This window comes from Juglans regia, chromosome 1 (assembly GCF_001411555.2).
Source record: "Juglans regia cultivar Chandler chromosome 1, Walnut 2.0, whole genome shotgun sequence".
NCBI classification, from domain to species: Eukaryota; Viridiplantae; Streptophyta; class Magnoliopsida; order Fagales; family Juglandaceae; genus Juglans; species Juglans regia.
Genome location: NC_049901.1, coordinates 4,840,230 through 4,909,244, shown reverse-complemented (window position 1 = coordinate 4,909,244; position 69,015 = coordinate 4,840,230). Strand labels below are relative to the sequence as shown.

The window sequence follows — 69,015 nt, the reverse complement described above, 5'->3', positions numbered from 1 at the left end:
TCCTCATTTCGGCGACCAAAGGATTGGAGCATTCGCGTGGCTTCACTTTGTATAGTTCTCTCCTCCAAAAATCGACGAAAAGGTGCACAACCAGTTCATGGTCTAATAAAAGAATGAGGGAAAGTGATGGTGTAGGAAGATGAATGGTGCCTTTCTGAAGCCATGCTATAACGTAAATGCCTATTCATGGCAGAATAAATATTCAAGTACATTAACAGGTGATATATCTGGTAGCAAACTTTATAATGCGCTTTGATGGCTACAAGCCTACAATTATTCCATGCTTTGTTCAGGATCAAGCTTGGCTAGCCACAATGAGCAGAGACTACTTCTCTTCCTTTTGAAAGGTGTTGTCCATGAAATTACTTTAATTGTAGAAACACAAATTGTACAAGCCTACTTCGCTTCCTACAATGCATCACCTAGAAACACTAATTAGCAAAGGATCTTTAAATTGTAGTTGTTGTTCTTTTGCGTGCTCCATTTTTTTTCAGATGGAACATTGTTTTCCAGTGAGATATGAATTATCATTATAAAGCCACGCAAATTGTTTCAATGGTTCAATGCTAATTGTTCTAATTTGTTTCTCTAAATGGCTTTGCCTAATGCCAACTCTCTCTCTCTCTCTCTCTCAAAAGGCTGGGCTACAGTACTACTCATGACTGGTTAGATGTCGAGATCCGTATAAAAAATAATTGATTAAAAAAATGAAAATAACAAGGTTCTTCATTTTAGCTAATCAAAAATCACATTCCCTACTTTTAAATTTCTCAAGACACTCACCAACGGATTCTCTATTCATTTTTTTACTTCTTTAATTGTACTTATTTCTCATTCTTATATTTTACTTCTTTCCACAACTATATATTTAAATATTCCTTTTTTTTTCAACAGTCATAGACAATTACTTTTGCCTTGATATTACTACTTGATTTATAGAATCCAGTGGCGTACTTTTTTTTTTTTTTTTTTTTGAATTTGCGAGCGTATGTTGTGAAAAATACACACCAATAATGACAAATAAATAAAGGAACAATGATCAAGATCACACGACACATAATTTATGTGATTTGGCAATGTGTCTACATCCATAAAGCTGCATAGATTTTATTAATTAAAGGATATTACAATCACATAATCTCAACTCACTCACTATAAGACTTTTTCTCTTTCACAATATGCACTCACACTTTGCCTATTTACTACTGAAACACACATCCAAAATATCGAAATATTACATATTTATAGAAAACGGCGCTAAAAACCTTAATTGGCAAAAAATATGTCATTCGCTTGAGTGGATTGTCGAGCGTATCTCGAGCGAACAACCAACGAATATTGACTCGAACAGTATGTCGAGCACAGTTCGAGTGAACACTAGGGTTTGTGTCTCGCTCGAACCCACCGTCATACGAGACTCGAGCGAACTCATAGGTTGAGCTTCGCTCGAGTCTACTGTCGAGCGCACATTGAGTGAACTCACAATTTGAGTTTCACTCGAGCGTCAGGTCGAGCGACAATCGAACAAACTCACGGATTGCGCCTTTTTTAGTCACAAACTAGGCTCCACATGCAACCCAATAGTGCAAAGTATGCTTCTGTGCAGCTGCTAATTCAGCATTTTTCTTTGTCATGCTCACATCGATATTGGCTTTAATGTACTGTGTTAATTAGATGTAGTAGTACTGGTATTACTCGAGGGGACTTGTTCTAGGATTTGCTCATATTTTGATCTTTTTGACATTTTTCTACTTGGATGTATGCATTTCTTTCTTGTAGTACTTATTGTTCGGATTAAAAAGAAAAAAAAACTTGTATTTATTGTGCATGATACCATATTTTGAGGCTGAACATGTAACCTATTCATATTTAAATACTACATGGCTATGGGATTCATGCTCGTTCTCTTTGGTACTAAAAAACAGTCTAAAGATATTCATGCCCCCGTATATATAGCTTTTTAAGGCAGGCAACTAGACCACGTCAAAGCCCTATTAATTAGCGTCTCGCTCATCAACAGTTCACTGTGATCCTCTATTAGACAGACATCAACGTTCTCCACTATTTTGTGTTCCTTTATACACACACATATGCATGCATGCATGCATATATACAAGCTAGCATCAATCATCATGATGCTTCCCATGCAAGCTAGCATCAATCATCATGATGCATAATATACATGAATTGGGCCATTTGTGCCCACGATCCAAAGAGAAAAGCTCAAAGCTGATCAGGTGTGTAGCCCTTTTTTGCATTAGCCAATAAGATTTCAACAAATATGAGACTTATGTGATTTATGGTGTGTACTAGTGTACTAAATCAACCCTCTTTCATTTCTCTCTCCTCTCCCCTCTTCTTTGTCCTCCCCTTTTTTTTACCTTTCTTTCTCTCCCTAACGCCATCTATTTATTCATAGTGATGCAGGTTCTGTTTCTTGAATTTACTAGTCTCATGATACTTTTCCTAGAAAGTTTACATGTTTGGTGCATGCTTTCCATATTTTTGAATTGGAGGTGGGTTTTTTCTGTTCTACTAACAGAAGTCCAATTGTTGAATTTTTCCGCCCAAGTTTGATGGAAAGCTTTTTTTTTTTTTTTTAATCTTTCCTTTTTTTATCTGTTTGGTTTTATTTTCTACTTATATTGTTTCCAAAATTCCTCCAATGCCAAGTTTTTTCTTTAAACATGTTGTCCTATTTCTTCGCTCGCAGATCTCTCTATCCCATCAATTTAAGCTTTAATGGCAGAGTCGAAAATGTACATTTCTCAAGAAGAGCTTCGGAAGCACGATCATGTAAGAGATTTGTGGATCTCAATTTAGGGCGAGATCTACGATATTTCAATTTGGCTTAAAGACCACCCAAGTGGTGAGCTTCCAGTGCTCAATCTCGTTGACCAAGATGCTACAGACGCGTTTGTTGCGTACCATTCGAGTACTGCATGGCAGTATCTTGACAAGATCTTTACAAGGTATTACTTCCATCACTACTCTATTTCAGAGGCTTCTAAAGATTACATGAAACTTGTCTCGGAATTCTCCAAGATGGGCCTGTTTGAAAAGAAGAGACATAGAGTGTTCTTTACACTTTGCTTGATGGCAATATTGTTTGTTGTGAATGTTTACGGTATTTTGTGTTCTGATAGCACGTTGGTGCATCTAGTTTATTTGCTTAGAGAGAGAGTGACCGCCTGGGGGAGGGGGGAGCAGGCGACGGGGGTGGGGGAAGGAGAGAGAGAGAGAGAGAGAGAGAGAGAGAGAGAGGGGGAAGAGATCACAAAAAGAAAAAAAAAAGGTAATCACCTGCATGCGGGTGTAAACTTTACTTGATTTTACTACAACTCCTTCGTGGCAGCTCCTTATTCACAGGTGTAAAAGAGGACTACACATCCGACCGGCTGGGCTCTTCACCCCAATCCAAAAGCTTAAGGAAAATGTTATAGTCTTGATCCAACAATGTGTTCCGACTGGAAGTCTAGCACCCTAAACCACGAGAGGGTATGCTCTTCCTCACATACTTCTACACCAATATTTATCATCAACCACCACCATCACCACCTCTAACTATTACAGAGAGATAGAAAAATAAGATGATTATTGAATAGGGCTTGGGCCTCTTGGCACAATATGAAACATGGTTCAGTGTAGGGGTAGGCAGTGGAGGCCCGTACCTTGCTACCCTGCCCCTGTTCGCCCTGACCCCTAGGGAGAAGGACCAGAGGGGGCGGGGGGCGGGGGGCGGGATGACCCCAGCAGGGCCTCGCCTCGCCTCGCCCCTGCTCCGCTCCCTTCACATGTATAAAAAAAGTTATATTTTTATATAAATAAATATATTGTATATAGATATATACAATTTATTAAAGATTTGAAATCGTATTCAAGTTATTGGATTGTCTTGGCCTCCTAGGGCAACCTTTATATAGGAGGCCAAGGCAATACAATTGTCATACTAAGTCCTTGTACATTGCTTAAGTAAGACTATTGTATTGCCTTGGTCTCCTATATAAAAGTTGGCGTAGAAGGTCAAGACAATCTAAAATATAACTCTAATGAGTTTAAGTTTTTTTTTTTTTTTTTTTTTGTATTTATAAATTTTAATTATATTATAATTTGAGTCAAAAATATATTTTTAGACCCAAAAATAATTTTTTAGACCCAATGTGTTGGCCTAGGCGAGGGGGCGAGGCGGATGGCATTTTTTATCCCACCTCCCAGGGGCGAGGGGTGTGGTTGAAAACCCCTCTCCCACATGGTGAGTGGAGGGGTGCGGGGAAGGGTCCCCCGCCCCGCATCTTGCAGGTAACACCCCTAGAACTTCAGCTTAAAAAAAAAAAAAAAAAAGGTCCAGAGACCTAGAAATATGACAAGCCCATCTGGTCATCGAAGAATATCTGGAACTGCTTTACCAGGATTAATTATGATATTTTCGGATCATTTATACTATAGTTCACACATATGCCCGTGTCTGCAAGTCCGATGCAAATCCTTTGAAAAAAAAATAGTCTACACAAATTATTTTTCGAGTATATTACGTATTACTTTTCAGCCTTTTTATCTAGGGATAAAAAAAAATACAACTATACTTGCATGAGATTTTCCAAATAGTTGATATGGTTGCTATATATGATCCATTTATTTTTTCTCCAACAATATTATATTAATTATTTTGGTTCGCTATGCAAGAAATTAAGGCCATAAATAACTGGATGAGAAATATAGTAATTCGATTGATCATGTTAATTAGAGGCGATTCATGTGAAAAATAAGGTTGAAGTACAGATGGTACGTACGTACCTGGATATTTTTGGGCATTAATGGCAGAAATAAACAGATTATGATGCCCCAAGCTCGATGCTGAACCATATATGAAGGGTGAAGATATTCTCTATTCCACTTTTTTTTTTCTCCTCTCCATGATACTGAGTGGCAGTGGCGTGGAACATTAAATAAAGCAAAGTTATGTATACTTTATACGATGAATACTCTCAAAATCACAAAGCATCAATACAAAGAATCATTTGACAAAATGTTTGTGCTCGTGAAGTAAGCTATCTATAACTGGCCTGATCAAAAGTTATGCATGCATAGGGTCCGAAAAGATGCCTTTTTTTTTTTTTTGTGTGAATCAAAGATGGACCAGCTGCCTTTTTGTGTGTCATTTAGCCGGTGAGAACCAAATTAACGCGAGTAGATAATTCAAATGACTTGGAAATGTGATGGTACTGATTGTATGGTCGAGTAGATAGCATCGATCGGCATGCATCATCTAGCTTTTTAAACTGGCCTGAGGCGATGTCCCCGCGCGCGTGCATCTCGGACAATCACAATTTGTCATCCTCAAGTAACTAAGTTGGACTAGATAATCCCATTGTCGTGAGGATTGTTCTGGTTTGATGGTTTGAGCTTGGAGTTTGTCCCGGATGATTTCTCTCTTACTTCAACTCTTTGTAAGTCTTAACGCTCTGTTATGCTAGTTTTCTTCGCGAGGGTAGCTAGCTGTGGTCTATATGGTCTCTATGCTAGCAAATTGTTTCTGTATAATTAGAGCTCTGCTTGGAGCAGAGCTCGTGCTGCAAGGGTTATGCTCAAGAGAGGGGCTATTATGTCGCTCCACTCTTAACGCTGGACGTACTGTCCAGTATTTTTTTTAATATATTTAAATATTTTTAAAAGATAAAAAATATATACTAATATATTTAAAATTACTCTCTTAATCATTAAATAAAAAAAAAGTTTTTACCAAGCAGTCAAATGAAACAATATAGATGAAAGGACAAAGTAGTGATTTTCTATGCCTAATTTTGTATTGGGTCCTTTCAAATGAATTTTCCTTGCACAAAAATATTTGAGATTCAACGTACTGTGTTAGATAGAACATCACTCAGGACAGCTAGCACTTAAATAACACTCGAAAAGACATTTGATGATTTTTTCAAAATGGCAATTATCCAAATAAAATAAAATAAAAAAGTAAACGGAATTTCGAGATTGACAGACGAGGATATAAAAATATGCCGCCAACATTCTAAGCACGATTAATTGTCGATCTGCAAGCTTTAGTTGCCTAGTTATAGTCCAAGATTCTTACACGAATATTTGGATCCTTACTTTAACTCGCCGGCCTGTAAGATTTGGATCTTCAAGCTTAGTTTCCTAATTTGTACATCAGTACTGTTACCATCACCTTAATTCCTGCACTAGGCGGTGCAAATTACTTGTAAGTTCCCATCTTTCAGTATATACTTCGGGTCTGCATGCCATTAATATTTCTGGAATTAATCTTAAATCACGCAACCAGGGGGAGCCATTTGCTCGAGGGTTGCACCATGGGCATGGAAGGTCACGGTTATATAGCCCCTCGAGTCGAGGGATAAGTGCATCTGAAGGCAATAGGGTTAATGGTACTACTGACCAAGTTCGTGACTCTCCTCTAAAGAAAGTTTGGATCAACATGACACCCTTAAATGACCATATGAGGGTGCAGGATTCCGATCGATGCGACACTTGACCAGACAATACATGCGTAGGGAAGGAAGGAATTAACCTAGCTATTACTTGGCACTCATATACTTTATATATAGTGATGTACGTTACACGACAATATTAAGGCATGATTAGTATCTTTTAGTCTACTTGTTTCTGTTTTATGAGCACAAACTTCTTGAATGAAATGAGACATGACTCAGCAACTCTTTATTTATACTAGCACATGCAGGTACATATATAGCTAATAATATTGAAACGGCAAACTAGCTAGCAACACTTATATCATCGCAAACAAGCAGTAAAAGAATAAAAAGACAATAAATGAAGAAAAACAATTCGATCGGTAGTCATTCATTGATGAAAGCCTTGAGGTGGGACATCATGTCATGGATTCGAGTTTGAGATAGCTGAGAGTTATGCAGAATTTGGAATGAATGCCCTACTCCTTTGTACATCACTGTTTCCACCCTTTTCCCTGCGCTAATCAAGGCAGAGCAAAATTCCAAATTCCTATCCTTCAGTATATCCATCTCTGATATGCATACCATTATGGTTGGTAGTCTTAAATCACGCAACTTGGCTGCGCCATTTGCCAGAGGGTTGCACCAAGGATGGTCACGTTTAGCTCCGAGAGGCAGAGATAAACGCCAATATGCATGAGAGACCGATAGGGTCAACGCCGAATTAGGTGGTTGATTGGTATACCTTTCGGACCAAGTTAATGCCTCTCCACCAAAGAAAGGTTGGATCAAGATGATACCCTTGAGAGACAATGGCCTTATAATGGTGGATTCGGATGGGCCCCGCGACCCTAGCCGTGTGGCGACATTGTAAGCAATATTGGCCCCTGAACTGTCACCAGCTAGGTACATATTAGAAAGATTGCAATGCTTCAGCCAGCATTTGTCCTCACCAGAACCATTTAGTAGAGCTTGCTGTTTCACCCACATAAGAGTGTTGAAACCATCCTCATATGCAGCAGGCAGACGATTCTCGGGCGCTAAACGATAATTCACAGAGATAATGACACAATTTGCTTTAGAAGCAAGGTTGGATAGAAACTCACTGTAACAGCTCCAGGCAGCAGAGCCAATACAAAATCCACCTCCATGAAAGTAAACAAGCAATGGAAGCTTGCCAGGACAGCTCGGGACATATATGCGTGCCCACAAACTAGTGCACTTATCGACGACAACATCGTTTGCTGTCACTCCACGCTCTAATCCCATGGTGCACGGGACAATAGGGACAATTGGAGGCCTTTCGACGTGTCCATCTTTGAAGACTTTAATGAGACCTTCAATCTCTTCAATGACTCCATGCTGTTGAGGGTTCCTGCCAACTTGGAGGTTAGACCTTGGATCAAGGGAAATGGAGGCCGCCATTCTTTTAGTTCTCATAAGATGAGTGGAACAGAATGGTCTTTGTGGTGTGAGCGTCACTGCGTTCAAGGGTGACTATATAAAACATATGAAGATTAGGCCAAGCAAGCTTCCCCATCTTTTTATCTGGTAAGTGGGCCATTGAGCTCACCATAATATATATGCCAAAAATTTGGATTCTCATATGAGGTAAAGGTCACATTTAATTATATATCCTTTAGTTAAACACCCATTGAAATTCATAATTTTAACATAATTCATGTGTACTGCATCCAACTCTAATTAGATATATATACTAGCCATATATATATTAGTAACTAGAACAATATCTCAATGTAAACTCAGCAGCAGCATTTGATCAACCTCATGACTAGTATGTCTTATTCTAATCTTATCCCTAAAGGTGAACATAAAAGAGAGAACGAAGCATCTTTTTTTCAACTGTATATGGTTAATTTAGAGTAAGAATTCCCCTTGAAATGATGTAGATCAATGCATTTGATGATAATAGACTGCTGCTATTTCCTTCTAAATATTATTTTTCCTGTTTCTTCTATTGGTAGAAGAGTCACTCATATAACATCCAAATACCCAACTCTCAAATCACTTAACTTAGCTGAGTTTGGTTCAGATTATCAAATGCACTCAGCTTGGAACTCACAACCTTTTTCAACTCAACTCCTCTTTACACATACGTGGGATCCACAATCTTTTTCAACTTTCCATAAATACATTTAAACTCATCTTAACATCCAAGTACATCTAAATTCATCTTAGTTGGACCCCACATAACTCACTCCATCTCAATTCATTACTATTCATAGAGAACTCAACTCAGCTCAACATCCAAACGCAACCTAAATGAGATATACAAAGATAAACTTACTAGAATTTTGTTATGCCAAACAATTAATTCTAGGATAAATCTGGTATGGACGATTCGTACGTGGGGCAAGTACATGCAAATGGGCGCAGTCAACTTTATTCTCCATATATCCCACTTTCTTCTCAATCCATGCATGCTTTTTGACTAGTACTTATTTTCTAATTATTCCTCTTCCCCTTTATTTCCTGCGGGCACGCAAGGGATCGGACGTCGGTGGGGGACGGGTTTTAATCAGTTTCCCTGGCATAATCTCTAAGAAATCAAGCTAAATTTCTCTCTCTTCTCTTAAGAAATGAAACTGCGTGAAATTGAACCATATATATGACCTAGAAGTTAGAACCGGAGCCTTCAAGTTTGGAAAATAAATTCTGAATTCCAAAGTCACCAGACTACTCTCATTTCCATTTAAAGTGCTTTTGCTTTGATTTTTTGCAAAAATTCATCAGGAATTATGCTTGCTACTGATCATATAAAGAGAAGGGATATCATATTTTTACCATTTTCCTCATGTGGAAGATATGCCAAACTTCGTATTCCTACTTCTAATATCACAATCTGTATACAGTAACTTCAGACATAAATTGATGGCTTAGCCACATATTGTCAAATGATCATTAAACGGCCGTACGTGTATCTCCATGGAGAGATGTGTATATTTACATGAAGTTGCTGATATAATGTTTTTTGGTGCCTTGCCTATTTGCTCAGTACTGAACAATGCACTTAACTACCGATACAATTAGCTGTAGCAACCCTGGACGAGGCGAACAATTACCTGAGTTCAGCTTCATTGCCTATAACATAAACATGCATTGCTCTAATTAAGTACGTTGTTATGAGGTGGCTTGAATCAGATGGAACAGTGCATGTGTTGTAGGTTCGCTCGAGCGAAGGTTCACTTGGCTCGAGCGAAGTAAGTCAGAGAGTGTTCGCTCGACCCTCGCTCGACACCCAGCTCGAGCGAGATCAAGTCAGAGAGTTTCGAGAGCTTCGCTCAACCCTCGCTCGACATGCCGCTCGAGCGAAATCAAGTCAGAGAGTGTTCGCTCGACCCTCGCTCGACACCCAGCTCGAGCGAGATCAAGTCAGAAAGTTTCGAGAGCTTCGCTCGACCCTCGCTCGAGTGTTAGCTCGAGCGAAGTACAGAAAACCTGTTCGCTCGACACTCGCTCGAGTGTTCGCTCGAGCCAATGTTCACAGAAGTGAACATTTCTGTTCCTATAAATATCAAACGGCGCCCACTTCTCCCACAACTTCAGAAAATCACTTTTTGTCTTGTTTTTAGTGTTTTCTTGAGAGAGAAGTTATAGAGTGAGTTTTGAGAGATAACTTCCTTGTGAAGTTTTGTTGTATTCATCTGTACTCCATCTTTGTTGATAGTGAAATCTCCGATACCGACCCCACCAGTGGACGTAGGCTCATTTTGAGTCGAACCACTTAATTCTTGGTGTTCTTTCTGTGTGATTGTCATCTTTTCTTTCGTTTAGTTCCGCTACTTTACTTCGAGTTAGTCTTAGATCTACAGTTATTCCCAACAAACTGGTATCAGAGCTTGGCTCAAACAGATCTGGAGGGATGGCTATGGCTAAGTTCGAAGTGGAGAAATTTGACGGTCAGAACAGTTTCAGTTTATGGCGCATCAAGATGAAGGCTTTACTGCGACAACAGGGCTTGTCAAAAGTATTAGAGGTGTCGATATCCGAAGATTCTCCGGCTCCTTCGAAAGAAGAAGAAGAAAAGGTACACAGTGCTATCCTTTTGTCACTATCTGATGGAGTATTAAGAGAGGTTGCTGACGAGGAGACTGCAACTGGTCTCTGGTCGGCACTTGAGAATCTATACATGAAAAGATCTCTCACAAACCGTTTGTATTTGAAACAACGGTTATACACTCTAAAAATGAAGGAAGGTACTCTTATTACTGAACACCTAGATGAATTTAACAAAATCATTATGGATCTTAGGAACATAGATATTAAGCTTGAAGAAGAAGATCAAGCGTTAATTATTTTATGTTCATTACCCATATCTTTTGAGAACTTTGTAAATTCCATGTTATATGGTAGAAATTCAATTTCCTTGGTAGATGTAAAGTCTGCTTTGAATTCTAAGGAGTTGAGAAATAAATTGAGTGTGAAGAACACAAATGAACAAGCTAGTGGCTTGTTTGTTAAGGGGTCCTCAAGCAGGGGTAGATCAAATGATAGGGGTTCAGATAAGAATAAGGGGAAATCCAGGGGCAGTTCACAAACAACGTTCAGTAAGAAGAACGTCAAATGTCATTACTGCCATAAGTTTGGCCACTACAAGAATGAGTGTCCAAAACTGAAAAACAGAGAGGACGGCACTAGTTCATCTAATGCCGTCAGTGTTGCTGATGATAGGTCTAACGACCTAGACCTCGTTCTAGCAATTAGCGACTCAAATAGTCGCTTTAGTGACAAGTGGGTCATGGACTCAGCTTGCACTTTCCATATGTGTCCCAAGAGGGACTGGTTCATTAACTATGAATCGGTCAACGGAGGCTCCGTTTTGTTAGGGAATGATATGGCTTGCAGAATTGCTGGAATTGGTTCGGTCCGAATTAAGATGTTTGATGGAATTGTCCGGACATTGTCTAATGTTCGACACATTCCAGATTTGAAAAAGAATCTTATTTCTTTGGGCACACTTGATTCGTTGGATTATAAGTACACTGGTGAAGGTGGAGCTATCAGAGTCAGTAAGGGCTCTATGGTTGTGATGAAGGGAGATAAGACAAATGGTCTTTATTTCCTTCAGGGCTCTACGGTGACAGGTGCAGCTGCAGTGTCTGTTTCAGATGATCCGGATTCAGATGTCACACGTTTGTGGCATATGCGTTTGGGTCATATGAGTGAGAAGGGGATGTCAATTTTGAGTAAGCAGGGTTTGCTATGTAATCAGAAGATAGGGAAACTGGATTTCTGTGAACACTGTGTGTTTGGAAAACAGTGTAGGGTTCAGTTCTCTACAGGGGTTCACAGAACCAAAAGTTCTGTGGACTATATTCATTCTGATCTTTGGGGCCCATCTTCAGTTCCGTCAAAAGGTGGAGCTCAGTATTTGCTTACGTTCATTGACGATTTCTCACGGAAGGTTTGGGTTTACTTTCTGAAGCAGAAAAGCGATGTATTTGTTAACTTCAAACAGTGGAAAGCTTTGATTGAAAATCAGACGGGCAAGAAAATCAAGCGACTTCGCACTGACAATGGTATGGAGTTCTGCGGAGGTGAGTTTGATGAATTCTGCAGGAATGAGGGTATTGCCAGACATCGTACAGTTAGACATACTCCACAGCAAAATGGAGTAGCTGAACGGATGAACAGGACTCTCTTGGAGAGAGCCCGGAGCATGCTTTCTAATGCAGGTTTGGGTAAGGATTTCTGGGCTGAAGCAATCAACACAGCCTGTTTCTTGGTCAATCGTTCTCCAGCCACAGCGATTGGTTTGAAGACTCCGAATGAGGTATGGTCTGATACTCCTGCTGATTATTCGAATTTGAAAGTTTTTGGTTGTCCTGCATATTTCCATGTTAATGATGGAAAACTTGAGCCAAGGGCAAAGAAGGGCATATTCATTGGGTATGCCAGTGGGGTGAAGGGATTCAGGTTGTGGTGTACTGATCCCAAATCACCCAAGTTTGTGATCAGTAGGGATGTCACTTTTGATGAAAAATCCATGCTTATTCCGAGAAAGGAGATTACTGGGTCTACAGGACAAGAACAGGATGTCAGAAAGCAGGTGGAGTTTCAGGTTGAAGCACCACAAGGGCTGCCTCGTGGCGCCCAAGATCATGCTATTGCAGATGAGCATGATTCTGATCCGAGTAGCAGCGCACAAGATGAGCAAGACTACAGTATAGCGACTGGTAGACAGAGGAGGCAGATTAGACCACCTCAGAGATATGCTCATGCAGATATGGTGATGTATGCTCTTACTACAGCAGAGAATATTGTCGGTCAGGAGCCTTCCAGTTATTCTGAAGCTGTCAAGAGCGCAGATTCTGCTCAGTGGTGCGCAGCTATGACTGAAGAGATTGAGTCTCTTCACAAAAACCAAACATGGGATTTGGTTCTGTTGCCAAAGAAGGTGAAGACTGTTGGCTGCAAATGGGTCTTCAAAAGAAAAGAGGAATCCAGGGTGATACCGATGCAAGATACAAGGCACGCTTAGTTGCTAAGGGCTTTAGTCAGAGAGAAGGCATCGACTTCAATGAAGTCTTCTCTCCAGTGGTGAAACACAGTTCGATCAGATTGCTACTTGCCATAGTAGCATTGTATGACTTAGAGCTGCAGCAACTTGATGTTAAAACAGCGTTCCTTCATGGTGAACTTGAAGAAACCATTTATATGCATCAGCCAGAGGGATTCATTGTTGAAAACAAGGAAGATCATGTGTGCAGATTGAAGAAATCTTTATATGGTTTGAAGCAGTCGCCAAGGCAATGGTATAAGCGGTTTGATTCCTTTATGATTGATCATGGTTATTTGAGAAGTAACTATGATAGTTGTGTTTATCATAAGGAATTATCTGATAAGTCTTTCATTTATTTGCTATTATATGTTGATGATATGCTTATTGCTGCTAGAAGCATATCTGACATAGGTTTGTTAAAGACCCAACTCAGAAATGAGTTTGAAATGAAAGACTTAGGTGCTGCGAAGAAGATTTTGGGAATGGAAATCATCAGAGATAGGAAAGCTGGAAAGTTGTACTTGTCCCAGGGAAAGTACATTGAGAAAGTGCTTCAGAGATTTGGAATGTTTGATTCCAAACCAGTAAGTACACCACTTGCTACGCACTTTAAGCTTTCAGCTAGCCTATCTCCTCAGACAGATGAAGAGGAACGGTTCATGGCTAGTGTTCCTTATTCCAGCGCAGTTGGCAGCATCATGTATGCAATGGTTTGCACCCGTCCAGACATTTCACAGGCAGTGAGCGTGGTTAGCAGGTATATGGCTAATCCGGGTAAGACTCACTGGCAGGCTGTGAAATGGATACTCAGGTATTTGAGGGGAACCATGAACTTTGGGTTAATTTTTGATAGAGATGTCGATCTCAGTTCCAAAGTTACTGGTTTTGTTGATTCTGATTATGCTGGAGACTTAGATAAGAGAAGATCATTGACAGGTTATGTTTTCACTCTGTGTGGGTCAGCTATTAGTTGGAAAGCAACACTGCAATCCACTGTTGCTTTATCAACTACCGAGGCAGAGTACATGGCAGCAGCAGAGGCTGTTAAGGAGGCCATTTGGTTGAAAGGCCTGGTCAATGATTTGGGTTTGAAGCAAGATAGGATCTCAGTATTTTGTGACAGTCAGAGTGCAATACATTTGACCAAAAATCAAATGTATCATGAGAGAACGAAGCACATTGATGTCAGGTATCATTTTCTCAGAGAGATTGTTACAGAGGGTCTTAGATTCTGAAGATTGCTACTACAGAGAATCCAGCAGATATGATGACTAAGCCAGATTGCTACTACAGAGAATCCAGCAGATATGATGACTAAGCCAGTTGCAGTATACAAGTTCAAACTTTGTTTGGACTTGATTGGTGTTTGCAGTTTGTTATTCCCGTAAGGGATTTGGTGGTGGGGATTGGTTTTGTGATCAGAGGTTTTTTGTGTTTTTGGCAGAGTTCAAGCCAAGGTGGAGATTTGTTATGAGGTGGCTTGAATCAGATGGAACAGTGCATGTGTTGTAGGTTCGCTCGAGCGAAGGTTCACTTGGCTCGAGCGAAGTAAGTCAGAGAGTGTTCGCTCGACCCTCGCTCGACACCCAGCTCGAGCGAGATCAAGTCAGAGAGTTTCGAGAGCTTCGCTCAACCCTCGCTCGACATGCCGCTCGAGCGAAATCAAGTCAGAGAGTGTTCGCTCGACCCTCGCTCGACACCCAGCTCGAGCGAGATCAAGTCAGAGAGTTTCGAGAGCTTCGCTCGACCCTCGCTCGAGTGTTAGCTCGAGCGAAGTACAGAAACCCTACGTTCGCTCGACACTCGCTCGAGTGTTCGCTCGAGCCAATGTTCACAGAAGTGAACATTTCTGTTCCTATAAATATCAAACGGCGCCCACCTCTTAGATAACTTCAGAAAATCATTTTTTGTCTTGTTTTTAGTGTTTTCTTGAGAGAGAAGTTATAGAGTGAGTTTTGAGAGATAACTTCCTTGTGAAGTTTTGTTGTATTCATCTGTACTCCATCTTTGTTGATAGTGAAATCTCTGATACCGACCCCACCAGTGGACGTAGGCTCATTTTGAGTCGAACCACTTAATTCTTGGTGTTCTTTCTGTGTGATTGTCATCTTTTCTTTCGTTTAGTTCCGCTACTTTACTTCGAGTTAGTCTTAGATCTACAGTTATTCCCAACATACGTAGCTAGGTCCCATGTATGTAGAAGATCATTTTATACCATAGATCTAATCTGACATGCACGATTGCTTAAAACTCCAAGGTGTACTTGATCTCGTCATCAAGTACCTCAAACAATTCAGATTCTAGAGTGATCTCTCAGTGGGAACTATGACGTACGGTGAGAATTTATATTCTTTTCAGCCTCAAACCCCGCCAGAAATCAGTCATCCAAGCCCCATGGGTTTGCACATGATGATGATGTTGCATTCTTTATTCTTTATAATATTCCTTCCTTTCTTCCCCTCCTTTTGGACCACCTCTATCCATGCACTGAGGGAGAGAGTAACCCAAGAAAATGATAGAGCGGACGCGGGCAGTACTGGATGATGAAATCTTAGATGATGAACTTGATCTAATTAGGGTAAATGGGTACAAAAGGGCACTTAATTTTCCTCGTGATAAGGTCAGTTAACCATTGTAAACAAAGCCAAATGCAGCTAATTAATTAAGTTTGTTATAAAGTGGCAGCGTAGATATATGCAGAATTAATTAATTGAACGTCATCTTTTGGCTCTGTATCCCCAGAAAGCAGGAATATATGATTAGATGCAGCTAAGTTAGTCAAAGATGCGAGGTAGGAACATTAAGGTTAGGTTTAGATAGTGAATTGAGATGAAAATTAAAAATTGAATAAAATATTATTAGAATATTATTTTTTAATATTATTATTATTTTAAAATTTGAAAAAATTAAATTATTTATTATATTTTGTACGAAAATTTATAAAAATTATAATAATAAATTAAAATAAGATAAGATAGGTTGAGATTACTCTCGAACCAAATTGAGCCAAGAGGCCGGAGTTCATATAGCAGTTTGCAGCTTCCAGATCTCCATAAAGCAGAGAAATAACTTATTAGCAATATTTCGCTTGCTCTTTCTTCTTGAACACCAATCATCGCAGTTATTCCTAAATTGTTACTTTCCCGTCAACACTTGTCTAGCAATTGCTGATCAATACGTTTGCCTGTACTTCGACTTCCAGCTTTAGGTGTTGCGTGCTGGTTTTGTTACAAAAAATTAAACTATCTCATCTCATCTCATATAATCATTACAATTTTTTTAAACTCTCACATAAAATATAATAAATAATTTAATTTTTTCAAATTTCAAAACAAAAATTATATTAAAAAATTATATTATAACAATATTTTATTCAACTTTTAACAAAACATATCATCTCATCTAATTTGAACTGCATAACCAAACGAGGCTATTTCTTTGACTTAATCCATAAATTTATATAGGAAAAAGTTTCAAACAGGCCAGGTGTCCTTCCTCCTACACCAGTCAGTAAAATTTCGACACATAAGAGTCTTAAAAGAATTACCGTAAGCGTGAGTCTAGCCTCCCATTTTCCATTCTCAGACTTCTCGCTTCTTCTCTTTCTTTTCCCCCGAAAATCTCCCTATTCTCTCTTCTCCTGTCGAAAGCCTATCATCTCCATCGAAAACCCATCCCATCTCCATCGAACCCATCCCATCCCATCTTTGAAACCCACTACAAACCCATTACAGATGTATCAGTTCATCGAACCTATCCCCCATCTTTCACCATTTCACTAGCAGAGAAAGAAACTTTGTCTCTGCATTTAACCCAACAAATCCCGATAGCAGAAGTTTTTTTTTCCAAGAACTACATATATTCATGTACAATATTTATCAAAATAGATTGCAAATTGTAAATTGAATATTTTCAATCTACAAATTTCATAATCTTTACTCAAAGAATTCGACACCTTCAACAGTATGAATCTTGGGGTCCTTTGAACCACTAATTTCATAATGGGTTCATAGGTCCGTTTGCTAGTTGGTGTAGGGGGTCGAGAATCATTCTTATGTTCCACAATAATTCCTCACATAAGGTTGATACATTTTCTGTTCTTTGAAGATCTTCTAATCTTCCTCCAAGAATATGGATTCTTGGTGGTGGTGGTGAGAAATCGGTGACCGTTGTACCATTTTGCGATGAATGCAACTTAAAGATGGATATTCTAAAAGAAATGGTGAGAGAGAGAGAGAGAGAGTATCTTAGTGAGATCAACGATGGATAGAGAGGCAAACAGATTTGGAGGGGGGATGACGAGCGACGAGGGAGGGATGGGGGAGATTGGGTCTTTTTTTTTGGAAAGGCACAATGAATCGGGGTTATTTGGGAGAGGGGAAGAAGGGCACAGTGAATCGGATACACTACATGTCATTTTATTCTTCATCTTAGTGAAGCTTCTATGTGTCATATTGATTAGTAAAACTTCATTTTACACCCATCCGGCTGGTAGCTCCTCCCATTTCTATAAGATATAACATCAATATCAATATAAATATCAATTTGGGTCGATAATTTTTTATGTAACCTGCAAATTTGATAATGAATTAGAGTACAAGCATCTAATTGTTTAATTAGATGGATGAGTTAGGATTGGCTCATATATATATATATATATATATATATTATATATATATATTATATATATATAGGACAATGTTACTTGAACTGAAAAAGCCAACCAATAAAATGGACCGATCACTGCATTTAATTTGTAATTTCTTTTCTTTTATTTTCTTTCAAACATTTTTAAATATTTTTAAATAATTTTTTTTTAAATATACATATTTACTAATAGTCATTTTCTTAACTATTAAAAAAATAAAGCATCGCTCTACTCCACCTGTTGGAATAGCATTTTTCAATATATATATATATTATCCCAGTTTACAAGAAAACATGAATTCCTGATCCTATAGACCGAGACCAATTGATTTGACCTAGAGCATAAAAAATGACTCATTTAGAGGAATATAACCATTCTCATTTGAGACCATATATCAATATCAATATGAATTAGGGTTGATATATATATATTTATATTACCTTCAAATCTAATAATAGATTAGAGTTGAAGAATTTGATACGTTTAATTGGATGAGTTAAAATTGACTCATATATATATATATATAATATTATCCAAATTTACACGAAAACATGATGAATGTCAGAATTTTGATCCTATTGACCAAAAGCTATTGGCTATTACCAAGTATTAAGCTAGATTTGACCCAGAGGTATTATAATAGGTGCAATGCAGTATATAGGACTCTTAAAAAAAAAGCCATGTTAAATTCTTGGGTTGTTTCAGAGATGGGCCTTAAAGAGTCTGATCCTGGTGTACGAATCCTCGTCTCAAGCCCAAAGGATTTTTAGCTTCGTTTGAGGGCCTTCGAGAAAAGCACCAAAACCCTCAGAACTCTTGCTTCTCTCCTCCTCCTCAGTCCCCTAGGCAAACTCAGTTCATTCTCTTCGCAAACCTTAGGAATACACCTCAAGCAGCCGAAAATGTCGCTGAGAGTGCTTAATCCAAACGCGGAGGTGCTGAACAAATCGGCGGCACTGCACATGAACATCAATGCCGCCAAAGGCTTGCAGGACGTCCTCAAGACCAACCTCGGCCCCAAGGGCACCATCAAGATGTACATCTTTTCTCCCTCTCTCTCTCTCTCTCTCTCTCTCTATATATATATATATATATATCCCTCTCTCTATATATATTGCTTACTTTTACCGATCCAGTATATATATTCGCCGTTTTTTTCTCTGAGTTTCTCATATTTTCTTTTCCAGGCTTGTTGGTGGGGCAGGCGACATCAAGCTCACTAAAGACGGCAACACTCTCTTGAAGGAAATGGTCAGTTCTCTATTTCTCTCCTCCTATCTTTCTCGTAAACCCTAGATCTTTTGGATTCTTTAGTTTACGGTACAATCTGTGCAGCACGTGGTAGAACCATTAAACTGTAGCTTTTATTGATTTTTTTAAAAATATATGAGTATTTATTTGAGTGTCATTTGCTTCATATACTGCCTCTACGTGCATAGAAAATTTAATATATGTTAATTCTGAACTATTTTGAATTTCGATTAGTAAAATCGAATTATCTAGGGTTAAGAACCACTTTTGGATCAAGAAGAATGTGGTGAACAGAGGATAGATGTGGTGAAGAAGGATATGCTTGTGTTATTATTACTATTTTATTCTTTTCAAAGTAGAAGGATGTGATAAATAGGGAAAGACAGTATGATTTTAGATTGGATATAAGGATGCATGAGAATATACGTGACAGACTTTGATTAGTTGATGAGGGCCTGTAGAGCTTGGCACAATTTAATTAGGATTAAAGTTTGTTTTATTTTTTTGTATTGAGGACATTGGACTAGTATAGAAAAATAATTGTTTATTGAATGTTAGTGATCGCAGATTATTACTTCCTCCTGAACATGCAGATGCTCGTGTTTAAAATTTATGCAGAATTACTGGGCAATGTATTAAACACTCTACTTTATGTATTTTTCTAAATAGTGCTTCATTGTTTGATGTTTCATCAATGGTCACAGCAAATTCAAAGCCCTACAGCAATTATGATTGCTAGAACAGCTGTTGCCCAAGATGATATCAGTGGAGATGGCACAACTTCTACTGTGCTTTTTATTGGCGAGCTTATGAAACAATCAGAACGTTACATTGATGAAGGTCAGGATGCTAATCAAAGTAAAATTGTGAACTCAGTTGCATCAAATCATATAAAATCCAAAAGATAATTTCTGGTTCTCTTTCACCTTGGGCTGTAATTGAGCTGAATTCAAGCAAGTAATGCCTTGTCAAACTTGACTTGATTGTATTTAACTCGAGCTCGAGCTCAACTTGAGCTTTTTTGTGTTGTTTGAGCTCGATCCAAGTAGGATTCATGTTTAAACTTAGCTTGATTATGTTGTAACTTTTTTTAAAAAGTAGGATGAATAATATAAACTAATAGTGTGTTTTTTAAAGGTTAACCGAAATTGCTATTGTGTTGAAGGATGGGATATCTACTTAAGCTCCCAATATTTACTCGACAGTTATTAAATAAATTGACAGCCTTGTTATGCTAGAAGCATCTTCAATTTGTATCACATTCCATATAGGTAGTCGGGATTTTACTAGCCCAAGTAGAAAATGAGTTAGTGTTGCCAGGTTTTTCGAAAAGAATTTTTCCTGTGAAGAAAGACGAGGAAAACTTTTTTATGGTTATGAGTTTTCTTGTCAAAGCAAGGCTGGAAAGATATTTTTTTTTATAAGTAATAAGAAGTTTTATTAAGGCAAGTAAATAGGCATAGCCCAAGTACACATGGAGTTTACAAGCGAGATATTTTATTTTTTCTTGTCACTCCTTTATTATGTACATTGTTGAGACATGCTTGTTCTAGGAATGCATCCCCGTGTATTGGTTGACGGTTTTGAGATTGCTAAAAGAGCAACCCTTCAATTTCTTGAGAAATTCAAGAATTCAGTTGTTATGGGCAATGAGCCTGACAAGGAGATTCTGAAAATGGTAGCAAGGACAACACTCAGAACTAAGGTAACTTGTAATGTCTCTTTTATTTTCTTTTTCCGTGCAAAATAGATGAGGTATACTTAGGATCTTGTATATACTTGAGCACTCATAGGCTATGCTCTTTTATATGTCCTGTATAATTGGGCTCTTGCCTATTCTTACGATCAATAAAATTTTGTTTACCGATAAAAAAACAATGAAGTGGCATGGGGTTTGCCTTAGCTTTTATTTCTTTCAGCTAAAATTGAAATGAAATAAATTGTTCGAGCTAATTTTCACTGTTCATCAAATGGCACCTCCTCCCTCTTTCTTTTTCCAAAAAAGAGGTGGAGGATAAAGCCATGGGTATTGTGCCACTCAAAACTATTGAGTTTTATTAACCTACCTTTTCACATGATTTTATTGACCATTTTTTCTGTCTACAGTTGTATGAAGCACTTGCAGATCAATTGACTGATATAGTTGTCAATGCGGTGAGTTTGAAGATGTTGAAATTTATCAATGGTAGAATGAGAGACTGATAATTATACTACATAACCTCCTATGTTCATCTCATTAACTGGATTATGCAGTTAGCATTTTGTGTCGTTGCATATTGGTGTGTAATTAACTATTTGTATGTGATAGGTGCTTTGCATTCGCAAGCCTGAGGAAGCCATCGATCTGTTTATGGTGGAGATCATGCACATGCGTCATAAATTTGACGTTGACACACGCTTGGTATGTTTATAATTTATAGTTGTTGGTCTGCTTTCTGGTCCTTCTCTTCCAAGGAATATAAAATAGTTATGGATTTTTTTTATCATATACTTACCGAAAAAGTTGTAACTTATTAACCCAAGGCATATGCAAGATCCTTGATTGCTTGGAATTCTTGCTTGTGTGATTGTTTTCTGCATCAATTGGAGGTTACCTGCTACCTCAGAAAAACCTTCATTTGTTTATGATGTTCTATTTTATTTTTCGAGTCAGTGGCGGGTTGGTAATTTTTTCTTTATATTTACTTTTTTTAATGCGCATTTATCTTTGGATTCACTTTTTATGGGCAAGAGTGTTGGTCACAATTGAACAATGCTTTTGTAAGCGTTCTGCCTGGACTGTCATTTGTGTTTGATGGGCAAGAATGTTGTTAGCATTTTTCTTTTAATAATTATAGAAGCTTAGGGAAGTATGTGATGGTGCATCTATTATTTTTGGCGGCTGAAGTCTTTTCTCACATTATTAGGAAGACACTTGGCAGTCGCAAGGCTTCCATTGCTTTTTTACCATATAATCTATGAACGGTTTACCTATATAAAAACAACTATGAACGGTATCTTACCTATATAAAAAAAAGTTATGAATGGTATCTTTATACGGTGTAAGCTTAACAATAGCTTCGTTTATATTATTCATGAGTTACATTTCAATATCATACAGGTTCCTGTCTCAAATCATGTTCTTTTGTAGGTTGAGGGTCTTGTCCTTGATCATGGCTCCAGACATCCTGATATGAAGCGACGAGCTGAGAATTGTTACATTTTGACATCCAATGTCTCTTTGGAGTATGATAAAAGGTGAGTATGGAGACGTATATTCAATTAAGGAAGGAAATCAGACTACATATGTTGAGGTTTTGGAGGATTTGGTTTTTTTATTTCAATGTTGTTAGTTTTTAGATTACTTATAAATGTTAGGTGTGTATAGATTATCAAGAAGATAAAAATAAGTTTTGGTAATTAACAAGTAGAAATAGCTATGTCATGTCATCTTTCCTCCTTAGAAATAATATAATGTATATTACTCTCTAAAGAAAATATAATTGATAGATGCATATATTATTTTTCTTGTTCTTGTTGATCAACAATTTGATCCGGGTTATAGGTGTTTTTTTTTTTTGCACAAGTAATAAGTTAATATCACTTGATATTATCAATATATGTGTGTGGACACGTTGAAATAATAGTTTCCTCTCAGTGAAATAAATGCAGGCTTTTTCTACTCAAATGCAGAGCAGAGAGAGAAAATGGTTGCAGCCGAAAGGCATCAGGTTGATGAAAGAGTTCAAAAAATCATTGACCTGAAAAATAAGGTTGTCACTTCAGGATGTTTTTTTTCTTTTTTTTTTTTTGTGATAAGAAATGCCTTTGAGGATATAAATGTGGGTACGTTGCATCTGTGGTTTATAACTTTTGTTTATGCAGGTTTGTGCTGGTAATGACTATAACTTTGTTGTCATTAATCAAAAGGGAATTGATCCCCCATCACTTGACCTTCTTGCAAGAGCAGGGGTAAGTCTTAACATGTTTATATTATTTTTCAGCATGTATTGATTGGTCTCTGTTAGTGTCTAAATGTAGCCTATGCTTTAGTAATTATTACTTTTTGTCACTAAATGTAATCCTCAATGAATATTTGTGAAAAAAGAGGGAGACTTATTTTGTATTTGTTAAATCCACTGATTTTCTAGATAGTTGCACTCCGAAGAGCAAAGAGGAGAAATATGGAACGGTTGGTTTTGGCCTGTGGAGGTGAGGCTGTAAATTCTGTAGATGATTTGACTCCTGACTGCCTTGGTTGGGCTGGACTGGTCTATGAACATATCCTTGGGGAGGAGAAGTATACCTTCGTTGAGAATGTGAAGAACCCTCTTTCTTGTACGATTTTAATAAAAGGTACTTGTACTAATTTTGTAACCACTTGACCTGGAGGCTGAAGTGACATACTTTTTTCTTAGCCTTTGCTACTCAGTTGTGATTTAATCCTCATCGCCTTCTATAATGTTCAGGGCCTAACGACCATACTATTGCCCAAATAAAGGATGCTGTTCGTGATGGCTTGAGGGCAGTGAAAAATACTATTGAAGACGAAGCTGTTGTCTTAGTGAGTTGTCTCTATAGAAGTTTCTTAGAATTTGCATGAAGATTTGAACTTTCTATCACACCAATTTTAATAAATAATTGTTTTACTAATCTCCTGGATGGTGTTTATCTTAGGTCGTGTTTGGGTAGTGGAGTGATTATTCAATATTTTATCATTACTTTTCACTTACTTTTCACTACTTTTTACTACTATTCACTATTTTTCAATATTTTCTCATTACTTTTACATTATTTTTTCACTACTATTCATAGATTTTTTGAGATCACTTCACTACCCAAACGTACCCTTAATGTTCATGATACAAATAAATATCTAGGTTATTTGTATCATGGACATTCTAGGATTGCATTTTATTAATTTCCTGGATACATGGGCTTTTGCCTATTCTTACGATGAATAAAATTTTGTTTGCCGATAAAAAAAAAAAAAAAAATCCTGGATAGTGTTTATCTTAATGTCCATGCTAACTGCACAAAATGTTTTTCTTAATTGCTTGTTAGGTACTGATTGACCCGTTAGTGTTAACATCGGTCATTTTTTTGCATATTCTTAGCTTCTAAGGCTAACCTTTACCCCATCCTTACATTTTTGCTTGTCAGAAAATGTGGTTTACATATTCAGCTGGTTTATATTTTAAGATGATTTAGGGTGTGTTTTTTGTCTTTTATTCAGGGTGCCGGAGCTTTTGAAGTCGCAGCCAGCCAATACCTTGTAAATGAAGTAAAGAAGACTGTTCAAGGGGTAACAAAATGTCTCCAAAAGTTTCCCCTGCTCATAAAAATGTTTTAAATCACAGAATTTCTTTCAAAACATGTGGTTTTTACCTATGAAAAAAAATTTACTTCTAATCATATTTGGTTTTACGAACTTGGATCAGCGTGCTCAACTTGGTGTTCAAGCTTTTGCCGATGCTCTTCTTGTGGTTCCCAAGACACTTGCTGAGAACTCTGGGCTTGACACTCAAGATGTGATCATTGCTCTTACGGTATACCCCCGCTTTGAAATTTATTATTTACGTTCTTTTTGTTCCCTTTATTAAAGGGGGGAAAGTGAGAAATAAGGATGTTTGAGCATTGTCATGCCATCTTCATGTTCAGGGAGAGCACGAACATGGAAATATCGTGGGATTAAACCAGCACACGGGAGAACCTATCGACCCCAACATGGAGGGTATTTTTGATAACTACTCTGTGAAGCGCCAGATCATAAACTCAGGGTATGTGGGAATTATTATTGGGATTATGCTGCTATAATTATTCTCTTTCGTCGCCTCTTTTGAATTTCAATCTCTCTCTCTCTCTCTCTACACTTTTACTTTTTTGGGAAAAAGACAATGCCTGAAGCCTTTAGGGATATTAATGAGTTTCTTGTTCATAGTTTGACCTAATGAACTATATTACCTAGAGAAGAACGGTAGCATTTTTCTCCACCAAAATCATGACCCATATATCAATATGAAAGCATATTGAAAAATATTTTTTTCCCCGAATTCTTTTAAGATGTCAATCCGCCTTTGCCCGTTGTTTTCTGCCGACATGAACAAATGTGATGCTGCTCTTCTGCTTGTAGGCCTGTAATCGCATCCCAGTTGCTGCTGGTGGATGAAGTAATTCGTGCTGGACGTAATATGCGAAAGCCAAACTAGCTCGTGATATGCTTTGAGAATTTTGGAATTTGCCTGATGTTAAGGGAGGCTTTATTTTTTTTTTTTTTTGAGGATCTTTATTAGCGAGTCTCAGTTTACATCTGATGTGGGATTTTTTTATTCGAGTGTGTACTTCGTGCCATGATTATAATTTCGGAAAGTTTAGCTGTTGTAACGGGTGCCTGTCACGACTAATGTATTACGGGCACTTCTATCATTTATGACTTTTCATTGTCTAGAATGGCACCACTTTCTTTTGAGCTCTCGATGCTTTATATCGGTATATATGCTTGCTTGTGCTATCCATTAAAAAATATCATCTGTTATTGTAAGATCTGGAAGGTTTATCAGAGAGATTGAGATTGAAGCCGACAGGAAGGCATCCAACATGAAAATCGACACATTTCATGTATCGCCTATTATCATTTCATCTGTACATTGAGAATCACTGTGTATACCAGTACTGGAAAATTCCCCGATTTTATGTTTGTGGATTTGCTGGGTTCCGGTGCTTTAAGCGTAGAGACGAAGTGAGCTACTTTAAAAATAAGGTATTTTCGGTAGCCTATACTCCATAAAAGCAATCTGTGTTGGTTCAAGAGAAATGACGCTTTTATAAATGTGTATTTTGGGCATCAATCAGAGAAGTCGAAGGTATTTGCTACCTTTCACAATCTGTCAGAAAGTCTTATAAGCAGATCGTTTCCTAGTTGTAACTCGTAACTTATAACCAAACATGAAGTTTTAATACCTCCTACTTTCCGGCCAAACGGCTTCAGCACAAAATTAAAACAAGCAACTAGTAAATATGCGAAACAAACCCCAGTTGCAGCAAAATATGCATCGACGCATTTGATAAAAAGGGTGTAAAATGCAATACCATTAAAAGGGCGTTATTGAAAAGAATGAGCTTATAGTACTCCTGCAGATCCCTTGGCCTCCTGTTGGAGCGTGTATTCTCTCTTCATTTCTTCTAAAATGGCATCATTGGTGCTGCAAAATCTAAAGCTGTAAGATATTTGAAAATTTATGGTCATAAACATTAAAGTACTTCTGACTTTTTCTTTCAAATCTCTATCCTTCATATATTCTGAATCATAATTCAATTCTTGCTATATACAAGAATTATCCAAACAACAACAAATGATTTCTGCATGAGCATACAGCAGCTTTCAAGTGTAAACTAAAGCAAAGAAAAGCTGGCACTGGCATTTTAAATCTGATGAATCTTTAGAATGGAACTTGTAAAAGAAACTATAACAGAGAGATACGCTTCCAAGGGTCTACAACCAGTAGCTTTTGTCACTAAAAAAAATTCTTTGATGAGATAAATTGATTGAAACTTTATCCAGGCGTAAATCCAAGTACACAAGAAGTATGTGAAAAAGAGCATCTAGTTACAAGTTAAGAGGTTTTGTCACTAAAAAACTGAGCTTGAAAGCTCAACTAGGACGATTAGAATGTGAATGGAAGCCATAAACTAATCTACAATTCTACAGGTAGCATTGAATTGAGAATAAAGATGTCATGAATATTAGAATATGAAGTTCTGAATTGGGTTTTGATTCATGCTAACTAATGCATTCAAGAGCCAGTTGCAACTAGTTGGCATTCATGTACCTTGGCCAACTTCAAAAGCTAAATGAACGGGGAACAACACCACATCATATCAATCATCATTTAACAAATATCAAAACTGAATCTTACTCATCAGACCTTTATTTATACTGACGTTTATAAAGAATTGGCCAGGTGGAGGAAAAAAAAGAGATTACTTGAGACTAGAATATTGATTTTGAACTCATTAACTTTGACTGCGCAGAGGATCCATCCTTATAAATGCACATAGCATATGAGGTGGTGGCTTGTCTGAACTTCCAAAAAAATGATTACAAATTGCAGCTTAAAAAGTGCAAAGTGGACCCTTTTTTTAGGGGTTCCCCGTCTATATTGTTTTTCCTCTAAATAATTTCACCCAGCCACACACCAACCTATTGTTAGATTGCTTTCAAAACGGAAACACCAGTGTTAAAGTTTCCTGAGCATAAACGACCACTGTGGTTATATTTCTTTTCCATCAGAAAGCTTTCGAGGAGGTTATGAAGTTGGAAAGTTCCAGTGTCATGTGCCAATAACGAAAATCACTTTTCTAGCATCAAAGCCACTATGTACTCTTTTGATAAAATGGTATCTAGAAACCACTGAAATTTCAAAACACTACAGAGAAAAACTATTGCTCAATTAAAATTAGGCAATAGCAAGATAGCCATACATGTCACAAATGTAAGCCATGTATCGCAGAATGGCCACAGAACGGGTCCAAAGGTAACTTTCAAGGTTATGAAATTCAACAAGGGATGACAGCATTCACTGTCACATTTGGAGCTTTTTTTTTTATATATATATATCAAATGATCCACTGACAGAAGACTGCAATAATCACAAAACCTGAACTTGTCAGAATAAGGGTCATGGTTCACACCCCTCACGATGTCATTGACTCACGAGCGCCAACTCAAGTGTTCCCTTGCAGGTCTATAACGGGGCCGTAATCTCACTATATTAAAACAAGTGAATGGGATTTATTATGTATCAGCCACTATTTAGCTTTTTCATAGGGTATGGGGTGTTTTTAATAGGGTGGTGAATAGTGACGAATGAGAATAATTATACCAAAAACTTGAAAGCAATGAAGTGAAATGGCGATACAAATAGCTTGTTTCTGATATCCGAATCTCACTCACTAATGATGGAGGCAATCATTCAATTCTTTAGCTTGTTTCCGACACTGCCAAACAACAGATAACGTTCTTCCCACAGCACATTGAGCATACTTCGAAGTGTATTGGTCACACTCCTTAAGCGCCTTCGTCTTCATTTTGCTTCTTAAAGCTGATATGTTAGGCATAACAGACACTTATTAGCTCGTTAACGCCTATATAATGACAACAAACAGTTCCAAACTGAAATCTCTAGCAAATATAATTTTTTTTTTTTTGGATAGGTAAATCTCTAGCAAACATAATAATCCGATAAACAATAAGAATTGCATAAAAAGACGTATTACATATGATATTCACGGTCAGATTTTCTTCAATAAAGCAAAAACCAGTAAACACTGAATTTGACCTCGTTTTCCTTGATTACTTCATGGAACAGTTTTGCATAACAAAAGAACTAAATAATAGCAAATTTTGCATTTTTTTTTTTTTTTTTTGGCTCTTAAAGCTTTTACAGTTGTAAATGTAGTAAGAGAGTTCACTGAGCTTCCATGAAATCAGAGTAAGTGAAAACCGCATGTACGGTTGTTGAGAACGGTGGGAGACTTGGAGAATCGCGAGTTCTGAAGTAATCTTTTCACCGCTCCATTTGTCTCCAAATCCAGATAATGAATTGAATTAATTTTCCTCGATAATATTTTCCTACATTATCTTTTCTCTCGGCCACCAAATGCCGCCCGGGGGGGGATTTAGGGTTTTACGTGAATAGAATTCATTACCTTCTTCTACTTTCTTCTTGAAGTGATTCTCCCGTGCCTCCTGTACGATTCCCATTGAGGAAGAAAGCTTTCAAAGGTCTAGCTGCTCCGTTCCTCCGAGTCCTCTGGGTTTTCTAATTCAGTGGCCTAGCCTGTTCGTTCGCCATTGCCGAGTACAGAGCTTTTAATATACTCACCATGTAATGGCTGGGTCTTCGAGTTTTCAGTTCAATGGTGTAGTGAGCCTTTTACTGGCCTGTAATATTGGGCCATATTGTTCGTAATTTGGGCCAAGCTTTAAGATACTTGGACCGTGTACGGGTCCGTAATGTTCGGCACAAGATCTTAAGTTAGATGCCTTCAGTGAGATATTTGAAAGCATTTCTATTTCTACTCGGAAAAACAAGAAGATTGTAGCTAAAAATAAAATAAAATAAGTCTTGGGCAGCTTGCGTGTCTGATCATGCCCAGTTTTGACTTTTGGACTGTAAACAGGAATAATATATACGAATAAATATACATAAAAATTATTATTGAGAGTATTTATTTTATATACATGATATGATATTACGTAGATTACATATTTCTTTAAGTGAGTATTGAAAATAATTAATTACAAGCAGCCACACAGTAAGTACAAAATATATATTGTTACAGTGGCTTTTCTCTAATATTAATCTCTATATATATACAACTCTTTATATAATTATATTTTAAAATGAAAATAAAATCATATATTTATATAAAAATTATAAAAATAATTATATCTCTATTATTTTTCTATAAAAAATATTCACAACATCTTAACACTCCATACTTCACATTATTTTTAATTTTTATTATTTTTTTCTTTTATTAAATATTTATTATATGAATAATGAATAGAAAATTTAAAATAATTTAAAAATAAATAAATTCAATAAAAAATTTAAAAATATATAAAATATAAAGTGTAGTAGAAATTATATAGCAAAACTCATTTTTCTATAAAAACGTATGGACACATCAACCTGCAGGAAAAAGCAGTTACAAATTTACAATGGCTGGGAGCTTTATCACATTCAATGATACATGATGATTTAATAGTACATGTTGAGAGAAAGAATCTAATCTGAAAGAAAACTTGGTCTTTGAATATTTGCATAAAAACATATTTTTTCATATTATCGTGTTTGTCTTTATTGGGTGCCTTCCAACTAATGCTGTTAACTGCCAACGCAATCATCACATTAATGCGATGGCATGACTCTCTGAACTTGTCATTTATTGAAAATTAAGCCTCAACTACTTTTCCTTTTTTCAATTTACAATATTAGTGTGAAAGTGTGGTAGATTTAAGTTTTGTTACATATCAGTAAATTTATATTAAATATGTACAAATATTAATATGTAAAATCACTTACAATTAAATTTTTTCGATAGATTTTGTCTATTGTCATTGACGAAAACATGATTAATTGGAAAGAAACTTATAGGGCAAACCGAATTCAAATAATCTACAATCTCTAAGTTCTAATCTGCTGGATTTTGCTAAAAGTTAAAAATTTGATGGACTGATAATATATGATCTGATTCTTTAAATAAAAAATTTGAATTCGAAATCTTACTTGTCAAAAAATAAAAATAAAGATTGCAGGTTTTATACACCTAAGCATTGAAAGTTGCTTATAAGAAATAATAATAATATTATTATTATGAATCTAAGATTGTAACTCTATGTTTTCATATTTTACAAATTTATGTTCCTTTAACTTTATAATTTAAATCACTAGTCACGTCTAGCTTATTAAGTTAATAATTCACTGTCAAACGGAAAACAAATTCCCAACTAACATCATAAAACTATTAATAAACTTTTTAAGTTATATCTCACTACAAAACACAGAGAAAAATAAGATGGAAAACGGCGTCAATACGGAGGTTGGGTTCAGACAAGGGTGCATCGTCAGCACGTGCAACTTTCCTTGCCACTTGCTAGCCTTCCTCTCCAACTTCCAAAAAAGGACGCAATGATGACGTGGCACCGTTGGTCTATTGACGGTCAACACTAACGCGAGACACACACAAAGAGGCTCATGCTAGGCTGCTAGCTATCTCTCTCGTTAAAAAAAAAGAAACCTACCACGGATTCTCCGTTAGCGACCATATGTCGCGTTTTTATTGGACCACTGTTCCTCTCTCTCTTTCTCTCGTGGCGACCATTTTTAAGCACCACAAGGCGCAACTCCTCCCTTCGTTGGCTTTCTCATTTCCATTTATTTATCTGATTTATCGCGCCGAGAAAGAGAGAGAGACTGATAGGGTCTTCGTCGCAAACTCGAGAGGTACGTTCCCTCACGCTCTGATCGGTTTCTTTTTCTATGTAGGTTTAGGGTTTGGGTTAGATCTGGTGGACTTTTGTTTGTTTTCGTATATACGTGCCTCTTGTAGTTTGGTAATTCGAGATCTACTTTTACTTTCCGCTCGATTTATTGTTTGCTTTGGTTTCATTTGTTGTTTGGCTATTTTTGGTTGGATCTGTAAGATTTGAACTTTTTTCGTGCTCGTGATTTTACCGGAGGATGGTAGTGATTTCTATTTTTGAATTGGTTCTCGAGGAAGGTGAAAGGAAGGAGAAGGAAAAAAAGGGGATGAATCTCGGTTTCATTGATGTTTGATATAGGGAGTATGATCACCCTTACTGAAGTGAGCGTAACGTGACTGTTTGGAATAGTTGTGAGTTTTTCGTTCTTTGGAGAAGCATACTAATTTGGTTACCCTAAGTGTGATCTGATCTGGTTGGGTGCCGAGGAAATCTGAGGCTAGGAAAGAAAATAATAAGAATCTGGTAGGATTTGAAACTTTTAGGAAGGAAACACAGATTTGTTTAAACTGTTTGTAATGCAGAATGCTCTTTTCTTTCTCGGATGATTCAGCAACCATACAGCGAGTAATTTATTATTGCTTCCCATTTTTATACGAATGGTAATGGATTGCTATGCAATGTCCATTGACCAATGATTGAGAATCTTAAGGTTTGGCTTTTCGGAGAGCCCATAGTTATCCTCATCGTGCTCAATTTATGTCTGCAACTTAGAGTCGTGTTTAATTTTCTTTACATAGGAACAGGTCTCATAATATTCCAATTCCTCTATTTTATTTTGCTTCCCAATATCTTTTAGCAACCAGGAAGATATAGTCTTCTGTGAAGTGGTTATGAGCTTATTAGTGTTTGATTTAGACTATGTAATATCTAGGTCATGATGTTTTTACCTTTAAAAAAAATATCAAGATTATTTTGGATTGACTTGCAGACTAAAGCAATTGTTTGGTAGAGCAAAGATGTCGCCAGCTGAATCTTCACGTGAGGATAATGTGTATATGGCCAAGTTGGCCGAGCAGGCCGAACGTTATGAAGAAATGGTTGAGTTCATGGAGAAAGTTGCAAAGACAGTAGACGTTGAAGAGTTGTCTGTGGAGGAAAGGAACCTTCTCTCTGTGGCTTACAAGAACGTGATTGGGGCCAGAAGGGCTTCATGGAGGATCATCTCCTCCATTGAGCAAAAGGAGGAAAGTAGGGGAAATGAAGACCATGTTGCAATCATCAAGGAGTACAGGGGCAAGATCGAATCCGAGCTGAGCAAGATCTGTGATGGCATTTTGAGTCTTCTTGAGTCACATCTCATCCCATCGGCCTCATCTGCCGAGTCAAAGGTGTTTTATCTCAAGATGAAGGGTGATTACCACAGGTACCTGGCTGAGTTTAAGACTGGAGCTGAAAGGAAGGAAGCTGCTGAGAGCACCTTGTTGGCTTACAAGTCTGCGCAGGTAGGTTTTTTGCTGTTGGTAGGTTTGTTGGCTTACAAATCTACTCAGCTAGGTTTGTTAGCTTACCACAGGTACCTGGCTGAGGCTCTTATATTCGTTACTCATTTTCTAATTATTTTAGTATATTAGTGTATTTTTGTAATGGTGATTTCTGAACCTGCTCCTGTCTTTGATGCAGGACATTGCACTTGCAGATCTTGCTCCTACTCACCCAATAAGACTGGGTCTTGCACTTAACTTCTCTGTGTTCTATTATGAAATCCTTAACTCACCTGATCGTGCTTGCAATCTTGCAAAGCAGGTAATGTTTCTCAGCTGTTTTTATTTTTTGTTTTGCAGTTGTTTGTTTTTGTATAGGCTGTACTAGAATGTGCATGATTGCCTTTCCTAGATGCAGTTGCAATTTATTATAATTGTTGGTCACTTTGGGTATAAGCTTCCAATACATATTTTAGCAGGTGATGGTGGAGCAATTATTTTGACCCTGATGTGGATTTTTTCTCACTATTAGTAAAATATCCATTCTCTTGATGGAATCCCATTGGTATAATTGACATGGTATCAGATGGGTGGGACACACATGATGCCTTGTTAAACTAATGGTTTCCTTTCAGTTACTCATCTGACTGTTCTTATTGCTGTATGTGGTCTAACAGTTCTGTTTGGTTTGGGTTTGCTTCTATCCAAAGCAATCTGGTAATAACCTTTTCAGATAAGGTTGTTCCACTTGTTCTAATGCCATGTTTCTTTGTTGAAATGCAGACCTTAGATTTGAATTTTCCAATTTTTTGGACAAAAGATAACATTTCATTTGAATCATGGAATGTAATCCACAAATACAATAGGCTGAACTAGGGCTGTGCAAAAAAGTACGTAACCCGGTTCGTCCATAAGACCCGATCCGACCCGAAAAAGCGGTTTGAAATAGCTTGCGAGTCTAACCTGCTGAAACCGACTACTCGTTTTCTCAATTGATCTCAAACCCTAGCTGCCATCCCTCCCCATTTCTCTTTGTCGTCATATCCACTTGCAGTCAATTTAAAGCACGAGTTGGAGCATGTTATATGGATTGTTGATCCATTGTTCAACCACAAGGCAAATCCTCAGTTTTATGCCGATTTGGAAAAACAAAAAGAACAAAACATAACATTTCATCACGGAAAAAAACCAAATCTTATAAACTACACAAACGAACGAACGATTAAATTGAAGAAGAAAAGCAAAGCAAAGCTTGCATCAACCGTGAGGAGCCTGGTCCAAGCACCATCCAGGAATCCCTGTAAAACCCATATCGAATGCACTGCAAAAAATGCTCATTTCATCGCAGGTCTAATGAAAACCAACATGAAAGCGACGAACGCAGCACCTGAGAAGAGAACCCAAATTGATATCAGGGGGCTCTTGTGGCCACCATTGTCACCGTCACCCGCGAGTGCCACAGCTAGAGCCAGCAGGATCCACGCAGCGATGACTCCAGGAACGCAGCTGCAGCCATGGCGAGCTCTCCTACTCTAGGAACGCAGCTGCAACGATGACTCAACGGTTACGGTTTTGTTTCGACTTCCTCTGTTATTTCCTCTCACTCTCGCTTTCTCTCTGCGTTTGTGTCTTTGTACCTCTTTCACTCGGTGGTGGTTAAAATTATAATCGACGCCCACATCAATCTCGATCTCTTGAGAATAAAGGTGTCATTACTCATCAAACTCGGGCCGGGTCAGGTCATCTTATTTTTGTTCTGGTGTTCGGGTCGGGTCGGGTCGGTCCTAAACTCTAATTGGATCAGTTGGTGCTCACCCCTAGGCTGAACTACAGCTGGTACATCCTCCATAAAAAACTATTAACATCATTTAAGTTTCAGCTAAACTTGTTGATTTAACTATTTTCTTTCATAATATGTTAGTAGTTATATTTTGTACCCTCTTTCCCTTTTGTTGTTTTTTAGGGTGTGAAAGATGGTAGCTAATAGCTATGCCAGGAACTGAAAGTTTGTTTTTTTTTTGTTCACTTTTCATTGTGGATATCTTTTGATTTTCTCTAGATGACTTTGGTCCTCCTTAGCATGTTGGTTGTCTAACCTATTTGTATTGATTTTGTCTTTCCACTTTTTAGTCTTGACTCTTGCTTCTGTTAAGGTTCTGAACTTTCTATATAGTTTTTTTTTTTAACAACTTTCTATTTAATTTTAGGTTGCATGGCATTTGTAAAATTTAGTTTTGGATGTGTGAAGTTTTACCAAATCTTGACATGAAGGATTAAATCCAATCACAAGGTTGGATGGCGACCAAATTGTTTTAATCTGTGCTTTTAAAAACTTTTCTCATTCTCTTCCCCTGATATTTGGCAGGCCTTTGATGAGGCTATATCCGAATTGGATACATTGGGTGAGGAGTCATACAAGGACAGTACATTAATCATGCAACTTCTCCGAGACAATCTGACTTTGTGGACTTCTGACATCACGGTCGCTCTCTCTCTCTCTCTCTCTCTCTCTCTCTCTAATTGTGTGCCAGCATGCATACCTATTACGTGTCACTCACCTTGTCTAAGAAGTGGGTTTCTATACGTATTATAAAACATTGATGTCCAAACCTGCCATGCCATCATCCTGAACGTAAATCGAAAATGTATCGTCTGTCATTGTTAGCAGCTTAAATTTTGTGCACTAAACTGGTACTTTTTCTGACTTGTTCTGAATTTTCCATTTGTGAAATGTAAGCTGGTCTGAGCTTGGTTTAGTTTGTTAAACCTCAATTTTACTTGCGTAAAAAACATCATTAGTAGATTTGACCAAACGGTGTTTCAACCAATACACCCTTTTTAAGACCCAGTCAACACGTTTACTGGTGGGCTACAGGTACCCAAGATGGAAAACTGTTTTCGCAAACGCTATCGCTTTCAAAGTTGTTACTCAGTGCATTAGCTTCTAAGTGTCAAAACTGACGAAGTTTTTTAGTGATTCTGGTCACTGTACACATCGACCCAAGTCATACCGTATCCATTTGGAGTGGTTGCTTGGGGTGCATACTTGCAGCTGCATATTATTGTTTCCTTTTCAAATTTTCTTATTGGTTTTTCACTGTTCCTTAACGCCTGTGTGGATTTTTTCAGGATGACACTGGGGACGAGATTAAGGAAGCATCTAAGCGTGAGTCAGGGGAGGGGCAGCCGCCGCAGTGATAAGTTCATAGGAAATGTACCCTGTACTTTGAATCTTGAGACCTTCTACCTAGATGGCATGTGGGTTGTAGTAGGATTTCGTAACCAACTGATGATCTTGAGTGCTTACAGCAGCACTCGGGATTGAATTGTTCCAGCAGATATGAATATGTGCTTTTATTTATTGATGGGAAGAATGTGGTTTGGTGTTTGAGTTATGTGGTAATGATTAAGTGCTGAAATTGGTGCCTTTTTTAGTACCAGGTGCATGGCAATTTTGGTCTCTTTGTTTTTACGTTCAGTTTTTGCCTAACTTTTTAGGCCCTTTTCTTGGCTGGAATTATCCTTCATAGCAAGATTTCAGCATAATTTCAGACAGCGAAATCCAGATTTTACAAGAGCCATATTCAACTGAAAAAGGGAAATAAAGTTCAGAAAGGCTGAAGTTTTTCCCGGTGCTAGAAGTGAACAGAATTTCGAAAGGCCTTTTGACAGGCCATTGGTTGTTGAAAACTTGAAGACTTTACCTTGTCTCGGTGTATTTATCAGAATTTCGTTCTGTATCCCACCAATTTGCTTAGAATCTGGAATTTGAGGGTTGTTGAAGCACTGCTGGAAATACCATGGATGCTTCAATTTGGCATTTCCAGTTTGAATTGTCATCCTTTAAAATAAAGCATATACGAAATCGGTCGTCATACTTGCAAACTCGGTGAGAAAACGGAGAGAATCATATTCCATGATCCATCTTTGCTATGTTTGGAATTCTACTCCTGGCGTGAAATTGAATTCTGGTAGTTGGATGGATGCCTTCGTCAAGTTGAATGCTGCCTAATAAGCAGTTTTCGTTTTGGAAACAACCCCAATATTTGATTGCCTTTGTTTGGAACGGAGGAAAATGGAGATTACGGAAAGTTGCGCACGAAATTTTTGAGCCATTTTGCTTACCCCTTACGACATCGTTCCCTGGCCCCCACCTTTTTTCGCCCTTCCTCTACATGAATATATATATCCTTCGTCGTCTTCCACTGGACTAGTGAAAAGCATTTTCGAACGAATTGGGTTCGCTTTCCTCAAATCAGCAGAGTATCGGATGGTAGAAAGTGACTCTGTCTCTATCCCTGGAAGTAGATTAAAGTAAAGAAAAGAACAAGGATAAATATACGAATACGCACTCCCATGGCGTCCAATACCTCCGCCATCATCGCTTGGTGCGTACTTCTATCTCACCATACAAGCAATAAGCATGAGTATGATCTGTGCTAAAGCAGTAGAATGAACTATTATTTTTTCTCTTTTCTGTTTTTTTTTTAAACTCAGGGGCTCAGGAGAGGATGGGCAATTGGGAATCGGGAATAACGAAGAGAGAGAATGGGTTTGCGCCATTAAATCCCTAGACTCGCAGTCTGTCCGTTCCGTCGTCGCTGGCAGCCGCAACTCCCTCGCCATTTGCCACGACGGCAAGGTCCCTTCCTCTTACTCTATTGCTTATTCACGTTTTCTCATTTTTACTGCTGGGACTATTGTTGTTATTAATTTCTGTTTTGGATGTCGGGTGATTGGGTGCTTGTTAGTTGTTTACGTGGGGTTGGAACCAAAGAGGGACACTGGGACACCCACCAGAGACCAAAACTGAGAATATTCCCAGCCAGGTTAAGGCGCTTGCCAATGTTAAAATTGTTCAGGTAATTGCTATATTTTGATAAGAAAAATTATACTTATCATCCTTACATCACACACCATACATGATTTTTATTTTTTTTACTTTTTTCCCTTAGCAAATATGAGGCATAGGTATGTGGTGCATGAGATGATGAGTAGCAAAGCTCTTTTGATAACTGATGCTTCTGTATTTGGAAATGATTTTTTTCGTTTCTCCATTGAGTGCCTGATTTAGTGGTGTTCTTTTTATTTGTTTCAGGCGGCCATTGGTGGGTGGCACTGTTTGGCTGTTGATGATCAAGGTCGAGCTTATGCCTGGGGTATTGTAACTACGATTTCATTGTTGTTCGTCTGTTTACTGAGAGAGAGTAGGAAAAAGACACCAAATCATTTTTCATTTATAATTTAGCAAAAGAAAAACAGGTTCACTCCACTTAGCAGAGTGTTAAAATTTAGATAATTTGAGTTCATGCATGTGGCATTTTGGAAACCTTTCCTACTGCCCATGTACATGGCTGCGCCCCTCGCTATTATTAATAAAAATCTTTAACTACTTATCAATAAAATTTGGAAAAATTTCCACCTAAGAAAAGGGCATAATTTTGGTTTCCGCTTTGATGTGTGGGAGAACCTAATGCAGGTGGGAATGAGTATGGGCAGTGTGGGGAAGAACCAGAGAGGAAAGATGACACTGGTAGGCCGTTGAGAAGGGATATAATAATTCCTCAGCGCTGTGCGCCAAAGTTTGTAGTTCGCCAGGTAATTTTACTCATGTTAATGCATGGTTATGGCACTATAAGTTATCACATAGAAGGAATCCTCTGGCTGTATTTCTTTTTTCAGAAACCTGTCGTTATATACTTTTTAATGCATGAGCTCTACATTCCAACATTACAGATATTGATTTTGATGAACTTTATTTGAATCTCATGGCATGCAAATAAGCTTCTTGTGGTTTTTGGGAAATGACTTCTCAGCACCATCCTTGCAGGCTGCAATTGTTTTAAAATATGAGAATTGCTGCATACACAAAAAGATTACACAAAGTAAACTTACAAACTGATGTGGTTTCATGGGATCCGTTAGATCTACTTTACAATAAAAATAATTTTACAATCTGACGTACCACATTAAACCACATCAGTTTGTGGGTTTACTTTTGTGTAATCCCTTTATGTCTAAAGTATTTTCCTTTAGAGTCGGTTTGGATGGCCAGATGAGATAGGGCCCCTTAGGGCTGGTTTTATCTCATCTGGCCTGTACGGATGAGAGGGTTTTAGACATCCAAACGGTTAGATTTCATCTCTATTTCATCTATAAATTTTCAAACTCATCTCAAACATTTCTTTATTTCATCTCATCTCACTATCTAAACATACATTTTTTTACAAACTATTTCATCTCATCGTAACTCAAAAAATCTTACCACTATTCAAAACATCTTATCGCATTTGAATTGCCTATCCAAACCGTATATGTTCCATAGCTAGGGCAATGACTGAAGAATTTAGAAGTCAGCTCCTTTAAATTTCCCCCATGTTGTAATTCAGGAACGCAGTCAGACTAGAAGAGTCTCATTATGCTTTATATTATTTTGTCTTTGGATGTCATTTTAACTCACAAAACAGAAGTGACACTAGTTTAAAACATAAGTTGGTATAGCACTAGGGGTTAGGGGTGATCAATGGTCCGGTCGGACCGAACCGAGACTGAGATCGGTCGGTCTCGGTCCACATTTTAGAGGACCAAAAAGTTTCGGTCTGGTCTACGGTCTAAGATTTTTCCGAATAGGACCGAATGAAAATTAAAAAATATATATATTTTTTATATAATAATTGTACAATTAGCAATATAAAATTTTAAATATGTTATTAATACTTGTTAATATTCTATAAATTAACAATATTTTATATATATTTTCATCTAACCTATCACTATTAACAATATAAAATTTTAAATATGTTATTAACACTTGTTAATATTCTATGAATTAACTAATATATAATATCAAATAGTTAATTATATAGTAATTATATAAATTAATAATATAATTTTCATCTAATTATTTTCATTGAGCATATAAAATATTTTTTTATTGAGTTTGTTACATAATCCACATTAATAAGTCACTTAATTTAATTTAGTATTTTAAATAAATCTTTTTTATTAATTATTTAAAAAAATAAAAAAAATTAGGCCGGACCGGACCGGACCATTTGCACCCCTACTAGGGGTCTCCTAATATCATAAGAGCATTGGCAATGGCCTAGTCATTGCCAAGTTCAAAATTTAGCTAGAATCTCAACTTTTGACTATAGCATCAATTTTTGGCTAGGTGAATCCACATTGGATTAGCCATCTTAAAGTCAAAATAATAATATTATTTTATTTTATTTTAATAATATTTGATTTTTTTTTATTATTTTACAAATACACTTCATATATTAATTAATAATTTCATTTTAATTAGAGAATTATTCCTAATCCCGAAACCAATTACGAACTACATGTACAAGAAATCCTAGGTGTAGTTCAAGAAATCCTAGGCAAAAACCCAATGGCTCCCAAAACAACAACTATTCGAACCCATAAACTGGAATAAAATGCTTGTAGAACAAAAGCATCCCAAGACCAACCATTGGTTTCCGACAGCCGCCAATAAACCAATCTATATTTACATGCTTCAATGTGGCCAGCATCATAACTTCCTGTTGAAATTGTTGCTCCATCAGCTGGGCCTTTTCTGGATCATTTTCTAGCCTCTCCAAGATCTTGATAGCAACATCCTCACCATTATAAGTACCTCTGTACAGTTTCCCAAAAGCCCCTTGAGCAAAAGCGGATCCCATATTGAGCTTCCTTAAATCAATTGTCCACTCATCAAAATTCTCAAGCCCCAAAGTAGGGGGAATCGCTATCCATTAACGCTTGGGCAAGAGCATCATCGCTCAAGGCATTCGTGACTCTTCCTCTATGATTTGCACTTACTGCAACAGAGTGGTTGTCAGTAAAATCTTCAGCATACCACAAGATTTCAGCATCAAACCTTGATTGTAATAAACAAAAACTTATTTTGCAAGTAACTTCTGGTTTAAAGGTCTTCTCAATTATTACTTTCAGAGGCAAATTTGAAATTTTTACAAAAAGGAAAACACTCACTTTGATTGTGGGGACAGAAACAATAAGAACGGGAAAGAACATGAAAAAGGAAAAAACATGAAAAATAAGATTCAAACTTTCATATTTCCTTCCTTCATTGGTTTCCTTGGCAGTTTATGACATATTCAAACTTTCATAATACCAAATAAAAATCACAAATTTCTTCCAAAACAAGTTCGTTGGTAAAAAATGGAACAATTAGCTCAAAACAAAAAATGTCATACTAAACTTTTCTTTGGGCCCAACAGAATTTCCCCACTAGATTCTCATAATCCGAATTTCCCCACAATAAGCCACCTCATATTTCAGAAATCAAGTATACAAAGCAAGGGATCATTACTCAATTGATACATAAAATGCAATAAGCACCACACTTTATCAACAGAAAGCAAGAGCTTTTTACACATATTCAATGCCCCTAATCAGTGCTTTGATTAGCATCTTCTCTCATTGATAATTAAAGAGTTTCCCTTTCTCCAATATTTATTTCTTTTTCCCTACACCAGGCGCCAACATCATCACTACCAAACACAGAATCTTCGATCAAGAGATGGTAGTCAAGCACTTGCAAAGGTGATATACCCAGCAGAGATTTATAAACAAACATTAAGGATCAAAGAAGAACCTTAACTTATAGACCCAATTTTTTGTTTTTCGAAATTTATTTACCTCTATCCATAAAGAGTAAGTGGATTGCAACCGTAAAGGGATTTCAAGTTCAATCAATCAATAATAAGAAATTCCAACCAAGATGGGAAATATGCCTGAGATTTTTATATTTTTTTAAAAGGAAATCGAAATCATTCAAATAGGCGAATCCATTCAATATATAAAAAAAGTAAACCCCAAATACAGACCGACAAAATGAAAAAATATGCTCTCAACCAGATAAGATAAACTCGTATAAATACAAACAAAAGTCCAACTTTATTTGATTTACAGTATTAGCCATCCAAGAAGCAAGAAACTCTAGTAAATGATACCTTTTTCTCCCCCAAGAACCAAAACCAACAAATAATCAGAAGTTCAATAATTTTTCTTTGATTTATTGGCAACCAAATCGAAAGATCAAATATTTCCACAACAACGAGAAAAAAAAAATGAAAAATAGGCTAAGAATCAGGGGAACGATAGGGACGTAAGCGTACCTAAACCAAAGCAGCTCAGAATATGGTTTTGCGAGGAGATGAAGAGAAAGAGATTTTAATAGAAAATTGAGAGAATAGGGAGATAATCGATCGAGGAAGAAAAATGGGGAGGAGAGAGAGAATTGGCGAAAGGAAGAAAAATAGAGGAAGAGGAGGGACGAACGAGGGAATACGCGGGTCTGAAGAGAGAGAAAAAAAGAGGGAATGGGTAAATCATAAAATAATATTTGGCATGTGAATAGTGACTCGCCAATATTGGCTAGTCTTCTGTTTTTACTGTAGCTCAAATCTTGAGCTTTGGATCATTGGCTAGTCCAATGTGGAGGTTTTTTCTCACATCTAGCCAAAGTTTAGACTTGCATTGGCATTTGGCTAGTCCAATGCCAATGCTCACTTGAAAGAAATTCAGTGGCTGCTACTTATAAAAAAAAAAACAGTGGCTGCTATTGCTTCAGAGAATGAAGCGGATATTGGTTTCGACCATAACAGGATTTTTTTCAAGGTTATCATGGTTGCTTAGTTAAGAATGTACTCTAAAATTTGCAAACTGTCAAGGCTACTTCTGCCCGGTTGGCTAGTTAATGAATTATTGGGGGTCATTAGTCCCAACTTTGTAGCTGTGGAGTTAAGACTCAAGTCCCCTTTTAAAGACACTAGAATTCCGTATAGTGTCTTTGTTGCATTAAATTATTGTTTTCTATACACTTCCTTTTCACCTGCCATATTTTGTCCTATGATTCTTGGCTGTTCTCAATTTGTGCTTGAGACTTTGGAAATGTTATCTTAGGTCAGTTAAGGGCTGTTCTCATATTTTGCAAAATTTAAGCGTTTTGAAGCTGATTGTTACTTAAGATAGCTCTTCACTTACAATGACACAGACACACGCCCATATATATAACATCCCCATCTATTCTACACACTGACAGGCACGTTATTGTGTTGATTAATGCAACTACAGTTAACCTCAGTGTTTAGTTTCTTATGCTGGCATGACACAGGAATTTTTTTGTCTCCGCCTTTTCTCCCCAAGCATCTGCGTAGGCACAGATTGGCATGAGGGCGTTATTTGTGTTTTGGAGATCTTATAATTTATTATGTCACAGGTAGCTGCTGGAGGTACTCACTCTGTGGTACTTACACGTGATGGGCATGTATGGACATGGGGTCAGCCATGGCCACCTGGAGACATGTATAATACCCCTTATGGTTAATTATATTATTCTATTTTAATACATCTGTTTTACCTAATTACTTAAATAGCATGGTTTCATATAACTTATGGAGTGTGCTGTACCCATACATATACCATGATAGTTTGCTGCCTGCTTTTAACTAAGTCATCTCTATTTTATTTTTACATATTATTTATACCATATGTCCAGAAAGCAGATCTCTGTTCCTGTTCGAGTTCTAGGTCTTGAAAATGTGAGGCTCATTGCAGTTGGGGCATTTCATAATTTGGCTCTCCAAGAGGATGGGACTTTATTGGCATGGGGTAGTAATGAATATGGACAACTTGGGACTGGAGACACCCAACCAAGATCACATCCTGTTGTTGTCCATGGGCTTTCTGGTCTTACTTTGGTTTGTAATTCAGCACTTGAAATCCTTATGCTTTACCTGTATCATCATTTTGTTGCTTCTTTCAAGTTTGTTATTTCTGACGCTCCCTTACCAACAATTTCTAAAAGGGAAAAAAACAAATTGTTCTGTTTGGTTGAAATGTGTGAAAAGCATGCTTAGGCACAAGGCAAAGGGCAGGGCAGTTATAAAGCCCTGGTTACTGTGCTTCATCTAGTTGCAAGCTTTTGGGCTTTCAACAATAGCCCTAGTTCATGATTGAAACCTTGGCTTTCAAGGTGCAGTTCAAGTGTGCCCCTGAGCCACAATACTCTCAAAGCAAGTGAAGAGAAAGGACTCGAGAATCAAGTCGGTTTAGTGTGTTATCTTTTTCATCCCTAGACACTTTTATTTTATTGGTGAAGTTATCTCACACTTAATGATATCTCACAATGTCATTAATAAAATATTATCTTATCAAAAGATAATATTGAACTCACAACCTCACCTTCCAACCATGTCTTCTTTTTCCCATCACATATTGTGCCTATTCTTAACATAACAGAATGTTTCTTATACAGCCAATGTGTTTTTTTTTTTTTTTGTCCAACCATATTTGTCTAAAAACCCACTATAGCGGTGTTTGCAGAAACGAAGTTTCTTTGCAGAGTAATCATGTACAACTACTTAATGCATATGAATCTTTCAAACAAGACTGAAAACTCAACTTAGTTTTCTTCATAATAAATCCTTTGTGGGAAGGTTTAGTTTCAGGAACGGTCAGTAACGTATGCTACTTAACATCAAATTAAACTGCAAAACTGTTTGCTTCATTTACTTTCAGTTTCAACTTTTTACAGGTTTTGGGATCTTTTTATGGCTCCTAGACCTTTCAACTAGTTCATCTCTTATTTTTGTTATTAACATTGGCTAAACATTTAGAACGGTGCTTCTTTGTTGGTTCATGGTTTAGCTAGTCTGATAGGCACCTTACCTTTTTTGCACCTTTAGGTTGATATTGCTGCTGGAGGTTGGCATTCTACTGCAATAACGGAAGATGGAGAGGTTCTCTCTCTCTCTCTCTCTCTCTCTCCAAAGAGATTCTTTCTTGTGCATGTCTATTGTGTGTGGGTTTTTTCACTCGTTCAGGTGTATTTTTAAACACAAAGCTTCTGAGATGTTTGAGCAAATTGGAATCTGAACTCATGACCTCTTGTTTAAGAGTAGAAATTATTCCCCTATATAATTCAGATGGTTTTTATTGGTAAAAATGAATTTTATTGATGACATAAATAGGCATATAGTCCAAATACACGAGGCATATACAAGAGCAACACCTATACATTGACTGTTTAGAGATTCAAGAAAATCGTGAATGTTCACGCCATTAAAGTGTTAAAGAAGAGCATTTTAAGCTCGTCCATTGTCCGTTCGCAATCCTCGAAACTCCTTCCATTCCTCTTCCTCCATAGACACGACCACAAGCAATGTTTTACAACTTAAAGCAATTTTTTTCTTGTCATTTTATATTAATTTGTCATTTCTTATAAAAAAATATATCATATTTGCTTATTAATAAAAAACTCCTTCCTTTTTTCTTCTCCGTACACAATTCTTTTTCTTTAAACTTTTGTTGAGGATTGCGGTTGTGGGTGATTGACGGTGGTTGTTTGGAGTGCTATTGGAAGGAAAATGCCTTCTGTGAGAAGTTTAGCAATTGAGTCAAAGGTGTTCGAGGTTCGGGCAGATGGGAGTGGATTGCTCATCACGGAGAGGGGGTGGAAAGGAGTGCAAAACTTGAGGCTGGATTTGGACACAGTGCATTGGGCTTCAAGAACGTTGGAGGATTGTCAAAAGCATAGTAGTAAGGGATATTACTCTGCTTATAGAGAAGGAAACAGAGCATTTGTTGCGTAGAAAGGTTCAAATTCCCGCGGCAGTTATTTGTCTCTGGTGGTATATAGCGGAGGTGGAAGTCGGAGCTTCATCATCATACCTGGGGACAGAGATGGGATGGGGTGGAGAAAACTTGCGGCGGCGTTGAGGGAGGTTTTGGTAGGACCCCATGTTTTGTGGCCCATGGCCAAGCCACTAGCCATGTCGAGAGAAGGCTGGACAGTCCCACAGCAGCCCCACGGGCATGCCATGGGCCCTGCCTTGACATGCCCAGGGTGCTCAGTGAGGCTGGTGACCAGGCCAGCCCACTCAGCCTGCCCAGAGCAAGCAGCACACGCAGCCTAGCGTGCATGCCCCGCGCGTGCAGCACGCACACCCAGCGTGCGTAGCCCAACGCCCCACAGGCACGCCCAACGCGCACCTAGCCCAGCACAGGGCAGCGCCCAGGCACCCTGCCTAGGCCATGTCAGCCACACGCCTGGCCAACCTTCCAGCATGCCAACATGCCCATGGTCCATGCCATGGGTCAGCCTAGGCCACCAAAGGCCAGCATGTGTCATGGGCCACTTTGGCCATGCAAGGACTTATCATTTTATTATTTTTAATTTATTTTATTTAATAATATTCCAAGGGACCTATTAGAGGTTTCGAAGTTGTAATCCTATAAATAGGACCCTTAGGGCAGGTTTGGGGGATGGGATGAGACACAAAATTCTCATCTCATCCCATCTCATCATTACATATTTTTCAAATCCCCATATAAAATTTAATAAACAATTCAACTTTTTTAAATCTCAATTCAATTTTTTCAAATCCCAATACAATAATAATACTAAAATATAATATTTTAAACACTAAAACAAAACACAAAATTCTCATCTCACCCCCCAAACCTGCCCTTAGTCTTTGCATTAGGGACTTTTGATCATTTGACAATTCTCCCTTTGTGGACGGTTTAGGCTTGTTCTTTTGAACACTTCGGTGCTTTGCACTTGGGCTACTTGGGGGACATTCGTGAAACCCTTGTGGAGGATTAACACCTTGCAACTCATGAATAGGTGTAATCCATCATCTATCTTGTTTCATCATCACCTTGATATCCGTGGATAGGTGTGATTCTATTTTTATTCAATATATGAGGTTTATTCAACTCTTATAAAATATGTGGATCATTTGTTGAATTATTATCATTTTGTCAATTAAGTTCTTAAGTGTTATTACTTTTGTTCTTGAGTGTTCTTTATTGAGTTCTTGGTGTTCATCTCATTGTTGCTCTTCCAATCCATCCAAACCTAATTTTCAACCAACCCTAGTGTTTGTCATGCTTTCTATAAGTTTGACAATTTTCCATAAATTGCCTCACTCATACAACTTGCCCTAGCCGAAATATACCTTGCCTCCAATCCCACATACTCTACTCAACCAGCCCTAGAATTGCCCTACTTTCCATAAGTGAACCTTACCTTAATTGCCCTTCATCCATCACAAACTTTGCCCTAGCCGAAACACATTATCCTTGTCCATTCTTTGAATTTGCCCTAGCCGCCCACTCCACCTCCCATATTAGTGTTCGTATAACTTAGGAACCCTAATTGCTCCATCTTTCCATTCCTTCACGTACCTCGTTCGGCCACCATAAGACTTGCCTCCATAAAACCCTAGCCACCCACCTCAAGCCCTATAAGGAAACTCATTCCTTTTAGGAGTCTTGACTTCCTCCAATTCAAATCCCTTAATCCAAGGAATTGACAATCACATTCAATCCCTCATCCCTAAAATCACTCACATCCACCTTTGACTTTCCTTCCTAGCCAAATCCGAATCTCCTAAGGATTCCTACCACTTAGGAATCTTTCCAAAAATCCTTCCACTCACCAACTTCAGCAACCCTAGTTGCCTTGTCACCCGAAGCCCTTCCTCCATCCATCTTGGCGCCAACCCTAATGTCCATGAGCTAACTTCGGCAACCCTAATTGCCACACAACCGAAACCCTAGCCTCACCATCTCTCATCAACCCTAACCTTATTACTGGCGCCACACTCAAGGGGGAAACCCCAGTCGTCCACATTACTTTTGCATTCCCTAAACACTAAGCCTACCCCAATTTCATCACCATCTTCATCATCCTATCACTCAAGCATCATTCTTTGTTGAAGGCCAAGCAAGTTGGCAAGATCACTCGGTCACCACCATTACCAAGACAAGCTTGTGGACCTTAGTGTTAGGGACAAGACCGGGGTCCCTAACAAGTTGGCAGCGAAGGTGGGAAGGGGAGAGTCCTTCCGTCTTCGTCAGCAGTAGCTTTCACATCATCTCGGTCGTATAAGGAGGCTTTGCAGTCAACTAGAGACATGCGAAAGTCAGATATGGTAGGCCTACTATAGGCAGGTGATCTTCTTGTTTTGGGAGAAAATCATAGACAAGACGGAAGTGATAGGTGGTCTGGGCAAGTAGAGGTAAATATTTTGAAGGAATTACGGGATATGCAGGCTTCGTTGGAGGAGATGAATTTTAAAGTAAAGGGGCTTATACGGTGCGTTTTGGGGAAAGAAGAATTGGGGCTAGGCTTGGGGAGTGGGCTGGAAACAGGGAATAAGAAACTGAAGGGAGTGGGTCAGGATGGTGGGGCCTTCCCTAATTGCGCAAGAGTTGGGCCAGCTCTGAGGCTCGAGCCCACTCCACAGGCGTCCTCCTTCTGGAGGAAGAAACCACAACACACAGCAGGCCCATCGGGGGGTGGGTCAGCGACATTGATGCCGGCGAAACCTCAACTAACGTCGCCGAAGGATGTATGGAGTTGGGCTATGGAAGTATATAGGAAAAGGTTGGTGCTCTTTTGCTAGTAATATTCAGCTGCATTTGGGGGATGGTAGTAAGATCAGCTTTTGGCAAGATGTGTGGTTGGGAGACATAGCCTTGAAGGATGCTTATCCCATGATTTTCATAATTGCACAGGAAAAAGAAGTTATGGTGGCTGATTTGCAGGTTATTAATCAAGGTTCACAGGAGTGGAACATCAACCTTACTCGGGATGCACATGATTGGGAAGTGACTGAGCTGGTGGAATTTCTGAACATGTTGTACAACATTTCTACTGCTGCCACTATGGAAGATATGATGGAATGGCGATCCTCTAGGAAAGGGAAATTTTCAGTATGCTCTCTTTATGATTCTATTACTATGCATCAAAGGCACAATTTCCCTTGGAAGAAAAACATATGGAGGACTAAAGCACCCACAAAGGCTACATTTTTTGTCTAGACGGCAGCTCTAGGGAAGATTATGACCATTGATAATCTTAGAAGACGTGGTCTTATTATTATGGACTGGTGTTGTTTGTGTAGAAAGTGGAAAAACAGTGAACCGTCTACTTCTACATTGTAAGTTTGCTCGAGATATCTGGACTTATTTTCTCATTAGAATGGGTATAGTATGGGTGATACCGGGTAGGGTGGTTGAATTGTTAGCAAACTGGAAAGGGATCACAGGGACACCACAGATTGCAGCAGTGTGGAAGATGGTCCCTATATGTATTCTCTGGTGTATTTGGCACAAACGTAATGAGAGACTGTTTGAGGATCATGAACACTCATTGGAAGAGTTTAGGAGTTTTTTTCTGGAAGACTTTGTTTGTGTGAGCTATTGCTCTTGATTTGAATGGTCTCAGTTTTCATGATTTTTCTTGTAACTGTTTCTAGTGCTTAACTCGATGTATTCACATGTATACTTCTAGTGTACTTGGGCTATGCCTACCTTTATATCAATAAAATAACTTATTACTTATCAAAAAATAAAAACTCATTTTGGTTGACTTTTCTATAGGTAGGTCACTTTATCTTGATGTTTAAATGTCTTTTTAGTCATGAGGCCATGATTTTGGCTTTGTGGTGTTCTGCAAAATGCAAGAAGCGCCTTTGCTCTTTTGGTTGAAAATTATGTGCCGCGGGCGCTATCCTGGTTGGAATAATATAGTTATAAACTTTTTATTGTGAGTGTATGTCTATATATATAGAGATTGAGTGCCAAAAATGGAAACTGGCAAGCTTGGTCGACGCATCATAGTGCTATGATTGCTCTTTTTTCCTTTCATATCAATTTTTTATTACTAAACCTCTTATCACCATTCTGATCCTTGTGTAATGACCTGCCTGAATGGGCAACTGACTGGGCCATTGCCTACCGGAAAAGGAGTTAATACATGACATTCCTTTCTAGGTGTACGGATGGGGAAGAGGTGAACATGGGAGACTGGGATTTGGAGATAATGACAAGAGCAGTAAAATGGTGCCTCAGCGGGTTCAGCTTCTGGCTGGAGAGGACATTGTTCAGGTATCAGTAAACTTTTTAAGTTGCTTTCTCTTCGCTATCATTTCTGTAGTTTGAGATCTTCTGATTTTTGTTCATATGGTGTCCAGGTGTCTTGTGGAGGCACGCACTCGGTTGCACTCACGCGTGATGGGCGCATGTTCTCGGTAAGTATTACGACTCGTTTACAGCAGCGCCGTGGCTTTTGTTGATATTGAATGCCAATGCATTCTCGGATCATTTATGGTCACTGAATGCTTGCTAGTTTCTAGTTTCCACGAGTCTTGCACCGTCTCGTCGCTGTTTTCCTTTTACTTGGTCGACAGTGGAAGTATTACTTACGATGACTGGTCATGACTTTTGACAGTTTGGTCGAGGTGACCATGGGCGTCTTGGATATGGTCGGAAAGTGACTACCGGTCAACCAATGGAAGTGCCCATAAAAATTCCCCCTCCACAAAATCTTAGCGAGGATGCAGCTGAGGGGAGTTGGATTGCTAAACTCGTTGCTTGTGGTGGACGCCACACTCTAGCTATTGTAGATTGGAAGACCGACGAGTCTAAACAGTAAGTGATAAATAATGCTACCGGATGTTTAGAAACAGAAGAAGTCATTTTTAGGACGCGAAAAACTTATCAACAAACCAATAAAGAAAGAACAATTTGATTTGACAAAATTGCCAAGCTTTTGGCTTAATGTTGTTTGTTTCTTTTGGTACCCTTTTTTTCTTGTTCTCGTCGTTGGGAAACCTTTTGGCAGCAATTGTTGGTACCCCACAATTATGCACAAAACATACGAAAGCATGGCGATTAGTTTTATTTGATTCGAGAGCTTTTGGAAAGGAAAAGAAAACGAAGACGTTTGTTTCATGTAAGCTCACTAACAGAATGTGCGTGCAAGAAGTTTCAGGTTTCAGGAGTGTCGGTCTTCTGGGGTTCATGACCCATGGCAATGCCACCACCATGGCCATTGCCGTCTCTACGATAACCTGGTCCATATGTACTGTTAAACACCGCAGCATGCAGAAGCCCCACGTACAGCAACTGAATCAGTAGCGATATGAATAGAAAGAGCTCCAGTGTTTTCTGCAAATCATCGCGTTATGACGGCAGATTTTAGTTTGGTTATCATACACTCTTGCCTTTCTTTTTTGGGCATGGTGGTACATATTCATTATTTTGATTAAATTAAGGCATGTCCATGCAATTTACTTGAGATCATCCCTTACCAGGCGGTTTCCTCTGTGTCCTCCCAAAATGATTTCCTTGCATGCAAGACTATATCAAGAAATTCAACCAAGAAATTGATTAGAAAACAAGATCAGCATTTGAATTGGAACATTAAACGAGATGCTGAATTTGAACAGAGATGATTGTGAGAAATAAGTACCCAAAAGCAAGAGCAGTAATAGCCCAGGAGATAGCTGCTAGAGAGCCTGCACCAGCCAGACTATCACTCCGCCAAGCCCGAAGATGTGCAAGCCCATGAAGCACAGAACAAGCCCCCACCACCCCCGCTGACAAAGCGAAGGGCAACATAAAACTCGTTGCTGGATTCCCACCCAAATCTGTAAAGATATCAAAGAAAGAAGCTCGTATTCAAATACTCGAGGGCTACCCAAACAGCTCAGAGAGAGGGAGAGAGAGAGATACGGGGGTGATTCTGTTGACCATCGATGTATTTGTCGATGGACCATCCAGCCAGTCCAAGAACTACAAGATACACCACCAAGTTGACCGCCAAAAGAGGACCGAGCAGGTCTCTACCACGCCTTCCAGCAGCCATCTCGTATCAAACACGCATACAGAAAAGGTTTGTGGGTGGTTTTGAAGTTGACGAAAGGAAGGCTTTTATCTACATGGTTTCTAGTTCAGGACGTTCAAAATGTATACATACAGGTGCGTTTATACTTCCAGGGGCTTACAGATATGTATGGCCGTAATGTCAAACCTGCATGAGCCGTCTTTTATGGGTACCTTCTGGTAAAAGCTATGAAATTTGAGTAGCTTCTGGTAGCAGCTATGGGACCCTCTTTGGTAATGGTGCACTTGACGCGTGGAAAGACGAGCATTATGCATGTGTTCTTTGGGTCCGTGGCTCATCAATCCGAACATCTTTCACTTCCTGACAAACTTCTTTTCTTTTTTATTTAAAGATTTCGTTGAATAAAGAAGAGACCATGCGTGAGAACCCAAAAAACAATTGTGTTTTATTTTATTTTATTTTATTTGAAGGGAGTTTTGAGTCCAATTGGATGGTTCTAGGTTAATTGGTTGTGTTAGATGCTGTGGGCCATGCCTTAGGCTTGTGAGAGAGGAAATTCGAGCCCAGCCGATGAGCTAAGGAAAAGCTCAGCCCTCCCACCGAAACAGTGTCGTTTGGTTGTGGGTGAAATTTTTTTTCCTCCCCTCGAATGGCGTCATTTTGGAACATAAGGATAAAACCCTAATTTTCCTTATTGATTCCCCTGCGTTGCATGACTCCTTTTTTTTTTTTTTTTTTTTTTTTTTTTTACCTTCCCTTCTTCTTCTTCTTCCTCCTCCAACTTGCAGCCTGTGAACCCTATATTTTTCCCATGACCTGCAGCGCCGCTCCTCACCACCACCAACCCATGCCTTTGAGATCTGCAACATGTAAGGCCATGGCAGCTACTCGCTTCAGCTACCCACCCCTCTTCGCACACCATGCATGCGTTGCTCACAGAGCCCATGCCATCCCCTACCCCCAATCGCAGTCATTGTTGCTGCCATCGAGAACCACCCATCAGCCTATAAATAGGTCGAGCTACTCATCCCTCAATCAGTTTCTTCCTCTCTCAAAATCGAGTTCTAGCGTTTCCCCACTCTCAAATCTACTTCCCGAAGCCTCTAGGGTCAATTTTGCCCTAGCGTCACCATGCTCCGCCACACCCTGCCATGGAAACCCTCTCATCCACCCACTAGCACTCCAGATCTGCCACCCCTTCGAGAGAAATCCCACCAGTAGCCCTCTGTTATGCCAGATCCGCCTCTGCCACCTTACTCCGCCGCTGCCCCACTGTCGCTCCGCCACTCTTGGGGCCACCTCAGTAAGCTATATGTCCTTTGTTTGGTATTTTAATCTTCTGTCTATGTTCTAATTTAACCCAATCGTCTTTGTCCGTCCGCACAGCGACACGAGCACTCATTCACTCACAGGAAACCATAGACCATCATGTGCGATCATCTAGAATAATTGCCTTCTGCGTAGTAAGTAACTATCCAACGTAGCTTTTGATTTTCTAACGTGAAATTATCGCTAACTTTATTGCAATCTGGTTGTGTTTGAGAAGGGCCTTAGGCCCGGGGAAGTGCTGGGAATATTTGACATGGTTGTTGTCTGAATTTAGGTCAAGGGCTGGATGGAGGATGAGAAACGCGTGTAGTTGGGGTTTGTGAAATTATGGAATTGACTTTTGTGTTGTTGTGTGGTTGACTATTTGTGCTATGTCATGCCATCCAATAAACTGCTTGTCACACATCTACATATTCATTGTTATTAATATATGTCAGGATTCAACTGTGCTATGTTTTGTGCTATGTAGCGTAATCAGAAACTGGTTTTTGGTGTCATCGAAAAAAAAGATATATTTTTGTGTGGGTGTGTGTGTGTCAATACTCCAAGTTGAGATGGGGTATTATCTCGGTGAAGTCACTCGGGAGCGTGTAAAACTAAGTGACGTCCCATTGGCTGTCGTCGGGCAACAGTAGACTCAGCCAAAATGGTAATGCTCTTGGTATGACTCTGCTAGCAGAGGCTAAAGGATGTCTGGTCACTTTACGCGTGGAGCTGGACATCGCTCATAACGAAGTCACACGTGCGATCGTTACCCATGGTGTGACGAAGAGAGTCAGGGTGTGACAAAGATAACCAAGGTGTGTGGGTGGTTCTGAATGGGAGACCATGGTATATATTGTAATAATTAGTTGTGTATTGGGTACAAAGGGATTTTGGCGTTAGTGGTTACAAGTAATGATTTTTTGGGGATGGTTGTAAAAATGAATATTTTTTGGGTTATTGCTTCCATGGTTGTTGTGCATTATTTGTTGTATAATTTCATACTTAAATCTTTTGGATGTTGCTCTGCTAATTTACTTATTGAGATTGTGAAATCTCATTGTGGTATTCCTACCTACGATTCCGTTTCGTAGACTTTGATGTAGATGATGGGTATAAGCAGGAGGGACCAGCCCCACCTGAGGAGTGATGGCACAGGACTTTTCACATTATTTGTTGTTGGAACTTTGTATTCATTTCCTTTATTTCAGCCGGATGATTGTATTAACCTCTTGGAGGACTTTGTTTCGAGTTGTATCGTTCTTAAACTTCCTGGTACTTAGTTTTGTACTGCTTTATATTTTTCCATTGCGTTACTTATGTTATACACATTTTGCATGTTTGCGCACACTTGCACATGACAATGTGACGTATGATCCATGTGGTCATCATCCTAATGTCATGACTTCTACCAAATCACACATGGGGGTCGAGGTCATCACATCATATATAAAGTGTATCTTCATAACAAAATATACATATGTATAGAAATAAAAATAAGACTAATGGGATCAAAATATTGATCCAACGGTGCGGCTAAAAGCTACAGCTGAGAGTGTGGTAATTAACAATTTTAGAACAATATTTCCGATATCTGTATCGTTTTTTAAGTGGGAGTCCTTAAACATCGACATATCTATTGCGTCAACCATAGAAAAAAAAAATTAACTTGACTGCATATCAAATAAAGGATATTGCATGGCTATTACAGTACTTAAGACATTACGAGTAGAGTTTTCCCTATATAAATTTGCTCAATAGAACAGTGAGCCAGCAGAAATAAGTGATACGGATGGGATTTCAAGCTATAAGAAAAGACACCTCGTGCATTGAGAATTTCACTGTTCCTCTTATTGTTTGCAATTTCTACATCCTTTGGCAAAGGGAGGAGAGGGAAAACGAAAACAGGAAAAAATATGTTGCATCCTATTGATCTAGATGTACATGTATTGTCTTGTTTCCCAGCTAAGACTGCCCCTATTAGTTGGAGGGGCGCCCAAGTGGGGCTGACCCCCTCCTGCTTGTAACGCATGGCTTAAAGCCATGCGTTACTTGTAACGCATGTAACGCATGGCTTTAAGCCATGCGTTACTGCTGTTACACTTGAATATTGAAGGCTGGCCTTTAAGGCCGGCCGTGCATAGGAGGACTATATATAGTCCTCCCCAATTATGTTTTTGGCACCATCTGAAAAATAGAAAAAGACTCTCTCTCTTTTTGTTCTCTCTTGATAAAATACTTAGGCTGTGGATTGATTAAGTGTTACTCTAGTTCTATACTACGTAGTACACTTTTGCCACTAAGAAGAAACGCTTGGAGTTTATCAATCTGGAAAAACTTGTGGAGCAATTCTTTAAATTGAGCTTGAGGTATTTTTCCGCTGTGCATTCTAACAGCCCCTTACACGCTACATGAATTTAGAACCACTACTAATATATTGCATCCTACTTCCACAGCCGTGCAAAGTTGTCAGATGCTAGAGCGTTTAGAGGAGGTTCGATAAAGAAAAGTAAAGAGCTCAGAACAACAATGAAGATAGTGAACAAAATAAGTGATTTACAAGGATCGGCATATCGTCTAACAAGTGTAATTCCCTCTTCTTGACCCGCTCTTGAAGATGCATCGTCTAGTTGAAGTGTTGGGCAAGTGAAAAAGCCATATGCTATACCAGTAAAAGCTGCTCCAAAATGTGTCCTGCAACATTTATTCACAACCAAATTCAATTTTCATAGCATTTCACTTTTATATTTTGTTCTTCTTTTAACTCTGACTACTAGACAGTGTAGACACCACAAAAATCTTTCACTGGATAGTATTTTCCCAAACTTGCCTTTGGATTACATACTTCTATAATCTCCATGCTAACCAAATTTCAAGATGATTATAGATGAATGAGATATAATAGACATGAAATTCGAAGCACATCTTTAACAGGAGAAACCATGTAATCCAGAAGTAAGATTCTCAAAAAATTAAAGCCTAAAAACATCCTCAATCCTTTGGTACAGCAGCAGTGGTGCTATTGGAGCTAGAGCTCATGGATGCAAATTTCTCCTCATCTACATTAAATAGCCTAAAAAATATGTTCTTCCAGTAATTTAGCTAATTAAGATCAAGAAGCAGAGACCTTACCAGTCATCAATTGGACCGAAATTACTTAATAATAAGCCAAGAGCTGTAATAATTATTGCCTTCCGAAAAATACCAACTGAAACATCTTTTGCGATCACATCTTTGTTTTGGAGCTGATAAATGAGCCAAGCTCCTATTATGGCAAAAACTGGTCCCTGCAAGTCGAATTGACTTAGTTAAATATATAAAGATGAAAAGACAATGATGAGAAAAGACACAGAAACTGATCTCAAGATAGGCAACCTTAAGGGGGATATACAAGTTATAGATTGTTGTTACATAAAGCAAATACTGAAGTAGATTGTGCAGGATTTTGACCCAGCTATACCACAGCAAAGCAAGAATACAAGTTTTGTTTTCCACAAACTTGAGCGGTTTTGTAATGATAAAGGCAATACATTTATTAGGTTTCTGAAGTACTAATTAATTTGAAATTTACTTAAGCAAGAACTAAATGGGTTTGGATATTTGACATGAAGCTAATTATAAGAAACAACGTCTGAGGTATTCAATTAATATCTCTGAATTGCACGGTCATCATACTAAGTTGAAATTTTGTTTATGTAATATCTGTGATATGAGTGATCTTTCATATGATCTACCATGAAGGAATAAAAGTAAAGCACTATGGAATTACTTAAAGAAAGGAAAAGAAGTTGTAATGCTCTTACTGTCCCACCAACAGTCAGCTCTGGTGTGTGAAGAAAGCTCGTCAAGTTGCCAGAAATTCCTCCGAGGATATAGATCAAGAAAAATGTAAACGAACCATAGACTCTGCAAACCTGAGGCCCAAAAGTAAGAAGTCCCCAACAACCAAGAGCCATGTGAAAAGCTCCAGAGTGCTGCGCATACAAAACATTTTGAGAGAGGGAGGAAGCGAAAAAATGATTTCATCCTTCAAAATGTGTTGATGGCCAACTCCATAATGTATCATGTCCTCAAATTGAGCAGGCAGACAAGTTTTTAAAGTAATGTTTAGAGTGATCATTTCAAGTGTGAAACAAAAAAAATGCTAGAAACTAGTAAGCTATAGAATGGAAACACGGACCCAATCATCAATCTTGTACCAGAAACATTGGTGTCACCAGCCTCCACCATTCTCCAACCAAGATCAAATCATTTATCTTTGCCCCATATAATAATGGGAGAGAAAGAAGCTCTAATTCAGAGTTCCTTATCGGACTTGCCATCTCAAACAGAAAAACTGCAATGTTTATAGAAACCAACCCACCTCTGCATCCAAACAAAGAGTAAAGAAGCATTAGAGAATTTTAATACTTATAGACATGATGAAATACAGAACATGAAATGAAAAGTAACAACTAGAAAAATTCATAGTGTCAAACGTAAAACTTCATTACAGCAGATCAGGATTTTACATTAAGTAGAGATTGGATGTTTCATCATCCTGTCGTATGTCTTGTGAACTTTCTGGACCGCTACTACCATATCTAGTTCTTACTCCCCTGTAACTCTTCAGTTCCTCCTCATTGTCTGTTTTGGAATTATCACTGATAGAGAAGGGTTTTCTTACTTGATTGCCTTTGGCAGTATGCTCAACAAGAGTGCTAAATGAATCATGATAATTTTCTGATTTTTCATCTGAAGGAAAGACAAAGCGTACAAGATCAATTTTCCTGCTAGATATAACTAGTCACAAGATACTTATATGATGGAAAGAATTAAGCATTGACAACTAGATAGATGAAGAAGCATTGTGGTTGATTCTAATCCTAGTATTATAATCACTCATCGTAAGTCTCCCTTATATTGCTTCAAAATGCCATAAGTTTTTCAATTCTTTCGTAGCTGGTGTATCAAAAATCCATCATTTGTGATAAAATCAGTAGGGTAAGAAAAAAACTGGCCAATTTAAGAAATTCTCTGATATACATCAAAATATCAAACGAAGTTAGGCCGTATGAAAAGGCTTGTTGGCGTAGATCCCAAATATATCCTAAAAGATTGCTGGCACTTTGCATACACGGATGTTATCAAATAGCATGCCGGGATGTAGGCAGAAGTGCACTTTGACTTGGCCAATGTGGGACTTAGCCAACAAAATTCATCTAGTACACAACCAATGTGGGACTTACACAACAAAGCTGAAGATAAGGTTTTATATTAAAGTGAGAAAATTGACGAGCGACACAGGTGTTTTAGCAACAAATTACTCATAAAAAGGTCAACATTGAAAATTAGGCTTTTAGAAGTCCTAGTTTTGAGTAACATCCAAAGAGAGTAGATTTGAGGTGCAATGATGGTAATAGTTTTGCATCTTGTCAATTTTCACTTTTTCTTCTATTTTTCCAATCATGCAACACAACGCATGTAGAAGATTAATATAAGTCCAAAGGGGTGTTGAAAATGATAGTGGAAATGTTACGACACTTATACATATCTACTAAAACTGCTTAGCCACTTTTTCAATATCGCAGAAGATTTATGGGTCACAAAGACCGGTAGTTTCTAGTTCACAATGCTAAACTGATGGACAAGCATAGGTCCATGAAACCACTTTACTCACCAAAAAGGAAGGGAAAGTTCAGGATGCTTATAAATTACCTTTATTAAGTTTTCCCAGATAGTCATCGAGAGAACTCAACCCCGTCTTTGATCCAATATGACCATCTCCATTATATATCTGCCTTGTCTTGTCTAAAGTAACTGAAGGAGATGGTTTTGCATCATCTTGGAGTTTTCCAAAATAAGAATCTAATGATCTCAGCTGCTTCTCATTGTTAACTGATTCTGATGCATAACGAACAATGTTAAGCTTTTCTTGACGTGAATCATTGCCTGAAATGAATCTTAGATGGCTTTCTGTAAGATGTGCCATCTGAAGGACAGCTACTTCAGTCATGCTCCTGAAAAGTGTAGAAGTACTTCCATTAAAAGGCAACTGTCTAGATTTATTCGCTTTTCTTGTATTGGTTCTCGTCATGGTATCGATAGTAAGATATGAGATGTGACGTCTCTTGCATATTTCACTTGAAAGTGAAGCAAAGGACCTAGGACCATCTGCCAACGCCATACATCCATACATGAAGCGTCTTTGGTCTTTATAGGTCATTTTGGAGCACATCGGAACCACAGCCATGCAAACCTGAAAGAAGAATAGAACAGAGGAGGGAGGGTCAGCAATATCCATCTATAAAAAGGTTTCAACGTACCTAAAATTGCATTCGATTTCACGACAATATCATAGATCTGAAAATATGAGCACAAAGGAAATGTAGACTCTTTAAGATGCTGACTTTGTTTTTGTCTTTTATTATTTCCCACTGCCTGGAAATAATCTTTTCTGATCACAATATATACTACTTTTGTTCTCTAGGTGTTGAACCAGTGGAAAAGTACTTCAACTAGAAGAGAACAAGAAATATAGTTTTAAGCATTCATTCATTGCTGCGGGAAGGTCGGGTGAGTATCCAACATTAATGAAATATTATCCTACTAGGCTGAGGCCATAGATTGAGGTTCTAAAGAAGCATCTCAGTCCCATTAGATGGCTCTATGTGATAGACCCATCTGGCATACTCTTCCTGGTTCATGGAACTTAATTTCTAGTGATGGCTGCCTATCCCCACCCCATCTAGTTAATAAGCACTTGAGTTTCTATAGTTGAATTAACTAAATTACAGCACACACGTGGAATGGCCAGAAAATAGAGCATAAAACTATAACATTTTTGTCTCTGATAAGATACCTTTCAGCTTATTATCCTCCATAAAACCATAAAGAACACCTCTCCTAGTTCAAGATAAATCCAACCGGATGAACTAGCTGGCTACATCACATCTGTACAGGCATTTTAAATTGACTATCCTCGATATCATACAAAGCAAAACTTCAATTGAAAAAAATATACCCAGTTTTGTGAAACCACTATAAAAAAACACAAGAAAAACCTTGAACGTGAACACTAATCTAAAGAACCAGTATGTTTCAAGAATACATATTAAGCAAATGCAACTCCCTTTGGCTTGGCCCACTAAAAACGTGGAATTTAGGAAGAAACGGTCATGTGGGTGGTCACGCGATAGACTGATGGTAGAAGATGGAAATCTTTCCCCCACCCCACCCTCCCCAAAGGGACAAGCCAGGATTGGATACTTTTAAATCTGAAATAAATAGTTGAATTAAGATTTTTTAGGAATATCTTTAACGAAGTGATAAAAATACATATAAATTAAAAAGAAAACAGATAAATTTCAATTTTCTATTTTCTCATGAATACTGATAATTTTACATCTAAATTTTTCATATATTGCAATTAAAAGGTGAGGTTGAATTATATAAACGATCTACATAGAAATTACAAGAAATATGTAATATATATATATATATATATATATATATATAAAAACTATAAACTAAGTTTTTTATTTCACTTAATAATCATCATGTATTGCATTAACATATATTTAAAAAAAAAAAAAAGCAGCACAATTACATGTTGCATAACTAGCTATAAGTGATCGTGGGGATTTTTATTAAATATGTTTCACCAAATAATTATAATCTTTAAAAAATAAATAATCTAACGTAAATATTATATTTTAATTTAATTTCTTGAAAAAATATAAAAATATTAAAAAAGATTAGGTACCATGATTTTTTTCTCAGAGGCTTGGGTGGCCATGGCCACCTCGTCCCCTTGGCCTCCTCACTGGTCCCCAAAAGAAAAAAGAGAAGTAGAAGAAGGATAACATATCATCAAACATATTATCTTCATCATTTGACGGCCAAGGAGGTGTAGGAAAAGGGAAAATGTCGAAAAGTTTAAATCTTGGTTCCTCCATATATAGAGGTCCTCGAGAAAACAAAACAATTACTCTTAACTAAAACAGACTTGCACGGAGTCGGTGTTTTTCAAAATCAATAAACGATCGAAGACAACGCAAACACACAGAAGATCCGTTTCTATCCTTCCCATTAACTTTCTAAGACGATAGTTATATAGCTGAGTTTACAAAAACAGAAAGCTAGAAAAGGAAAACCAGAAAGATGAAGTTACGAATGCCATGAAGATCAGAAAGGTAGGCAGTTTATTACCGGAAGAGAAGACAAATTACACTTACTACTTCCCAGAAAATTGCAGAAGTTGTCTGGTAAGGTACTAGTACCTGGGTACTTTCATAGTCCCAATATTCCTGAAACTTGGGGTTTAAAAGAACTCCCACAGCTGCTGAAATCCAAATATTCCCGCCTTATCTCTGTTGGCCCAATTAGATATCGCCACGCCTGTCGGAAACTACCGATTAGGATTTGCATGGACCCACTGGTTCTTTCAAGAGTTGTCGCGATCTGAGAAGGACCTTGAAGAGATTTGAATCCAGTCTCGCAATAGCTATCACGTGGGATGTTTTGGCCCATCCTGAAACCTAATGAATTGGTTACCTGACATGCAAGCGGATAAATAATAATGACCTGAGCTTTTGATTTTCCAAAATAATAAACGAAAAAAAATTGAGCAACTCCAGCAGCAGATACTGCCAGAAGAGCTGCATGCGTATGTTTCTTCTCCGAGAAAAACTTCCAACCGGTCTGACTATTTTTCTTCAAATAACAGCCATCCAACGAAAGAATGACCCACATACCAACCTTCACGAGAACATAAAAACACCCCACTTGAAATCCTCCTCCCCCCTCTCGAGGTGAATCCCCCTCACCCGTGGACTCTTCCTCTCTCGAAACTTTACAATTGTTGAGTTTAAATAAAAAATGGAAGAGAGATATATGTATATCAAAAATTATATATATATATATATATATATATATTTATATATATAAAGCTGAAAGTTCCTGTGTGCTAGCTACTTGGTGGGTACAGGACTCGTAAAGCTCATCTATGGCCGAACTGTCACTTTCAAGTCATATTTTAATTTCAAAAATTGGGACCGGATAGACTTTTTTGGCATATGCGTCCTTTCAAAAGAAAGGAAAAAAAATCTTATTTCCTAATTGGTAGTGATTGCTATGGCTAAATCTCCGACGGTGATAAACAACTCTCAACCGGCAGAACTTGGTGGCTAAATCAATGTTGTGGACTCCTGCAACGATGGACCTTGGTGGGCAACGGAACTAGGTGTGGCAACTCCGTTGTGCAGCTGTGGTGGCGACCGAATGTCACAGTCTAAGAACAAAGTACATGGGCCATTGCCAGATAATTTCATTAGGAATTTCCTTCCTTTTAATTCAGCATTTTATTTAGACTATGGTATAGTAAGTGGGCTTTGACCCATAATTTTATTTTATTTATATGCAATTAGTTTTGTAGCTCAAGCCCATATAGGGGTCATTCTGCTTATGTATGAGCTCGAGGGTTGATCATCCGAAGCTTAATACAACATATTTTTCAATTTCTCTCTTCTTCTCTCGGAGTTAAGGTCAACTTCGAATCTGATTAATTTTCTTATATTTTCCTATATTTTCTATTCATCCAAACATTAACCATCGGGTGTGTTATAAATTGATATCAGAGAAACACCGATCTTTATGCTATCATGGAAGAAATTCTTGTATCTCTTAATAAAATCAAAGATTCAATGGAACGAATTCAAGAAAATCTCAAAATTATCCATCAACATGTGGAAGAAAAACATGCAGCATCATGGAGCAACAACTTCGTGAGTTGCAGGAAGAAGAAGAACATGTAGCGAAGGTGGAAGAAAAAAAGGAAATAGCAGCAACGGATTGCTTGTCCAATTTCCTCTTCGACAAAGGCCGTCTCTCTCAGATCCCCATTTTTTCTTTGCCATTGTAGATTTATTCTCCTAGATTGGCTTCGGCTCAACTTTGAGGGCAATCGAAATTTTCCTTTCTCAGGAAATAAATGCCAATAGAGACTCGACACAAAGAGAGGGTGCGTGTCAGTTCAACTGCTAGGAACGATTCCCTTAGCATCAGATGGAAGTTTGACCCTGGTGGTCTCCGCTTCTCACCCTCCCTCACATTTCTTCTTCTCTAACTTCTCTGTTTGTCTCCGTCACTTTGAATCAAAAATTCAAAAACTGATCTCTGTCACAATTCTTCTCTCATTTGTTCCTTCTCTGCCTCTGGCTCTCCAATCAGAAGCAACCCTCTAGCACTGGGAGTTCTCTACTTCAGGAGGACCTACAAACAGCGGTACCCGTCAGCTCATCGAGTCCTCGTCTTGCTCGACAACCTCGCCAAGGTCTTTATAACTGGTAGTAGCAGCAGTAACGATCGATAAATTCCCTTCCGCTCGGTAATCCCCATAGTCAACAAGCTGCATGACATCTTCCCGAAGCTCGGGAACTAGAGATACCTGGACATCTTGTGATCTCGTACTCAAGGGCACAATAATCAAAGGAAGGATCGTGTGGAAAGTGTGGTTTGTTGATGGTCAAACTGCTGGGTATACGGAAAAGTTGATCAATGATTATTCCACTTTGACATATGCTCTTGTGACAAGAGCTCATTGGCCTATTTTTTCCTTCAATTTATAATAATAACTCATTGGCCCTTTAATAGAGGAAGTGGAAGAGGACTTAAGGGAATCGGTGAAGATGCTTGGCGTGTTAAGGTTGCTGCTGGTGCACCACGTGGAATCGCATATCTCCATGAGGATTGTCATCCTCGAATTATTCACAGGAATATCAAGTCATCTAATATTGTTTTAGATAACAACTTTCAAGCTTGGGTTTCAGACTTTGGGCTTACCAAATTAGCTATTGATGTAGACACACACACAAGCACCTGTGTCATGGGAACTTTTGGATACATGGCTCCAGAATACGCAACAAGTGGCAAATTAACTTAAAAGTCTGGTGTTTATTCCTTTCGGGTTGTGCTTTTGGAGCTGATTATAGGTTGCAAGCATGTGGATAACACTCAGCCATTGGGTGAGGATAGCCTTGTTGAATGGGCCCGCCCATTGCTTTCTCAAGCACTTGAAGATGGTGACTTTGGAGGGTTGGTGGATCCAAGGCTGGAAAAGAACAATGTTGGAGATTAAGTTTTGGATGATTAAGGCAGTAGTAGCTTGTGAGCGTTATTCAGTTACGAGAAGGCCAAGAATGAGTTTGGTGGTGAGAGCTTTAGAGTCTTTGGATGAACTTTCAAATGCCACCAATGGAATGAAACTTGGCCAAAGTTAACAATTTGATCTTGCGGAACAATATGCACAAATTATGATGTTTCAAAGGATGGCATTTGGTAGTGAAGAATACAATGTTGAGCTTCCATTTTATCCAATCGGCTTAGAGGTTATGGGAGAATTGGTGGAATGTGGTGTATCATTCGTGGTTGTGTTCCCGAGAGGATCTTGGTGTATGTAGCAACACTCATTGATGGTGTTGTTATTATGAAACATGGAGTTGCTGCTGGTAAAAAAAAATAAAAAATCTTGTTTTTGACCCTGGTGATGGGACAATTGTGGGCAAGCATACTCGCACTTTGTGGACAAGGTGAGGATGGTTTGTCAGTACATGGGTCATGGGCCAAATAATTTCATTAGCAATTTTATTCATTTTAATTCAGACTATAATGTAGTCAGTGGGCTTGGACCCATAGTTTTATTTTCTTTTTATGCAATTAGTTTTAGCCCAGGCTCATGTAGGAGTCATCCTACTTATGTACTAGCCAATGGCTCCAGAGTTGATCATCCAAAGCTTAATACAACATATTTCTCAATTTCTCTATTCTTCTCTTGATTGTAAGATCAACCTTGAATCTGACTAATTTTCTTGGACTTTCATACCTTTTTCTATTCACCCAAACACCAACTATTGGGTGTGTTACACGAAACTAGTCTGGCACTAGCGACAGTGTCCAAACTTGATAGATGGTAAATGACTGTTGGGTTACAGAACGATGAACAAAAACACTAATAAAATCTAGGAATTATCGGGTGTAATAGTCTTACGTTCATTTGTGTAAAGTTGCTGACATGACAGCCTTTTATTGGAGGTCGTTAAAGTCTACATAACAAATCAACCACTCTGAAACGGAATTGTTCTTTTCCTCTCGGCGCTATACGTATCCATTATGTATAATGTTTATAATAAAGAGTACGTATCCATTATCTATAATGATTATCATGGTCAATGCCGACAATGGATTTTCTAGTAAGCTTTTGATTTCCAAGCAAGTTGGAGAGGCCTCCAAGTGGGGTTAAAATCACAATGAGAAATGATATTTATAATTATAAAGTGCGTAAGCGTTGAATAATTTCTTTAAAAAAAATGAGTAAATATGATATTTATACGAAAAAATAATAATTTTTTAATAATAAATCACATTTTTTTTAAAATGATTGTGCGGCGTTTATGCACTTTACTAGTATATCTAGCATTACTCATAAGAAGTTTTAAGTTTGAATATAAAAAAATTAAAATAAAAGTATTTGACATGTCAATTGATCTTAAAGCTTTTTCAACAAATAAAGATGATTAATTGTAACATTCATTCTTAATATGGACCAATAAATAATTTATAAGAAAGTCGTCATTTATTTTGTTTCGAAACCTTATATTGACAATATTAAAACTTGAAAAAGTTCATTTTATTTTTATTTCGAAACATAATCTTAACAATGTTTATAATTTGAAGTTTTTGACTTATCAATATTATTTAACTTCAATTTTCAAAATAAAATGTAAAGAAAATGACTCATGAAAAATCATATTATGATATTCAAAACTAATTTATACGCATGGCATAATAAATCAAATTAACAAATTTGAGTTTACTTAATGAATCAATGAGTATATATATGATGCATGGAGAATAATTAGAAAAATGCACATCTAATATTATATATTTTTTTTTATTTTTATTTTAAATCAAATTAATAAAAAATGTCAGAATTTTGGGGTGGTTTGGCCCCCTTCTAGATTCGTCCCTGCTTTCAAGATAATCAACAAGCGGCACCAATATGGATAACGACTCTTATATCGTATGTATGGATTAGTGCATTTGGTGGAAGAGAAATTATAGAAGTTTGAGAGAATAATAGATAAGTTTAAAGTCTTTTTTTTTTTTTTTGAAAAAAAAAACTTGCATGTTCTTATAGGAGGGGGTTATTGATTTTAATAAGAGCGGTGATACTCTACTGCTCATAGTGCACTGTTTAACTTTACCAGTTTACTGCTAGTTCAAAATTCTCATTTTATTTTTTTTCAAATTTTTTATTCAAATTTTTTTTATCTTTTTAAAAAAATGTTTAAAAATATAAACAAATATTTCAATATACTAATAATTACTTTCTTAAATATTAAGTAAACAAAAAAATTAAAATACATAAAATGTCAAAATGAGGCTACAAATAAAATGAGCAAAGTAGCATTTCCTTTTTAATAGACTTTCCATGTACTTGACTATGTCTTTTCTTGTAAATAAACTTCTTGATTGTCTATGTAAAAAAGGAGTAAGGGCAGAAAGAGAAAGTTCAATGTGGGGGCCAAATCGCAAAGACATTATCAGGAAGGCAATTAGTAATTATTTTTTAGAGTAATACTATATATTATATAGATATCATACACTTTATTTAAAAAATTAGATTATATTATTAAAAATTAATTTTTTTATGCTAGCTACAGATTTATATATATTTTTTAAAAGAGAGCGCATGACTGCACACCTTGAGATTTACATAAAAAAATATTTTTTTTAACTAATGGCTTATATCTTTTTCAAAGAGAATGTACAAAATTAGACTCATATTAAAAAATAATTTATTAACAGTAAATCGCACTTTTTTTTTTCATAAAATTTTCCTTAAAAAGCCCTCGAAGATTTATTTATTATTGTAAAATTTTTCGAGCTGAATCTCCCAACCATACAAGTGGTTCGGTTCCTAGTCAATAGTACGAGTTTGAAATTTGAATATGATTCCAAAGCTATTGAGATAGAGAAACGATTCAACTACGACTCTACTGATCTTTCTGTATGACTAGGCATATTTTGTTTCTGAAATGAGAATTAAAATTAAAAAATTAAAAAATATATTATTAGAAAATATTTTTTTAATATTATTTTTATTTTAAAATTTAAAAAAATTAAATTATTTATTTTATTTTGTGTAAATATTTAAAAAAATTATAATAATGAGATGAGAGGATTTTAAAATTTTAAATTTTAATCTTGAAAACAAATAAGGTACGGATTTGTTTGTTATTTAAATTTATCTCAACTCATCGTTATAAATTTTTTAAATTTTAACATAAAATATAATAAATAATTTAATTTTTTTAAATTTTAAAATAATAATAATAAAAAATAATATTTTTATCAATTCAACGTTATAACGCAGTCAAAGTCTAAATTTTCAAATAGAGCCTTGTTGATCGGCACGTACGTTCGCCTCTATAAATACATACAAACCAATCCTTTTAGACTCATCAGTCTCTCTATATCTTCTGCATTTCTTCTTTGTTTTCTGCGTTCATTATTATCGCTCTCGTGCGTTGTTCTTCCTCTTCATCTTTCTGGTGCTTCGTAGTAGCTAGTGTTGTTTGCAATGGCTGGAGGTGGGTTCGATCAACGAAATATTAATGGTAATACTCTTAGTGACTATCTCGGGAAAATCACTTTCTATCATGTTCGGGTAACTTGCCTTGTCGCCTCCTTGGCCTGCTGGATTTTTGAATACGACCTAATTGGCATCTCAGGTAATGCACTCACCGATATAATTAATTCATTCGTTTTAATTAATGCTAATTGCGTTTGTATTTCATGTTTTGGATGACTTTTTTGTTTTGTTTTTGTTGTACGTACGCACGTAGATGCTGTGGCTTCATTGCCTCTCTTCTTGAAAAAGCACTTTCCATCGTTCGATCTAACGGATGAGTCGGCTCTGTTTATTTTTCGTCTATTCCTGGCGGTGCGTGAGCTTCTGGGATTTTCCGGTATATTGTGGGTGGCCAAGAAGTTGGGAGGGGAAATACCATATTACGCCCTCATAGGCAATTTTGTCTACGAGGCTGCATCTATTTTTAATTTTGTTGTCGCTAATTCCAATGTGTTTATGCGTCTCATTGGTCGGGTTTGTTGGGCTATTGGCATGGGTGTAAGGATACACACAAATATTTATTTACCATTCGCCAGTGACCGCCCTCTTTCGAGTCTATATGCTTCTATGTAAAAGTTGTAGCTACGGTTTTTATATTGAGTTGAGGTGGAAGTTGAATAAAATATTATTTTTTTATATTATTTTTATTTTAAAATTTAAAAAAATTAAATTATTTATTATATTTTGTATGAAAATTTAAAAAAATTATAATAATGAAATGAGATAAAACACTTTTACTATCAAAATATAGCTATTTTAAATATTTTTATTTTTGTGTGAAATAATGTTATTATATTGGTTGGTTAATGTAAAATGAGTTATATGATAATTATATGAATCTACTTTATGCTATGTTTGTATCTCTCCTTGATGTTTATCGAAAAATTATATAAAAGAAAAATTATAATCCTTATATTCAATGTCTAGTTTACTAGACTACTCATGTTTGTAAGACTTGTATTTATATATTGTAAGTTGTATTTTATATATTGTGACGAAGGAAAAAAAAAAGGCATTTTAGTCTTTATCCTTGTCCATGTTAGAAGATGTTAGAAATAAAGATAAAATCCAATCAAATTTAAATCAAGATTTGATTTGATTATAGAGAAAAGATATTTACAATTGTGAATTGTGTAACTACCGCGTAATCACTTTGAAAAAAGTGAATAAAACATGAGACTCATATGAAAAAAATTAATTTTTTAATAGTAGACTCAACTTTTTTTCGAAATGATTACGCGGCATTTATGTACTTCACGGTTGTATGTAGAATTCCTCATCAAACTATTTGGATTTTATAATTATCTAGAGAATTCTTTTATCTCGTGGCTTTGTAATTTTCTTATAATGTCTAATTTATATTTTGTATTTAAGTCATCAAAAATAATAAAAATGTAGCCATCAAAATCTAATATCTTCTTCGTTTTTCTTTCTTGTTTAGTTTCTACTCATATTTTAATTTATAGAGATAAACCATGATAGGATTATATAGAGAGTCATGTTAAGATAAGAGTAATGCTACATGTATATATAATTTTATGCGTAATTTTATATGTATTGAGTATTCTCTCAATTTTATTAAAATTTTTTTAATTCAAATTTTAAAATCTCTTTATCATTTCAATAGCTGACACGTCAATATGTATAATTATGCACGTCAAATTTAAAATTGTAAGTATATATAATATTTTCCTTTAATGAAATCGTCCAGTAAAGTGTATTAAAAGATGGAATGTCGTTTTTTGGGCTCATAAATACATTACGATTCACTAAACAGGCAAACTTGCCATTTTATTTAATTGATTAATTAAATCACGTATTGAAATGTATCAACCTTTATGGATTATATTTTTTTGTATGGTTTGATTCATATTCTAATTGAATTGGATGGAAATCGAACTAATTTTAGTAAAATTTTTGAATTGATTTTAGACTGATTTAAAAATATATTTCTTTTTAACAACTACGTTTTTTTTTTAAATTTATTGTACCAAAATGTGACGGAGCAAAATATCCATTATTATATTCAATAACAATCAT

The 69,015-nt window shown here is 37.4% G+C and overlaps 8 protein-coding genes across 16 annotated transcripts; 4 read left to right on the top strand and 4 right to left on the bottom strand.

Moving 5' to 3' along the window:
- Positions 1-6,833: 6,833 nt before the first annotated feature.
- LOC108988070 (probable carboxylesterase 17) lies at positions 6,834-7,886 on the bottom strand. The gene has a single exon (XM_018961169.2). It carries the CDS (start codon positions 7,884-7,886, stop codon positions 6,834-6,836), a length of 1,053 nt encoding a protein of 350 aa, XP_018816714.1.
- Positions 7,887-18,414: 10,528 nt separating this feature from the next.
- LOC108988025 (T-complex protein 1 subunit zeta 1-like) lies at positions 18,415-25,341 on the top strand. The gene is made up of 15 exons (XM_018961117.2): positions 18,415-18,653; positions 18,805-18,868; positions 19,573-19,708; positions 20,422-20,573; positions 20,975-21,022; positions 21,177-21,269; positions 21,999-22,105; positions 22,506-22,620; positions 22,733-22,819; positions 22,999-23,203; positions 23,317-23,411; positions 24,084-24,152; positions 24,289-24,396; positions 24,509-24,627; positions 24,981-25,341. The coding sequence occupies exons 1-15, from the start codon at positions 18,520-18,522 to the stop codon at positions 25,054-25,056; spliced, it is 1,608 nt and encodes a 535-aa protein (XP_018816662.1). The 5' UTR covers positions 18,415-18,519; the 3' UTR covers positions 25,057-25,341.
- A 305-nt stretch (positions 25,342-25,646) lies between these two features.
- LOC108988030 (uncharacterized protein DDB_G0275933-like) lies at positions 25,647-28,737 on the bottom strand. The gene is made up of 3 exons (XM_018961125.2): positions 28,556-28,737; positions 27,801-27,948; positions 25,647-26,049 (listed from the first exon to the last, which is right to left on the bottom strand). The coding sequence occupies exons 1-3, from the start codon at positions 28,608-28,610 to the stop codon at positions 25,968-25,970; spliced, it is 285 nt and encodes a 94-aa protein (XP_018816670.1). The 5' UTR covers positions 28,611-28,737; the 3' UTR covers positions 25,647-25,967.
- Positions 28,738-30,673: 1,936 nt separating this feature from the next.
- On the top strand, positions 30,674-35,757 carry LOC108988028 (14-3-3-like protein A). The gene is made up of 5 exons (XM_018961120.2): positions 30,674-30,858; positions 31,828-32,341; positions 32,520-32,642; positions 34,686-34,802; positions 35,450-35,757. Exons 2-5 carry the CDS (start codon positions 31,856-31,858, stop codon positions 35,516-35,518), a joined length of 795 nt encoding a protein of 264 aa, XP_018816665.1. The 5' UTR covers positions 30,674-30,858; positions 31,828-31,855; the 3' UTR covers positions 35,519-35,757.
- A 442-nt stretch (positions 35,758-36,199) lies between these two features.
- On the top strand, positions 36,200-53,420 carry LOC108979573 (ultraviolet-B receptor UVR8-like). Of its 4 annotated transcripts, none has more exons than XM_035694291.1 (12): positions 36,228-36,708; positions 36,818-36,962; positions 37,072-37,182; positions 37,419-37,461; positions 37,800-37,918; positions 42,570-42,655; positions 42,849-43,050; positions 44,038-44,091; positions 49,139-49,252; positions 49,339-49,395; positions 49,596-49,795; positions 49,989-50,087. In XM_035694291.1, exons 1-12 carry the CDS (start codon positions 36,677-36,679, stop codon positions 50,050-50,052), a joined length of 1,227 nt encoding a protein of 408 aa, XP_035550184.1. In that variant the 5' UTR covers positions 36,228-36,676; the 3' UTR covers positions 50,053-50,087. The 4 variants fall into 4 exon arrangements, with proteins under 4 accessions (XP_035550186.1, XP_035550184.1, XP_018805823.1 ...); XM_018950278.2 differs by having other exon boundaries at positions 36,240-36,708; positions 37,419-37,479; XM_018950280.2 differs by lacking the exon at positions 49,989-50,087 and adding an exon at positions 53,399-53,420 and having other exon boundaries at positions 36,350-36,708; positions 37,419-37,479.
- Positions 50,023-51,423, bottom strand: LOC109002749 (membrane protein PM19L-like). The gene is made up of 4 exons (XM_018980629.2): positions 50,882-51,423; positions 50,619-50,796; positions 50,458-50,506; positions 50,023-50,314 (listed from the first exon to the last, which is right to left on the bottom strand). Exons 1-4 carry the CDS (start codon positions 51,012-51,014, stop codon positions 50,135-50,137), a joined length of 540 nt encoding a protein of 179 aa, XP_018836174.1. The 5' UTR covers positions 51,015-51,423; the 3' UTR covers positions 50,023-50,134.
- A 690-nt stretch (positions 53,421-54,110) lies between the features above and the next one.
- Positions 54,111-60,648, bottom strand: LOC109002747 (RHOMBOID-like protein 9, chloroplastic). Of its 6 annotated transcripts, none has more exons than XM_035694266.1 (7): positions 58,002-59,517; positions 56,816-57,038; positions 56,504-56,669; positions 56,108-56,278; positions 55,437-55,591; positions 54,704-54,998; positions 54,111-54,281 (listed from the first exon to the last, which is right to left on the bottom strand). In XM_035694266.1, exons 1-6 carry the CDS (start codon positions 58,585-58,587, stop codon positions 54,749-54,751), a joined length of 1,551 nt encoding a protein of 516 aa, XP_035550159.1. In that variant the 5' UTR covers positions 58,588-59,517; the 3' UTR covers positions 54,111-54,281; positions 54,704-54,748. The 6 variants fall into 6 exon arrangements, with proteins under 6 accessions (XP_035550159.1, XP_035550172.1, XP_035550166.1 ...); XM_035694279.1 differs by lacking the exon at positions 54,111-54,281 and adding an exon at positions 60,521-60,648 and having other exon boundaries at positions 54,634-54,998; positions 58,002-58,542; XM_035694273.1 differs by lacking the exon at positions 54,111-54,281 and adding an exon at positions 60,495-60,588 and having other exon boundaries at positions 54,634-54,998; positions 58,002-58,542.
- Positions 60,649-66,849: 6,201 nt separating this feature from the next.
- On the top strand, positions 66,850-67,576 carry LOC109002740 (sugar transport protein 9-like). The gene is made up of 2 exons (XM_018980608.2): positions 66,850-67,075; positions 67,190-67,576. Exons 1-2 carry the CDS (start codon positions 66,925-66,927, stop codon positions 67,546-67,548), a joined length of 510 nt encoding a protein of 169 aa, XP_018836153.2. The 5' UTR covers positions 66,850-66,924; the 3' UTR covers positions 67,549-67,576.
- Positions 67,577-69,015: the final 1,439 nt, after the last annotated feature.

Excerpts from the sequence above, each read along its gene's own strand:
- LOC108988070 (XM_018961169.2), bottom strand. The coding sequence starts at position 7,886 with ATGAGAACTAAAAGAATGGCGGCCTCCATTTCCCTTGATCCAAGGTCT.
- LOC108988025 (XM_018961117.2), top strand. The coding sequence starts at position 18,520 with ATGTCGCTGAGAGTGCTTAATCCAAACGCGGAGGTGCTGAACAAATCG. Across the intron at positions 24,153-24,288 it reads TAAAGAAGACTGTTCAAGGG|CGTGCTCAACTTGGTGTTCA; the intron begins GTAACAAAATGT and ends AACTTGGATCAG. Across the intron at positions 24,628-24,980 it reads CGCCAGATCATAAACTCAGG|GCCTGTAATCGCATCCCAGT; the intron begins GTATGTGGGAAT and ends TTCTGCTTGTAG.
- LOC108988030 (XM_018961125.2), bottom strand. The coding sequence starts at position 28,610 with ATGGGAATCGTACAGGAGGCACGGGAGAATCACTTCAAGAAGAAAGTA. Across the intron at positions 27,949-28,555 it reads CAAGAAGAAAGTAGAAGAAG|CTTTAAGAAGCAAAATGAAG; the intron begins GTAATGAATTCT and ends CTAACATATCAG. Across the intron at positions 26,050-27,800 it reads AATGATTGCCTCCATCATTA|CACCAATGATGCCATTTTAG; the intron begins GTGAGTGAGATT and ends TAGATTTTGCAG.
- LOC108988028 (XM_018961120.2), top strand. The coding sequence starts at position 31,856 with ATGTCGCCAGCTGAATCTTCACGTGAGGATAATGTGTATATGGCCAAG. Across the intron at positions 32,342-32,519 it reads TGGCTTACAAGTCTGCGCAG|GACATTGCACTTGCAGATCT; the intron begins GTAGGTTTTTTG and ends TCTTTGATGCAG. Across the intron at positions 34,803-35,449 it reads TGTGGACTTCTGACATCACG|GATGACACTGGGGACGAGAT; the intron begins GTCGCTCTCTCT and ends GGATTTTTTCAG.
- LOC108979573 (XM_018950278.2), top strand. The coding sequence starts at position 36,677 with ATGGCGTCCAATACCTCCGCCATCATCGCTTG. Across the intron at positions 37,183-37,418 it reads CCAATGTTAAAATTGTTCAG|GCGGCCATTGGTGGGTGGCA; the intron begins GTAATTGCTATA and ends TATTTGTTTCAG. Across the intron at positions 49,796-49,988 it reads AAGACCGACGAGTCTAAACA|CAATTGTTGGTACCCCACAA; the intron begins GTAAGTGATAAA and ends ACCTTTTGGCAG.
- LOC109002749 (XM_018980629.2), bottom strand. The coding sequence starts at position 51,014 with ATGGCTGCTGGAAGGCGTGGTAGAGACCTGCTCGGTCCTCTTTTGGCG. Across the intron at positions 50,507-50,618 it reads ATTACTGCTCTTGCTTTTGG|TCTTGCATGCAAGGAAATCA; the intron begins GTACTTATTTCT and ends TTCTTGATATAG. Across the intron at positions 50,315-50,457 it reads GACACAGAGGAAACCGCCTG|AAAACACTGGAGCTCTTTCT; the intron begins GTAAGGGATGAT and ends GATGATTTGCAG.
- LOC109002747 (XM_035694266.1), bottom strand. The coding sequence starts at position 58,587 with ATGGATATTGCTGACCCTCCCTCCTCTGTTCTATTCTTCTTTCAGGTT. Across the intron at positions 56,670-56,815 it reads ACATCCAATCTCTACTTAAT|AGGTGGGTTGGTTTCTATAA; the intron begins GTAAAATCCTGA and ends GTTTGGATGCAG. Across the intron at positions 54,999-55,436 it reads TTCGGTCCAATTGATGACTG|GACACATTTTGGAGCAGCTT; the intron begins GTAAGGTCTCTG and ends TAAATGTTGCAG.
- LOC109002740 (XM_018980608.2), top strand. The coding sequence starts at position 66,925 with ATGGCTGGAGGTGGGTTCGATCAACGAAATATTAATGGTAATACTCTT. Across the intron at positions 67,076-67,189 it reads CGACCTAATTGGCATCTCAG|ATGCTGTGGCTTCATTGCCT; the intron begins GTAATGCACTCA and ends GTACGCACGTAG.